The sequence below is a fragment of the Cryptomeria japonica genome, chromosome 2, assembly GCF_030272615.1.
Source record: "Cryptomeria japonica chromosome 2, Sugi_1.0, whole genome shotgun sequence".
Lineage (NCBI taxonomy): Eukaryota > Viridiplantae > Streptophyta > Pinopsida > Cupressales > Cupressaceae > Cryptomeria > Cryptomeria japonica.
Window position 1 is genome coordinate 433,460,502 of NC_081406.1, and position 72,089 is coordinate 433,532,590.

General features: G+C 38.7%; 3 non-coding genes and 1 pseudogene across 3 annotated transcripts; all 4 read left to right on the forward strand.

The window, feature by feature from the left end:
* The first annotated feature begins 31,196 nt into the window (after positions 1 to 31,196).
* On the forward strand, positions 31,197 to 31,350 carry LOC131031768 (5.8S ribosomal RNA). Its single transcript, XR_009103184.2, has one exon. It is a non-coding gene; the product is annotated as a 5.8S ribosomal RNA (ribosomal RNA).
* Positions 31,351 to 31,576: 226 nt separating this feature from the next.
* LOC131031919 (28S ribosomal RNA) lies at positions 31,577 to 34,842 on the forward strand. The gene has a single exon (XR_009103325.2). It is a non-coding gene; the product is annotated as a 28S ribosomal RNA (ribosomal RNA).
* A 23,456-nt stretch (positions 34,843 to 58,298) lies between these two features.
* Positions 58,299 to 58,452, forward strand: LOC131031773 (5.8S ribosomal RNA). Its single transcript, XR_009103189.2, has one exon. It is a non-coding gene; the product is annotated as a 5.8S ribosomal RNA (ribosomal RNA).
* Positions 58,453 to 58,678: 226 nt separating this feature from the next.
* Positions 58,679 to 61,708, forward strand: LOC131031926 (28S ribosomal RNA; annotated as a pseudogene).
* The last annotated feature ends 10,381 nt before the right edge of the window (positions 61,709 to 72,089 follow it).

Consider the following 72,089-nt stretch of genomic DNA (forward strand, 5'->3'; position numbering starts at 1 on the left):
GATTAAATGCCGATCAACTTAAAAGATGATCTGACGGCCCGCACTATTTCGCAAGGGTAAGATGCTCGTTCTTTATACCCCACGAAATAGCGAGAGTGAATGAGAGTTGTCCACGTGTCATGATGGCGGCCCTGGAGGATACAGCTGTTAAGAGTTTGTTGGGGCCCCGTGGTTTTCTTTTGGCGTATAACAAAGTGACAAGTCAGCTCCGAAGGTGACTAGACGCCAGGTGTTCATAGTGAGTCAGCGGGCCCACCTCTCCCAAAAGCCTTTTCAGATGATTAAATGTCGATCAACTTAAAAGATGATCCGGCAGCCCGCGCTATTTCGCAAGGGTAAGATGCTCATTCTTTATACCCCGCGAAATAGCGAGAGTGAATGAGAGTCGTCCACGTGTCATGATGGCGGCCCTGGAGGATACAGCTGTTAAGAGTTTCTTGGGGCCCCGTGGTTTTCTTTTGACGTATAACAAAGTGACAAGTCAGCTTCGAAGGTGCCTGGATGCCAGGTGTTCACAGTGAGTCAGCGGGCCCACCCCTCCCGAAAGCCTTTTCAGATGATTAAATGTCGATCAACTTAAAAGATGATCTGATGGCCCGCGCTATTTCACAAGGGTAAGATGCTCATTCATTATACCCCGCGAAATAGCGAGAGTGAATGAGAGTTGTCCACGTGTCCGGCGACACATGGTCTAAGAAGAAAGTGTGGGCCCGCCAATGTGGAACCGGTGGTATAAAGGAGAGACATGCGGCCAGTGTTAAGTCGAATGCGAAGGAAGTTTCAAGGCCAATGGTTGGGCGCCATGTGGTATCATATAGCCAATAGAGAAGCGGGACCCGGCACAGAGCCAAAGTTGTTAGTTAATCTAACGCTCGATCAAGTTTGTTTTGATCGGACGGTCGGCGCTATTTTGTAGGACCAAGATGCCCGATAGTTCTGCTTCGCGAAGTTGCAAAAAAGCAAAATGAAACACTTGTAGGAACGTTGTGACCCGTTGGAGTGAAAAAATACGAATTCTTGTATGAATTCAATTTTGAAGGGATGGTTGAAGCATGCGGAATCAATGCTGTAGTTAAGGCCCTGAGTACAATATTTGATTTCCTATCAACCGAGTGAAGATATCTTTTAAAGAATTTTGTAGAAGAGTGGATGCAGCGTTATTTTCTTCAGGTACAGATTAAGTCGGTTCAGTTAAAGAGAAAATTCCTTCAATTGAAGAATAGGTTCTCTCGTATTCTTATGTAGCAATTCCTATGTAGTGTTTTAGATAAGATAATTGATTCATCACAGAATTGTTTAAGAATGGTATTCATTTCTTACATTTTCAAAATGGCTCCTAAAAGAGAATTTTTTGGCAAAGTTAACTATTCAGAAAGGAGTGTCTGTGATGATTTTTTAGAATAGTTGACGTTGTCAACTAATCAGGCATCAAAGGCAAAATAATTAGTGCCCAAAGCTCCCCGTTTACAGATAGGAGAAGGACTATATGACAAGGGTAACTGGTTGAGAGACCCACAGGTTGAATTGTTTGGGTTGGGGTTGTTTAAAATTGGATTCGGAATGAGAAATTCTCCTGCCCCGTAAAACAGTATCTGGGAATTAGATGTCGGGAAATTAGTAGTCCCAGGGGTATTTATGGACATAGATTTGTTGACCCAAATTGCACTCAACTATGATCCAGTCACAAGAAGCATTCGGGATATAAATGGGAAAACCCTTGTTGAGATTAATGCTGAAGAATTCAGGAAAGCTTTTGGGCTTAATGAGTTCACTAATTTTCTAGAACCTATAAATTTCACATCATTAGCCCAAATTTACGGTGCACAGAGGAGTCATCTTAGGAACGGGCCTCTCAAGGAGTTTTTTGTGAAGATAGGAGGGTTAACAGTTGTAGGACCCAACACACAAGAGCCCTTTTCATTAAGTATGTTCACCTTGAGGGCTAAAGGAATGTATTGGGCACTTTGCCAAGTTTTGGGAGAAGATGCTGAAGCAAATATGCCAAATCATTACTTGTTAATGATTGCTCAGATTTTGAATCCTTCTCTTGCAATTACATTTGATTATGCCTCTTTCATTGCTGATGCTATTCATGGAGGGTTAACAGGAATCAAGAATGGAAAGGTGGATAGACCTTTCGGATGGTACTCACTCTTGATGCATCTTTTTCTCTTCAAAGGTGGTCATTACTTTGCCAGTGGACTAGACCTTGTTATGGAGAAAGAAGGAGAAAAAATGTCGGTACAATTATGGAGTACTATGTTGTCATGGGATAGAGAGGATTCCAGTTTTTTGAAGTTTGATAAATATTTTGCATCTAAGATAAGGACTCTCCTCTACTCTGAGAACCCAAGAATCCCCAAAGTTCTTCTGGAATTCATAAGACCAAAACAATTCACAGAGAACATAAAAATTGCTCATAATTGGAGTGACATTTACTTGTATCTAGTCTCAATAGTTTTCAGAGTGTTTGGTTTCAGAGGCACCCCATTTTTGCTACCTTACCGGGTCCCTCTCAAAGTGGGAATTGTAGAGATCCTTAGACAGATTGGTGGTTTACAAGAGGCAGAGTTGACAGGCAGGGGTAAAGGGACTATTTTCCCTGCAGCTACCATAGCCCACCAATTTGTAATAACAAAGGGAGGTTGGAATTGCTTTGAGGATTTCCTCAAGCCTTATCATTTGTCCACTGTAGTGTCCAGGTGTGCTGATCCAGAAGACTTCTTCAACAGTATGTTTCTAAAGAAGGCTACATGCAGAGGTAGGCCTCATCAATTCCAGTTTCCTGAAGACCTCATCAGAAATGAGTTTGATCTAGATGAGCAGGAGTTGAGGAAAGAGAAGTGGGTGGCTTATAAGAAAGCCTTGGATTTTGTGCATCAGTTTGATGCTAGCTATGACCCATTGTCCAGCTTTTTCCCTCTGGAGGAGAAAATAAAGTTTTTGATTATTTGCTTTGAAGATATGATGTAGACCCTGAAGGAGAAGAGGGAAGCTGTAATCAAAAGAAACCCTCAAAAGGCGAGAATGATATTAAGTAGGTCAACTTCCAGCAAAGTAATCCCTCCTAGTGATTATACATTGCATGAGAAATCTAGTTATAGTGTGATGATGCCTACAACAGGGGAGCCCTCTACCTCCAAAGGAAAGAGGAAGATACAAGATGTCATTGACATCCAAGAAAGCCCAAAGAAGCAAAGGGTGGGGAAAGAAGTACAATCAGATACACCTTTGTATTCCCCATCCCAATCCCCTATCCATATAGGAAATGAGCAAGCAGCAACTGAGCAACTCCTACAGTTAGGTAGTCTAGGGGAAATTGCCTATACTTATGATGAAGTGGAGGAAGGAATGCCAGAAGAACCCATTGTTGCTGAAATTGATATCACTACCACTGAACTCAAAGGCCAGGAGTGGGATCCTGAGATAAAGCAGGCAAGTAATGTCTTCTTAGCTGATAACAATTTTGTCACATCAGAAGCATTTATGCAGTTTATATGGAACCAACACATAGATAAATATAATGCTAGATGTGAAAAGAGAAAGGCTGAGCAGCCCAATAAAGATCCAACCCTGGTAGAAGAGGAAATAAAGTAAGAGATGATGGAAGAATTCAAAACCATCACCCCTGAGTAGGGAAGAGATATGGTAGCACAAGCTAGAGTGCTTATTTTACCCGAATGGAATATAGCAGATGCCCTGGTACTAGATGCAGTGAGAAAAGAGACTAAACCCATGTAGGGGATTACTTTGAATAAGGACAATTTTGCACTCGTCATGTGGTCTCTCAAGAGAAATGAGAGTAAGAAAAGCAAAGACACCCCAAGGTCAAGTTACCTTGGTGGGATGATGGTGAAGAGAGTGCAGAGTACAGGGGTAGTGGAAACTGCTAGCACTGTGTTAGAGACTGCAAAATTTAGTGTTGCAGTAGTAGAGAAGGAAGCCAAAGAGAAAGAGGCCCTCCAAGTCAAGTTGGAAATAGTTTTGAAGGCCTATAACAATGCCAAGGAGGAGGTAAGAGGTAAGGATAGCATCATTGCCAAGCTGTAGAGCCAGTTGACTGGACAACACCATCAAGTTGAGTCTTTAACACTGATGATCTCCTCTTCTCCTGCAAGACCTCCACCTACTAGCCCTATCATTGAGTTTCCACCATCTCCAGCACCCTCCAGCTCTCAAATGGTTGAAATTACTCCTCAAGAATTAGAAAACTTGAAACAGGCTCAGGCCTTATATGCAAAGAAGTATGAGGAGAGAGTAAGAGCTACAATTTCTAGTTTTGCAGATACAATAAATGCCTCATTGCTCTACAACAATGTAGGTAAAATTATGGACATATGGAATGAGCTCAGGAGAGACAAGGCCATTTTGACACCTATTTTTGACAAATGGAGGCCTAGGGAGCAAGATTTAGAGTTTATGTGTGTATCCTGCGATGAAGCAAGGGCCAATCCCATCATTAAATCTACTTTTGATGTCGCTAAAGTCTTAGTACAATTAGCAGCAGAAGTGGATAATGTTGATAGGAAGGTAAATTTGTGCAAAAAGGAGTACACTGATCAAGTTTTTGAGTTGCTCCCACGAGTTTTTGCTAGCCCGGATCAATTAAAGTACAAACAAATGTGACTTAAGGAGATAGAAGATAAATTGTCAGCGAGAGTTAAAGGAATTATTGATCTAGATGATGCTTCTTTCTTTGTTTTGACAATACAAGAGATAGAGAAAATTAAGTCACATTATGGTTTTCTTAATTAAGAAGTCAACAAAATGAGAAATTCTTGGAAAAGGTTGACTAAAACTAAAGATAAAGTGATTAATTTTTCATGGCCGACAGAAGAGGTGTATCATGAGTGGACAACTAAATATGCCATCCATGATCCGGAACAGTTGCGAAGTGACCCTAAAAAGGTAGAAGAGGTTGCAACCAAACAGCCTGTTGAAGAAACTACAGAGGTCGAAAAGAGCTTGTAACTGCTTTTGCGAAAAACTTGTAACCTCTTTATTTTCAAAGAAATGATTGTAACAAACTCTCCTCGAGAAGTCCAAAGCTTTGTGCATCCATGTTGTTATAAATGGATACCAGGACTAGAGGAAAAAAGATCGCAAAGAATTGTAAGAAAACGCTGCAAAAATTTATCTGAGCTTTTCTAAGTCTGATGGAGATTATTCAAAATTTCTTGTAATATTTCTTGAACTAAATATCAATATACAGACCATCGGTTTTGAGTGAAGCTTTGTGTTGTCTTTAAGTGTGTTTACAAATTTGTTTACTGTTTTCATTCTAAATAATCCAGGGTTGTTCTGTTTGAGTGGAATTGCAAAGCAATTTTAGTAAAAGTGTTCGTTAGCTTTTCTCTTTAGGAGGGAAATTAAAGATGTGGGGTTCACTCATATCAGTAAACTTTTTGGAAGAGACTTTGAATTTTGATGATCATAGCTTAATTTGGAATGCATAAATTCTTGTAGGTGTCAGGCATATACAAGGATTAATAGAAACCAAGCCAACGGGACGCATAAAGATGTTTTGTTTGAGGAATATTATATGAGTTTAGATGACTCTGTGACCTTGGATAAGGCACTGGTATTGATTGAAGTTGTTTATTGCATGTTTTGTTAATCAAAATGCTGAATTTAAGTATAATTTCCATTCTTTGTTTTCAGTTGATTTCAAGGTGAATAGATCCACTAGTTTTCTGGACTGGTTTGCTGTGGGTTTATGTTTGAAAGTGTGAATTCAATTCACAAAGGTATACCCACCTGGGCTCTAAGTAAGTCTGAAGTGTAGAAGGTTCAATCAAACCTTGTCATATGTTGTCTTGAGAATTTCCTTATCTTTGATGTCTCTTCTGCACCGATTTTAATCATATTATTTTAAGGATGTTAAAGGGAATCAGATTTTGAAGACAACACACTGGATGGCTGATGTTGGGTTTGATGAGCAATTTGAGATCATTCCATGCACAGCAAGGTGGAAGTTGCATTTGATCAACTACCCTACGCATGGAATCTGAAGTTGGGGCTGATGTTTGATTCGATGACTTGCATTGCGGGCAAAGTCAAAAGTTGTGGTCTTTGTTCTGATTTGATGACAAGACTTCAGATTTTTGAGAATCAGAAATATAACTTATATAGGGGACTTGTTTCTCTTGAGCATCTCCCCTCATGCCCCTCTATCTCTACTGATGCTAGTGCTTGAACAGTTGGACCACTTGGATACAAAAATCTTGCACCAGTATTTATCAATTTTGATGGACACGGCAAGTCTCCTAATTTCTATATAGGAGCTCTTCGAAGAATCTCTATGCGGCATCGGTATGGACTCAACCTGTGGAATGGTTTCACGATGGTAGTTGCTCCAACACATCCTTGCAATGGCCACGTAGGTGATTTGACTAGAGATCTCGTCTATCTCTTGGCTTGCTTGGTAGACTGGTATAGCCGCAATTGAGTTCCGACCATGAACATTTTAGATAGCTCTTGGGCTTTCTGGGATGGAAGTCTAAAGTTTGGGTTGTTGTCTGATTTGATGACCAATCTTTAGATGTGTGAGAATCAGAAAAAAACTTATATAGGGGACTGGTGTCTCACACATTTCCCCCTGTAACCCTCTATCTCGACCGATGTTGGCACTCAAAAGGTTGGATCACTCAGATATATAAACATGCACCAACATTTGTCGAGTGTGGTGGACACGACAAGTCGCCTGAATGTTATGTGGGCATTCTATGAGAATCTCTATCCGGCCTCGGTATCGACTCATCTTGTAGAATGGTTCAACACTGATAGTTGATCCAACACGTCTTTGTTGTGTCTATCTAGGTGATTCGATTTGAGCCCCCATCCATCTCTTGGGTTGCTTGGCAGATTTTTCCCTATTCGTGAGTGAGTCTGGCCCCTGAATGTTTGAGAAACCTGATTGCTATACATTGGCTCTCTCTTGGGAGCCTTCATCTAGCTTTTGGGTCACCATGGAACGGAAGTCAAAATCTAGGACAGTTGTTCGATTTGACTAGGTAGACTATGGTTGTGCGAGAATTAGACAAATAACTTATATAGGGGAGGTGTGTCTAGAGCATTCTCTCACGTGCCCATTTAACTCAACCAATGTTGGCATTCAAATAGTGGTAGCACTCGAATTTTCTTTGGGCACCAGCATTGGTTGATTTAGAGGGGCATGTGAGATTCCTGAATGCTATGTGAGGGCTCTAGCAAAAATGCCTATTGGTTTCGTTATGGATGCAATTGCGAGAGTGGTTCAACACTGGTAGTCATTCCAATGCATCCATATCATGGCCAAATTGGTAATTTGATTCGAGCCCTCATATAGCACTTGAATCTCTTGATGTAATTTTGCAATTTAGTCCCCTTATGCACTTCTTTAGCCGCATCCCACGGGGTTCTATTATGCCCTGCATACCTAACCCCCATTAGTTTCCTTGTGTTGAAAATATGGGTCCCTCTTTTTTCTTTTTGTAGCTTTATTTTTTTTTAGTTTTTGCCCACACACCTCGGAACCCTGGAGTCCCGAGGAGTCCTTTGTTTGTTTTTGTTAGTCCTACCCCAGAACCTTGAAGTCCCGAAGTAGGTGTTTGTTTGTTTGTGCACAAATTTGGAACCCTGGATCCCCAGAGTCCCGAAGTCGTGCCTTGTCCTTTTTCGTTAAAACCTCAGAACTTCAAAGTCCCGAAGTCCCAAGTTCTTCATATTTTGTTGTTAACAACCTCGGAACCCCAGAGTCCCAAAGTTATTTTGTCTTAACAACCCTAGAGTCCCAAGGTTGTTTTGTCCCTTTTACTCTGGAACCTCAGAGTCCCGAGGTCTTTTTGCTTATTTTGCTTGTTTACAATTCACCCCAGAACCCCGAAACCTTGGAGTCCCAAGGTGAATTTTGTTATCTTTTTTTTTGTCACCTCGAAAGTCCAGAACCCTGGACTCCCGAGGTCTTCTTTAAGGAGATCATGCAAACAAATTTTGGGGGGGTATAAATAAGGAATGAATTTTTCTATGTTCATTTGTGCACTCAAATTTTTTAAAGCTTCTAGTTGCAACCTCCCGACTTTGCGCCCCCATGCTGCCGAGCATTTTTTGTGTGTTTTTCTCACCAGGTTGGTAGATTTTTCTCCCTCCTTGTGTTTCCGTGTTTAGATAATTTTATTTATTTTAGTTTTTAGTTTAGATTTCCTTTTAGGTTTTCCTCATTTTGCATGTTTTTCCCATGTGCCCTAGTTTTCCTCACCCCGGACCCCTAGAGTTCGTGGCTAGGTAGTTTTCTTCACCTTGGAACCCCGAAGTCCCGAGGTTGGTTCTTTTTGGTCATGCCTTTACCCTGGAACCCTGGAGTTCTAGATCATCTTGAAATTTACTAAGTGAACTACCCCAAACTTCAAAACCCCGGAGTCCTGAGGTCCTTTCTTATTGGGCCACTGCTTTAACCCCGGATCCTCAGAGTTCTGAAACATCTTTTTTTTGGTGCCATATTGATCTACCCCAGAACCCCGAGGTCCCAAAGTCAACCTTTCCTATCCACCCCGAAGTTCTAGACTCCATTTGTTTCATCTACCCCAGAACCCTGAAGTTCCGAACTCTATTCATTTTATCTACCCCGGAGTTCCGTAGTTTATTTTTCAAACCCATGCTAACCCTGGAACCTTGAAGTTCTGAGATCAATTCTCTTATAAGGAAGTTATCCACCCTGGAACCCAGGAACCCTGGAGTCCCGAGGTTGATGATGTTATTGATATTTTAATCTATGCAATAGATTAATTCTTGATACTTTCTTGCAGATCAGGGCATTTACTTCCAACAAGAGAGGCAAGGATGTAGACAAACTTCCCGTAACCATGAAATATCAATATCAAGGATAGGTTTATGTTTCAAAGTTGGATGACTAGATTAAATGGGTGAAAGATATAGAGGTGGGGCACATCGAGTTAGAGGATATTAAGACACAATTAGACCGACCAAGGCTAGATGCCCCATTAAGGATAATTAAAAGATCAGGCCTCATGGAGGCAACCATTTTCTGACAATCCATCCAAGCTCCTAATGACTGTGACACAATTCTACAATGCAAATACAAGAAAGTGCATAGATGGTCAGGGTAGAATAGTAATTGATTTGTCAGCAAATATGTTGGGATTTGTGTTTGGCATCCCTGCGAGGGATGAAGTACTCCTAACTACTGAAGAAGAATCCCTCAGAGTATGGAATAACAATATTTCCCCAAACAAGAGGCACATGAATGAGAACTAATTGGAGGAGGAGAGAAAGATAGGGCTAAAACCCACAGATGTTTTGAGGGAAGACTTTAAGGAGCCACAGTGAGATTTGATCATCATGTTGAGAAAGGCCTTCGGCAAGCTAGATTGTCGGCACGTCCATCCCTATATGTTCCATTTCATGATAACTATCCTTATAGGGAAGAAATACTTCAACTAGGCTCAAATTCTCTCTGATAACATCCATAAGCAGATAAAGGAGGTGCATCAAACGAAGAAATTTTTTTTTCACTACCTATGTTATCTGGGTGGCGGCCCGAGCAGGTAAATTATCGAGACTACGGATAGAGGACCAGCTGGGAGATGAGGAAGAGTAGAAAAAGGTGTGGGAGTATTACTCATAACTCCCTCTAAATAATGCAAAGGCACACTTTACAGGAATCGATGATGCCTTCCTCTTCCCTGTTATCATCAAGCTCATAGGTGATACAGGTTATAAGATAAGCCCTGAAGTAATGGCGATCATCAGAGAATGGGCATGTTGGTTCATTCAAAACCAACTCTCTACATATGCCAGGGTTAGTGGGTTCACATGGAACCCTATGCTATTGCCACGATATTGCAATGATTGCATCATTTTGCTAGAATATGTCATGCAAATGCTCTGCCTCCAATCCCTTTTGTCCTCAAAACACAAGGCGGGAATAGATTTCTCAGTTTCCATTGCCTATTTCTCTTGTTTAAAAATTCAAGTAGCAAAGACGATAGAACAGGAGCTCTAGGATCTAAATCTTAAAGAATTTGATTATGAAAGGGAGTATTATGATCCCTATGGAAAGCTCAAACAAACTATGCCTAAAGCATATGAAGGGCACAAGCCTAGATTGGAGGACTTTTGGGCAAACCTCCTAGATAGTTTTGAGGTTAGAGAAAAGAATTATTGTAGATTGTCAATACCTAAGATTAGGAGTTTTGAAATAGAAACCAAACTCCCCAAAGAGTTGAGGGATTATGGAGAACTACTATATTCTGTATATAAAGAACAAGAAATTGACAAGAAGCCTCTCTCTCCCATAAGGTGGTCGGCACATGAAGATACAAATATAGACAGTATAACTCAAACTGTTATAAATAGAACTAGACAGTGGCTCGGTTTGAGGGTTAGGCCAAGCCCTTCAAAGGGGAAGCACAAGGAATCTACCTTAGGTGTGCCCCAATAAAGGGGTTATAAAGAGTATGCCCATAAAACAAGTTCTAGTTCCTAGAAAAATATGTCCACTGACTCGAATGAACCTTCTGAGCTCAAAGAGAGTACCGAGGAATTGTTGAAGAAGGTTAAGGAACAAATGAGAAAATTTGAACTTTTAAAAAAGGCTGCAGAATTTGGAGTGAGAGAAGGGTTGGGTGATGTGCCACTAGCAGAGGTACTTCCTATGAGGATAGAAATTGGGCAAACTCACGAAGAAGGCACTCAGGAGGAAGAAGAACAAGGAAAAAAATATGAAAGTGCACAACCTCCTCCAGCTGATATGACAAGTGCACCCACTCAACCTTCATCTACCACCGCAACACAAGCTCCAGTTACTAATGCCCCTATGCCACCACAATTGATAAACAATAGTGCCTCCCAAGACACAAGCATTTAGACCTACCATGGAAACCATAAGTGTCCATAATATTGAAACAGACTCTGACCAAGAGGAGGAACAGCTTGTGGGACAACAACTATTTGGAGGGGAGAAAGAATGAAATGAGGCTGAAGATTTATTGAACGAAAGATTAATCTTAACTCCACAAGACCAAGAAGACCTCCTGAAAGAGATAGATATTGGGAAAGGTATGGGAGAAATGGATAAGGATGGCAGGACATTTGGGGAAGAGGTCAGTGATAGGTTAGGAGAGATGCACAAGCAACAGTAGTTGAACATTGATATTGCTCTCCAAACTAGAATGGCCTACCAAATTGCTTCACCTCAAGGCTATAAGCACACAGAAGAAGAAGAGAAAGATGAAGTAGAGGAACAGTCGGATGTGCACATTGTGACCACCAACATCATGCCTCATGAAGGTGATAAAGATAAGGATGTGCCACAATGGTTAGAATTCACCTTCGAGAAAAATAAAAGGAAAGTAGTGTTCCCAAAGGTTACACTACAACAGGAAATCACTGAGGAACAAAGGAAATTTAAGGAAGCCAAGATTGTGCATCATTTGTCAAGAACAGGTTCTGGTGAGGTGGTTGTGGATGTAGTAGTTCCTCTGCGGGAAGAAGGTCAAAGCTCCCCAAGTACCAAGTGTCTCAGGTAAAACTTGGTAAGCAAACAAAGTGGGGGGAATTAGATACCTTGGAACTAGCTACCAACGTCATTAGGGGGCGAATGGAGAAGGAATACACCTCCCATGCAGAGGTCAAAGCACAGCTACACTAGTACAAGCAGTTGTTGGTAGAAATGGGCAGGCCTTTAGATACTTGTAAAAATGATAATTTACCTTCAACCTCATCACTCCCAGAGGGAAATTTAAAAGCATTTCTTGAGGTAAGAAAGGTGGTTGCCATAGCAAAATCATGGGCACAAATAAATGCATCCAAAATTAGACTATATTGTAGAATACCATGAGGGAATACAAGGAGGTGGTGCAGGTAGGAGGAGAATTATCTTCTTTCTCTCAGCAATGGGAGTGGAAGATCAACATGTTTAGCAAGCAGTTCCGGGTATTGAATAAGGTTTTGTGTCTGGGTGAAGAAGTAATCATAAAGGACCTCCTGGGTGGAGACAGTTGTAAGAATTTACAGTCTTACACATACATTTTGGAGTTGAAGATGGAAATGCTTCAGCAATATGTGAAGGATGTAACTGACATTCGAGTTCCCCTCCTCAAGATGGTAGAAAAGTATGAAGATTTTGTAAGACAGTTACTCAGAGTTTTTGGGATGGGGATAACCAATGTGGGAGGTATGAAAGAAGAGAAGATACTCAGCCAGTGGGATGCATATGAGGCCTAGAATTTTAGACCTTTAGCTCAATTTACTATTACATTGATGGACATTATATACATATTTGATAACACAATGTCAACAGGCTGCAGAGATAGTAGGGGAGTTAGAGAAGGAAAGAAATAATGCAAAGGAAGTTTTGAAAAAGTATAAATTCATAATCAAGAATGTTGTTGATCCTCCTGCCGAGGTAGTTGCATGTATCATCAACAATCATAAGTCATATAAAAAGAAGTAGAAGATAAATGTATAGTTACTAAAGATAGCATGACTTTTGAGAGGATTTTTTGCATGACTTCCCCACTGGTACTCCAACTACATCTACAACTCACGTTCCAGTTTTGAGCAAAATTTTGCATCACTATGAAAGCCTGGTTCATATAGCATGGTCTTTGTAGTGTTCACCTAACCTCCATTTCATAGTAGTTAGCGGGAGTATATAGGCAGAAACTTGCATGTTAATTGTGACTCCTAGCTTTTGAGTTCTTAATTTAGATTAGGTTTATTTCCTAGAAAGTAGGGCAGAAAACTCTATAAATTGAGGAGTTTGATTCATTTGCAAGGGTCCACAAATTGATGATTTTAGGCCCACTTAGAAATTTTAGATTATTTTTGTAGATTTTTATGAACTTGAGTTATTTTTGTTACACATTCTTTGAAATTAATACAAGAAGTAGCTTATAGATTGCCTGATCTATGCATATGTTTTATGAGTTTGTTCTTTGTGATCCGGTAATGTCTATTGTTTGAAATCAGCAACGTGTTTTGATCTTTTGTTTATTACTTTATGACTCATGCTATGTACATAAGTGTTGTATAAGAGTTACTGAGATAGACAATATTGTGGTGATATTCTTTCCATGAGTCTATAAGGTTGCTGACTTTGTAGGTTTACTGGAGGTCTGTTATTGAATGCTGATTTTGGATAATATTTGATGAATTTTGGATTGTAGGGTACTAATTAAGTAGTTTGTTAATTTTTGACTGAATTGGTTTCACTATTATTTTCTTGTTTCCCTATCTCTTGCAATTTATTTCTAGAAGAATCTTAAAATCATAAAACACAAAAAAAAGGAAGTTAAGTTATTAACGATTAGTGGGATTTAGTTTCAACCAGCAGGCCCCTTAATAGGTACAACCATATCAACCATTGGGCTGCCCATCACCGTCGAGACCCAACTATAGAGACCTTGGAGTGATTAGTTCCCCAGAACTTATTGTTTTTCAAAAGAGGTGGTGAGTGTTCACATTGACTACTTGACTGTTGGTGAGTTTGTCAAAGTAGTCATCAATAGAAAGTGACGCTAGAAGGAGGGCCTGATACTACTCCCCTCATCAATTAACCACATATAGTACTTCCAGGATACAAACTTTTACCATTCACGCAACCCAACCTCAACTACGAGCAAGACGACATTGTTTTCCAACTATATGATCTTGCTTGGGACAGTACAAGGGATTATAGTGAGTGGTTGCTAGCACGACAAGTCCTTGACAATGAAAGACAAAGAGGTATATGTATAGAAGAAGAGGCATAAAGGCAACTTCTTCCACAAGAAAACCCACAACCAAGAAATTGAGGTATTAAGCTGGATCGTATATCATCTTTCTCGAGAGAGAGATTCTGCAGAATCCTTAGGAGCATTTCTTCGCCATCTGACTTAGTAGAGTTAGGACCTGTGACTAGGAAAAAGAGAAATAAAGCTAAGGGACAACCTTCAACATCCTCACCAGCGCAGTCATCCATACCCAACGTAGAAGATCAATTGATCCCTAGTCCTCAGCCTATCGTTGCACCTTTTGTGACTCAAAGTCCACTGTCACCACTTTCAATGGCCTACTTTAACCAAGACCACATGCCACTAGGAACTATACCAGGGGGTATACATGACCTACCTAGAAACCCAGATAAATTTTGCAGTAAATTCTACTATTTGGGGGCTAGGACAACTGATGAGCATATTTAAGCATTCAAAGATGCAGTCGTTCGTAACAACATTGAACACCAGGATGTAGTATATAGACTCTTCCCTTATTCACTTGGGGAGAATGAATATAATTAGTATTTGAATCTACCAGCAAATTCTATCACTGGCTAGGATGTTTTGAAGAAAGCTTTCATTGATCAATTCCAAGTGTATGTTGACCCCGAAACATTGTACCATCAATTTGCCTCTTTTAAGAAGTCACCGAATGAACCTTTAACAACTTTTAATACTAGCTTTCAAAGGGCATTTAAGAGGTTACAGTCTCCTTACCAGGTAGCACCCAATGTAGAAATTGACTCATATCTAAGAGCTATTGACCCATGGACTGCTATGTTTATAAAAAGAGTGTTCTTGAAGATCAAAAGGACACCCTGGCAAAGGTCTATGCATTGGCGATCAACATGAATCATGACTTGAACCAAACACTAAGGGGAATTGGATACAATTTACTCATAGGAGTGAATCATGGGAACTATAACCAACTCCCCGGGGTACCCTCGCCTTTACCTATAAGAGCCCCAACATTGAACCTGGTGCCAATATATGCTTCTCAGCCTCAGGCTAATCAATAGTTTGTTGCCCAAGCTTTAACTTGGCAGACTAATACCAATGGTGCTCCCACTCAAACACAATATGTTGGTCAAGTACAAGGGGAAAATAAACAATTTGGTAATTCTCACGTAGCAAGCCAACCTCCAACTACAATGCCTGAGAGTCAAGGATCACATATATCTACTGAAGTAGAAGCATTGAAGAAAATGATTTCCAAAGTTAATTCAAATTTGAGCTAGTTGAAGATGAATCCTTCAGGAGGGTACAACCAACCCCAATCATACAATAATAAGCGAAACTACAACAATCAAAACCAAAACAAAAGGAATAACAACAAACCATACAATAGGCAATGGAACATGAGTCCAAACAACGGTGGGTGAACCATGATCATCCTGATGCACGAGATAACCCAAATAACACACAAAGTGTTAACCTTGTTGATATGAATTTATTGACTAATTGGTCTAGGTTGCATGATACAGTAGCGCATTTTGAAGTTAATTGTGCCCAGTTTGAAAAGATCATAAGGATCGCTCAAGCTGATTCTCAACCAAAGGATTTCTCTAATGAAGAACCTAAGAAAGTTAATACTGTAATGTTGGTTGATACGTTCCTATGCAAAGAGTTTCAAGTTGAAGCTGAAGGTGAACCGTATGTTTATGATGGTCGGGCCTTTCAAACCAGAAATAATTACAACCTTAGGAGTCAAGGCAAGGCTCCATTAACAAAACCACCTCCCCCAAAGGGTTGATTTGTACCTCCCGATGCAAATGCAAGCAACAATCCTCCCCCTCCTCAAGCTTTTCAAGGAGCACGTCCTAGACAAACTCAAGGGCAAGAATATGTTTTGAAAGCATCTTTTGATGTTACCAAGGAGATGGAGAGGACTAGCACCACTATGTCCCTAATGGAGGTACTGAAATATTGCCCTAAAAAAAAGAAGGCTCTTCGTAAGAATTTGGAACTACTGGAGTCTCAGAGCAATGAGGTTAATATGGTTGACCTGAATGAAGTCAATGTCAATTTCAGTAGAGATGCAATTGAGAACCCACCATTTTTACTTAGTTTGAAGATATGTGGAAAGAATTTGCACAACTATTTTGTAGTTCAAGTGCTTCCGGAAATGTAATGCCATACTCTATATGTCAGAAGCTCTGTCTCAACCCAGTACATGCAAATAGTAAGGTGGTACAATTGGACAAGATTGAGGTCAATTTAATTGGAGAATTAAAAGATGTATACATCTAGTTGGGTGTTGATCCCTGCATATCCTGTTACATCGACATTCAAGTGGTGGATATTCTAGAGGTATATGGGATGCTTCTCAATAGGGATTGGTAAAAAACTTTGGGAGGCTACATCTCAACCTGTTTTACATATTTATGGCTTCCATGGAAGGGGGTGAGTAACTAGATCTGAATTGATAGTGAGCCCAAGTTGAAGAAGTTGGTCACAGATTATGGAGCTCCTAATGAGGTGGCATATGTTGAAGTGAGTCCAGGAGTCTATAGAGAATGAAATCCTTACTTTCTCCACACCTACCATTCCCCAGTTTCATCAAGGAGATATGACTGCATATAGAGGGCGGGTCAAAGGCTTCATTACAATAGTAAAACAAGAGATGTATTTGATGGGGGATACTATGAAAGTACAAGATTTGTTGCTTCCAAAATGGTGTTGAATATATCATGAGGAGCACTCAGAGATATCCCATATCCCATGTCAGAACGAGGTTATGAAGTTAAAGAGCTCAATCCCATGTGAGGATATTGATTATGTCATCAACGTAGAAGAAACTCAAATTCCAAGTCATAAGCGAGTAATACCCCAAACAATGGATGTATAAAATAAACTTCCTAGCCAGGACAATGCAACAAAGAGATCTTCATGGTTGAGCTTGGTAAGCAAGAGAATGAAGACATCCCACCTAAGTAGGAGAATGAAGAAACCCAATCTCAAGTGCAGCCTCAAGTAGAACAATCCACTCCTAATACCCTTGAAGTACTATCGCAACTTGTAATTGAACAACCTCGGGTGTTGCAAGACCTAGAACCCAAGGGACAACTGTTGATATGTGGCGACTGATCAACAAAGTATTGTACACTCAACACATATCCTCGTCAGGGTCTGGGGCTAGGCCGGGCCTTGGGAAAGTGGGTGTAGCCCACTACAGGGGTTCAGGGCCGGAAGCCCTCAAGAAAAAAAAAATTGTCATTTTTTTTGTTGATGAAAACCAACATTATAATAAAACCCTAAAAAGGCCGACTTTGTTTGTTGCCCTAAAAATGCATGTTATAAGCAGCTAGGATGCTTAAGGCATTGTAAGGTTGATGTACTATTTTTGTTGGATAATAAGAAAGATTGGACGGCTGTGTATGGTGGATGTAACCCATTCTGGGTGAACCACGTTAAATCTCTGTGTTATATGTGTCCTGTTTTATTTCTTTATCTTTTGTATTTAAATCTGTATATAATTGTTAGTTCATATTTGCTTTGGATCTTCTTGAAACCCTAACAACAACAACCACCTTTAGAAACTAATATGATCACTGATCCTAAGGTGAAAAATGTAAAGAAACTGAAAGATGAAATATGATTTTTAAAGTTTAATGGGTCTAGATCCAAGCAAGGCAGTGGATCAGGCATAGAGTTAACAAGTCCCAAAGGGAAAACCTTTCTAGCCTCCTACCGACTCCAATTCCCTTGCACTAATAATATGACAGAGTGTGGGGCCCTAATTAGACGACTACTCTTCACTCATAAGAAGGGAGCCAAATGCTTAAGAGTGCAAGGAGATTCTGAATTGGTCAAGTAAGAAGCCCATATGCATGTCATGACAAAAGGTTAGCAACATATAGGAATAGATTATGGGGGTTGATTGAGGATTTTGATGCTTTCAATATTTAGTTGGTTCCCAAGAAAGTAAATGGGATATCAGATGCATTGGTTGTAGCAGCAAGTACACTAGAACCAGTGAGCCAATCTCCTTTGAAGAATTTTTCCATAGAGTTGGTCTCCACACCTATTGTGCCCGATAACATCAAACACTTTCAAGTCTTCGAGGATGATACCCACATTCTAGCTTTTCTTACCAATTCAAGGAATTTTGAAGAACAAATCATTGATGAGGGATAGATCAGATGATCTTGATGAAGGGAGTGATGAAGAAATTATGAATTTCCCTACAAACGTTATTCCCAAGGGTATGGTCACTCTAGAGAGGCTTTTTGATTCCGATCCCAAGGTAAAAGAGAGATTGAAAACAGATTCAGATGTTGGAAAATATGAACCACATAATATTGGTCCAGAAGGCCAAGAAAAGATAGTGTACATTGGGAAGATTTGTACTCCTAATGAAAGAGAGAAAATTATGTAAATATTAAAAGAGTACATTGATGTTATAACATGGGGATATGAAGATCTGAAAACTTGTGATACATCAATCATCACTCATGTTATACCTTTGAAACCTAATATAAATTCGTTCAGACAGAAGCAAGGACTGGTCAATTCATTAATAGAACCCTTGATTTTCAGGGAAGTTCAAAAGCTACTCTCTGCTAGGATTATTTTCCCAGTATGTCACTCTACTTGGGTTGCCAATTTGGTGCCAATAAGGAAAAATAATGGGGAAATTTGACTTTGTGTTGACTTTCACAACCTCAATAAGGCATCTTAAAAGGATAATTACCCGCTCCCTTCCTTAGATGAGGTATTGCAGATCATTAATGGTTCACAAATGATGTCATTCCTAGATGGCTATTCTGGATATAACCAAGTTTTGGTGAACCATGAAGACTGCATGAAAACAACGTTTACTACGAAGTGGGGGACATATACATACCGAAGGATTCCATTTGGGTTAATTAATGCTGGAGCAACATTCCAAAGAGAAATGGATACAGATTTCAATTATCTGATTGGCAGATGTATTATTATATATGGATGACTTGTATTTTCCAAAGTTAGAGAAGATAACCCGGACCACCTCTGTAATGTTATGGAGAGATGCCGAAGATATGGGATTTCCCTTAACCCCAAGAAGTGTATATTTGGGGTGGCTGAAGGAAAGCTCCTCAGTCATGTAATCTCTAAAAGAGGGATATCTATAGACCTAGATCGAGTAGAAGCATTGTTGAAATTACAAATGCCTGGTAGTAAAAAGGAGATGAGATCTTTCTTTGGGAAGATCAATTTTGTCAAAAAATTTATCACCGGGTTTGCAAAGATAATCAAGCCATTAAATGAAATGATGAAGAAGGATGCTAAGATTGAATGGACTACTAAAGAAAAAGTGGCTTTCACCCAGATCAAGAATTCCAGAGCTAAAGCTCCTGTATTAACTAGTCTTGACTATACTCTGTCATTTTATATATTCTTTTGCTTCGTTACATTCAGGAGTGGCTATTTTGACACAGAGGCAAGAAGGGAATGAGAAACCCATCGCATTCATGAGTTCCCCTTTCAAGAGTGTTGAGGTCAGATATTCTTCTCTTGAGAAATAGGCTTTTTCTTTGGTAAGAGCAGTCAATTCAGATATTATATTCTGAGGGGTAAAATCTACGTGATTGTACTTGATCAAGCGATTAAGTCACTTCTTATGCAGTCAAAGTTGGGAGAATGTCGAGGGAAATTGATGGCTATTTTACAAGAGTTTGATCTGGAGATGCATCTAATGAAGTTAGTTAGAGGCCAGGGTTTGTCTCTAGTTATGGTGGCTAATATCCCTCAAATCAGATTCCAGCAGTATACATTGTAGTCATTCACTCAGGACCCATGGTACACGGATTTAGTTTTTATTTTGTTGAATAAGAAGTGTCCTGAGGGGTTGACAGCCATGCAAATATGAGCTTTAAGGCTCAAAAGTGCCAATTACATGATCAAGGATTCGACACTTTATAAAAAAAACTGTGAAGGTATTTACCTTCGATGTCTTCATCATCAAGAAGCTCATAAAATGATTGAGGAGTTCCATGGGAAGTATGGTACAAGTCATGGGCAGCAGATGCCCCTGCACATCAAATTTTGAAGGTTGGATATTACTGCCCTAGTATTTTAAAGGATACTCATGAGCATGTTCGTCATTGTCATACATACCAAACCATAGCTTCTAGGGAGAGGAATCTTGCCATGCCTCTCCAACCAGTGTTCGAGGTAAGATCGTTCGCCGAATGGGTAATGGATTTCGTACGTGTCATTAATCCTAATTCATCTGTAGAACATAAGTTCATTCTTACATCAACAGATTACTGCACCGGATGGATGGAGGCCATAGCATGTCAAAATGCTACTGCATAGGTTGTCTTGAAATTCATTGAAGAATACATCGTCACCAGGTTTGGTATGCCATTCGCTCTGGTATGTGACAACGGCCCTACTTTTACTTTTGCATAGTTGATGCGATGGTCACATGAGTATAAGGTGATATTCTAATTCTTGTCCAATTACTATCCGCAAGGTAATGGAGTATTTGAATCCACAAACAAAAACATCCTAGATGTCATTAAAAAGATACTCAAGAAAAATCCCAAAGATTGGCACAATCAGTTGAGATGTACCTTATGGGCTGATCGAACCAGAGTTAAAGTCGCCTTGGGAACTTCTCCTTATTACATTTTTATGGCCAAACTCTTATTTTCCCGATCAATTTACAGATACCTATCCTCTAGTTAATGAAAGAACTTGAAATTAAGGATCAGGTAGAGGTTCATCTCCTAAATTTGTTAAAACTTGATGAGAAAAGGATTAATACCCTACAACACTTCACCAAGCATCAAGTTGTTGTTAAGCGATGGTTTGACAAAAGAGCCAAGGTGAAAGCCTTTCAGATCTCTAACCTAGTTATGTTATGGGATAAGGCCAAGGAGAAGAAAGGTGATCACCATAACTTTGTGTTAGAATATTTAATCTTTACTTAGCTTAGGTTTATTTGTATTTAGTTTAGGATATTCCTTTGGAATTCCTACATGTAATTTGTCCTCTAGTACATGTGTGAGGACAAGTCATTTCTTTTATTTTCCTTTATTAAGGAATATTAGATTTCCTCCATAAGAGGATGTGGACACATGGCACACACATTTTATGAATGGTGGCATTCATAGATTTCGGAGTTACTTTGTAACTCCTCTCCTCATCTCTATTTAAGAGATGTCTCCTCTCTCATTTCTTCTTAATGACAATATTGTAAAGAGCTTCTTGCTCTCTCTCTCTCTCTCTCATTTTAGGCATTGCCTCATTCATAATATCACAAGGGGTTTTTCTTTGCTTTTCTCCTTTCAAAAGTTCTTGTGCCTCCTTCTTCACATTTGGGTGATTGCTCCAAGGTTTTTGCATTTCTCTTGGTAACATTTACGTCATCAATAAACTTTCTTGGATTTTATTTTTCTTTCCTTGCTCTTGTATTTCCTTTCATGGTATCAGAGCAGGTTTCTAATCCTTGTTTTAAGTTGACATTGATGAAGGTTACCATTCTATGGAGTTCACCTTCTTGGAGGCATTCTTGAGAGGAGAAGAAGTTCTTTCTCTAATATTTTTTACTGTGCAGGTTTTTTATTTCAGATTTTAAATATTTTTTTCAAACTTGTTAACAAGTTTGACTGCAGGTTTAATCTTCTATTATAGTTTTTTTATTAAAAAAAATAAGCTTTGGAAGGCTTGCCGCCAAAGTTTCTTCTTTCTGGTTTAAAGTTGTGGCTTTGGAAGGCTTGCCGCCAAAGTTTCTTCTTTTTGGTTTAAAGTTGTGGTTTTGGAAGGCTTGCCACCAAAACTCCATTTCTAACCTCTTTTCCTGCATTCTATAATTTAGATTTATCAGTTTTGGAAGGCTTGCCACCAAAACATTTTGCATTATTCAGTTGCTTCTCTGTTTGTTTGCAGGTTCATTCTAAGAACAAAAAAAATCAATTCATTCTCTGAAATTGTTAGTTCTAATTCCTTGTTTGCCTCGATCCAATATATGCTAGACTGTGTATTGTAACATAATTATTTATTTACTCTTATCGTATTAGAAAAGGTTGTTATTATGTTCATCTCTTTAAAGTAATGATTTGGTATTATTCATAACACAATTTTAACCTATTCTGCTTAATCTAACATTTAATCATTTACTGCGGTTGTAGTGTAGCTGATTATTCCTTAAAATATTTGCTTCTATCTATTTCATTTTTTATCTGCAACCCTTCGAATACCTGCTCACTTCTCTCTGTATCATCTTTTTTCTATCACCTACTGTAACGGTAGAGAGTTTGTTGTATAAAATAAAAATAAAAAATTTAGTGCAACATCTCTGACAGGCATGTTAGAGCCGCAAACTATAAACATTTCATCTCTGCCTTCATATTTTATTGTAGCGTCTTCTTTTATTTAATTAAAATAGCTTTCATTGCAGTCATTGCGAGCTCCTTTCTTACAGTAACGCCTCTGCAGTCATTTCTTTGCAGTCATTGCAGTCATTTCTTACAGTAACGCCTTTGCACAGTGTTGGTCTTTGTTTTATATTATAACGTCTCTGTAGGTTTTACAAATCCTTATTTTATCTCTGCCATTTCATTCTTTTTCCCTTCCTTTCATTTCCTTCAATTCAATATTAATAAGTAGTTTTTAATCAACGTTAGAAAAGTTTAATTCAATTTAAAACATCTAAATCACTCATAATAAGTAAAGTTTCTAAAAGGCTTAAGTTTCTTTTCTTTATGTATACGTATATGAAAAAAAGTTCTTAAAGTTTTAAAAAGTTTAAAAAGTTTTCTCACATTAAAAAATTCAAAAATTTAGGTGCTTTAAAAAAGGTTTATGATTTCTTATATAAAGTTTTAATATAATTGTTTTATTATTAATAAAAAAGTTTGTTTAATTAAAATTTGAGTTTTAAAAAAATTTAAATTTGTTATTTTAAAATAACAGTTTTTAATAAATATTTTTTTAAATAAATTATTATTTTTTATTCAATTTTATTTAAAGGGGGTTATTTTTTTTTCCTTTTTAATCAAAGGGGGTAATTTTTTTTACTAATCATTAGTTTTCTATCATGTCTACATTAATTCCGGAAATTAAATTAAATAGTTCCAATTATCATTCATGGAAAACACATATCTCTTTTATTTTTCGTTTCAAACACCTTTTGGATGTTGCAACTGATAAAACCTTTGAGCCCGCTACAACTGCTCCTCAACCCGACCAAGATAGATGGAAGGCTCAAAATGAGGAAGCACTTGGTTTAATTGGTATTTCAATGGTTCCTGATTTGTATGTTTTAATTGGAAATTGTACAAAAGTGCATGAAGCTTGGGAAATTTTAAAAACAACTTATGATAGTTCCAATGAATCCCGAAAAATTCAACTTCAAGATCAACTTGAAGATCTAAGGTATACGGATTTTAAAACTATGGATGAATTCTTATTAAAGTTTGATTCTGTTAATAGTCAATTAACTGGTTTAGGAGTTACTCTAGCTGATTTACGTTTAATTCATCTTATTCTTAAAAAATGTCTTCCTCGTCAATTTCAACAATTTATTACGAATATTCATGCTCAACTTGCTATTCCTAGCTTAGCTACTCAATTAACTTATGATATTTTTCGTAATTTATTGCATCAAGAGGAAGCTAAATTAATTCAATTTGGTACTCTTAAAAGTAGTGAACATGATTTTATGTCTAAAAATCAAAATCATAATAATAATTTTAGATCCAATAATAATAATCATAATCATAATCATAATAATAATCATAATAATAATCACAAATCTTCTAATTATCAATCTCATTCTAAATCCTATCATAACAATTCTCATAATAATAATCATAATAATATGTACAATAATCAAAGGAATAATTCTCAAACAAGACCCCATTGCACATATTGTGGGAAAGATGGACATATTACTAATAATTGTTTTAAGAAACAAAATGGTAAAAAGCCCATGAATCAAAATAATCAAAATAATCAACATAAACCTCATTATAAGAAAGGTAATAATAATGGTAATTCATCTCGTCATGCATTTACATGTACTTATAATGTTTCTCAACCACTTGAGTGGATTATTGATTCTGGTGCATCTCAACATGTTACTTCTCATAAAGAATGTTTTGAATCTTTGCATCTCGATACTTCTAATATTCCTATTCAATTAGCTAATAATCATAGTTGTAAAGTTGAAGCTATTGGTGATGTGAATGTTCCTAATGGGAAATTACATGATGTTCTTTATGTTCCTGAATTAAAATCAAATTTGATTTCAGTTCCTAAACTTTGTCAAGATTATAAGATTAACTTTTATAGGGGCATATGTTATATCATTGATCCAAACACTAATCATGTTATTGCTACTGCTAAAATGGATAGTGATAACTTATTCAAGTTCTATGAATTTGCTCCTCCAAAGTATTCTTTGCTTACTACTGTTGATTTTACTATATGGCATGAAAGACTTGGCCATCTCAATTCTGATTATATTTCATTGATGCAAAAAGCAAATATGGTTGATGGATTGCCTAGTATTGTTCCTTCTCAAATTGTTTGCAATGGTTGCATGAGTGGTAAGATGCATAGGGAACCCTTTCCTCATGGTCAATCTTGGAGGGCATATACTAAATTGCATCTAGTTCATAGTGATCTCTTGGGTCCCATGGAGAATCCCTCCATCCAAGGTTCAAGGTATGCTCTTACCTTTGTTGATGATTTTTCAAGGAGAACATGGATATATTTCCTTCATAGTAAGGATCAAGTGCTTGATGTGTTTACTGAATTTCATATGTTTGTAGAAAGGCAATCTGGTTCTAAAATTAAGATTCTTCGTACTGACAATGGAAGAGAATATGTCAATAATGCATTTAATGCTTATTTGAAATCTTTTGGAATTAAACATGAGCTTACCATTCCTTATACACCACAACAAAATGGTGTGGTAGAACGGAAGCATAGGACAATTGTTGAAATGGCTAGATGTTTATTGCATGCAAAAAATATGGATTACAAGTTTTGGGCTGAAGCTATGGCTTGTGCAACTTATTTAATTAATAGAACACCTACCAAAGCCTTAAAGGATAAAACTCCTGAAGAAGCTTGGTCTGGTAGAAAGCCTAATTTGCAGAATTTAAGAATTTTTGGTTCCATAGCTTATGTTCACAAACCTAAGGAGAAAAGAAAAAAATTAGATGCTAAATTTTCTCCTTTTATTTTTGTTGGTTATGATGAAAATACTAAAGGTTATAGAGTTTACAATCCTATTACTAACAAGGTCAAAGTTGCAAGAGATGTTTGTATTGCAGAAAAAAGGCATTCATGATTGTTCTAAAGTAGAGGATGATGAACTTGCTCAAAGCAAAGTTGTGCTTGTGGAGGACCAACCTCCTTCTCTTAACCCTACTCCTAATGCATCTCTTTCTATTCCTTCTAGTGATAGTGATGATGATAATAATAACTCTACTCCTCATGACTCTTCTTCTAGTGATGAATCCATTACTTCTAAAAGAAGACCTAAATGGTTTAAATCTTTAATTCAAGATAGTGATGAACACTTAGCTAGAATGGATAGACTTCAAGCTAGAAGAGTTAATTATTGTAATTATGCTTTAATGACTACTATTATGAATTCTAATGATCCTAAAACATTTGATCAAGCTAAAAATCAACCACATTGGCAAAAAGCAATGAAGGAAGAATATGATACTTTAACTTCTAACCAAACTTGGGATTTAGTTCCCTTGCCTCATGGTAAAAATCTTGTTTCTTGCAAGTGGCTTTATAAAACCAAATTGAATGCTAATAATCAAGTTAGTAAATTTAAAGCTAGATTAGTTGCTAGAGGTTTTTCTCAAATTGAAGGCTTAGATTATACTGAAACTTTTGCTCCTGTTGCTAAAATGCCTACAATTAAACTTGTGCTTGCTTTAGCTTCTAGAATGAATTGGCCTATTCACCAAATGGATGTTAAAAGTGCTTTTCTTAATGGTGATTTACATGAGGAAATTTATATGTCTCAACCTCCTGGTTTTATTAAAGAAGGTAATGCACACTTAGTTTGTAAATTAAAGAAATCAATTTATGGATTAAAGCAATCTCCTAGGGAGTGGTATTCAAAGATTAATACATTCTTTCTTTCGCAAGGCTTTATTAGAAGTAAAAATGATCCTAACTTGTATATTAAACACAGTGAAGACAATATTATAATTATTATCTTGTATGTAGATGATTTGATTCTTACTTCAAGTTCCAATACTTTGATTTCTGATATTAAGTTTCAACTTAATCAAAAATTTCAAATGACTGATTTAGGTCTTTTACATTATTTCTTAGGAATGCAAATTTGGCAAACCTCTAAAGGAATTTTCTTATCTCAAAGTAAATATGCTCAAGATCTCATAGATAAGTTTAAAATGAATGATGCTCATCATGTTTCAATTCCTATTGAACTAGGCACTAAGTGAATGCTTGATATGCAAACTCCGCTTGTTGATCCTACTTTATATAGACAATTAGTTGGAAGTTTGAATTATTTAACTCTTACTAGGCCGGATATTGCTTATAGTGTTGGTTTGGTTTCAAGATTCATGTCCAAACCTCAACAAACACACTTTAAAGTTGCTAAGAGAATTTTAAGATATATTAAAGGAACTATTAATGTAGGTTTGTTTTATGATGTAAATTCTGATTTTACTTTAAAAGGTTTTACTAATTCCGATCTAGGTGGAGATCCCAATGATGGGAAATCTACTTGTGGTTATTATTTTTTTGTTGGATCAGGAGCAATTTCTTGGAATAGTAAAAAGCAACAATCTACCTCTCTTGGATCCACTGAAGCTGAGTACAAAGGATGCACTAATGCTTCCAAAGAAGTCTTGTGGCTTAGAAGATTACTTAAAGATTTGGGTCTACCTCAACATGAACCAACTCAATTGTATTGTGACAACCAAAGTGCCATTGCCTTGGCTAAAAATCCAGTTTTCCATGCAAGGACAAAACACATTTCTCTCCAACACCACTTTATTAGAGAACAAATTGAAGACAAGCAAGTTTCACTCCTCTATTGCAAGGGCGAAGACCAAGTTGTAGATATATTGACCAAGCCACTTTGTAAAGAAAAGTTCCAATTTCATTGTAAAAATCTTGGATTGCAACCCATTGAAGGGTTTGATGTAAACTCCCCAAGTAAAGCTTAAGGGGGGGTGTTAGAATATTTAATCTTTACTTAGCTTAGGTTTATTTGTATTTAGTTTAAGATATTCCTTTGGAATTCCTACATGTAATTTGTCCTCTAGTACATGTGTGAGGACAAGTCATTTCTTTTATTTTCCTTTATTAAGGAATATTAGATTTCCTCCATAAGAGGATGTGGACACATGGCACACACATTTTATGAATGGTGGCATTCATAGATTTCGGAGTTACTTTGTAACTCCTCTCCTCATCTCTATTTAAGAGATGTCTCCTCTCTCATTTCTTCTTAATGACAATATTGTAAAGAGCTTCTTGCTCTCTCTCTCTCTCTCTCTCTCTCTCTCTCTCTCTCTCTCTCTCTCTCTCTCTCTCTCTCTCATTTTAGGCATTGCCTCATTCATAATATCACAAGGGGTTTTTCTTTGCTTTTCCCCTTTCAAAAGTTCTTGTGCCTCCTTCTTCACATTTGGGTGATTGCTCCAAGGTTTTTGCATTTCTCTTGGTAACATTTACTTCATCAATAAACTTTCTTGGATTTTATTTTTCTTTCCTTGCTCTTGTATTTCCTTTCACTTTGAAAGGTTGTGGTTCGGTCCTTACCAGATAGCCAAAATTTTAGGAGAGAACACCTTTAGGCTAAGCTCTTTGACTGGAGAACTTGTACCATTGCTTGTCAATGGTCAGTTCCTCAAGCACTATTTAGATTAATCCCCAGTGAAGCTTGACCTATTGTACTATAGTAGATTAGTTTTTTTTGTTTTCTTTTCTTTTTTGCTTTTTTGGTTTTGCATGTTTGTTGTGTTTTTGCTTTGCTGCATGCCTATTTCCCTTTTGTTTTTGTTTGTTTTGTTTCGTTCACTTCCATTTTGTTGTGTCGAGATATATATTTATTCTCAAAGATTCTAAAAGGTAGGTGTTCTTTGCATAACAAGTTGCCAAATTTTGAGAGACTTCAACTCTTTTCTCTTTACAACTTCATTATTATTTGGTCAATTTTGAAACCTTTGTCTACACTCATTCAAGGTGGTATATAACGGTTTAAATATGATTTGATTTTTTGACCCTCAATTGGAAAAGGCTAGCTTGATTACTCGGCACTACCATCACACTAAGATACATCAAAAAAATTTGTAAGATATCAAATGAATTTATTTTCAAGTGAAAAATCAGAAGTCGGGATGTTTCACATTGTCCACCGTGGTTCCCAACCCAGTAATCAGACTTCAATGTTTGAAAGTTGCTCAAAGGTTACAAAAGAAATAGTCTTTCTATATTCCATAATGTTTTCAAAAAGAAAAGAAAGAGAAAAGAAATGATCCACTTAAAGCAACTAAACTTGGGTGTTTCAAGTAACCTTCATCGAGGCTATGGATGCCTGGCTGGCAGTGGAGCACTACTTGACAGGAACCAAAGGTATCTCTGTTGGGGCTATGAACGCCTCACTGGTAGAAGAGATATGCATAGGATGACCTTGCATGAAACATATTGATTGATTTCACCTATGTAGCTTGGGCCTAATTTCCTCTGTTTATCTTCATTATTGAAAATGATGGAGTAATAAATCATGTGCACACACTTAAGAGTTAATCTTGTTCAGTTCTAGACTTAGTTGTTTGTTCATTTATTCGCTCATCTTTTTGCTCTTATACATCATTTTGAATGATAGTAGCCTTAGGCGTCAGGTTAACCAGAGATTCTGAAGTTCTAAATTGCCTAGATTCATTTTTCCTAGATAGTCGCCCTTTGTTATGCCCTGCATACCTAACCCCCATTAGTTTCCTTGTGTTGAAAATATGGGTCCCTCTTTTTTCTTTTTGTAGCTTTGTTTTTTTTAGTTTTTGCCCAGACACCTTGGAACCACAGAACCATGGAGTCCCGTGGATTCCTTTGTTTATTTTCGTCAATCCTACCCCAGAACCCTGGAGTCCCGAAGTAGGTGTTTGTTTGTTTGTGCACAAATTCAAAACCCCAGATCCCCAGAGTCCTGAAGTCGTGCCTTGTCCTTTTTCGTTGAAGCCTCGGAACTTCGGAGTCCCGAAGTCCCAAGTTCTTTATGTTTTGTTGTTAACAACCTCGAAACCCCAGAACCCCGAAGACCTGAAGTTATTTTGTCTTAACAACCCCAGAGTCTCGAGGTTGTTTTATCCCTTTTACCCCGAAACCACGTAACCCTGGAGTCCCGAGGTCTTTCTGCTTGTTTTTCTTGTTTTGTAATTGACCGCAAAACCTCTCAAGGTGAATTTTGTTGTCTTTTTGTTTGTTACCTTGGAAATCCAGAACCTCGTACTCCCGAGATCTTGTTTAAGGTGATCGTACGGATGAAGTTCGGGGGGGTATAAATAAGAGGAATGATTTTTTCTAAGTTCATTTGTGCACTCAAGTTTTTCAGAGCTTCTAGTTGCGACCTCCTGACTTCGCGCCCCCGTGTTGCCGAGCGTTTTGCGTGTTTTTCTCACCAGGTTGGTAGATTTTTCTCCCTCCTTGTGTTTCCATGTTTAGATATTTTTGTTTCTTTTAGTTTTTAGTTTAGGTTTTTCTTTTAGGTTTTCCTCGTTTTGCATGTTTTTCCAGCTACAATATCTTATATTTAAGTTGTTGTCAGCGGTGTGTTCCTGGCCTTAATTGGCTGGGTTGCGGTTCTGGCATCGTTACTTTGAAAAAAATAGAGTGTTCAGAGCAAGCTTATGCTCTGAATACGTTAGCATGGAATAACATGATAGGAGTCTGGTCCTGTTTCATTGGCCTTTGGGACTGGAGTAATGATTAATAGGGACTGTCGGGGGCATTCGTATTTCATTGTCAGAGGTAAAATTCTTAGATTTATGGAAGACAAACCACTGAAAAAGCATTGCCAAGGATTTTTTCATTAATCAAAAATGAAAGTTGGGGGCTCAAAGACGATTAGATATAGTCCTAGTCTCAACCATAAATGATGTCGACCAGGGATCGACGAATGTTGCTCTAAGGGTTCCAGGGGGAGTATGGTCGCAAGGCTGAAACTTAAAGGAATTGATGGAAGGGACCCGCCGGGAGTGTAGCCTGTGGCTTAACTTGACTCAACACAGGGAAACTTACCAGGTCCAGACATAGTAAGGATTGATAGATTGAGAGCTCTTTCTTGATTCTATGGGTGGTGGTGCATGGTTGTTCGTAGTTGGTGGAGCAATTACTCTGGTTAATTTCATTAACAAATGAGAACTCAGCTTGCTAAATAGCTATGTGGAGGTTCCTCTTCATGGTTAACTTCTGAGAGGGACTATGGCCTCCTAGGCCATGGAAGTTTGAGGCAATAACAGGACTGTGATGCCCTTAGATGTTCTGGGCCACATGCATGCTACACTAAGGCAACCAACGAGTTTTTCTCCCTGGCCTGAAAGGTTCGGGAAATCTTCCCAAATTTCATCATGATGGGGATAGACCATTGCAATTATTGATCTTCAATGAGGAATTCCTAGTAAGCATGATTCATCAGCTCATGTTGACTACGTCCCTACCCTTTATACACACTTCATGTCGCTCCTACCAATTGAATGATCTGGTGAAGTGTTCGGATTGCGCTGACGGTGACGGTTCCTATCGCCGATATCACAAGAAGTTCATTGAACCTTATCATTTACGTGAAGGAGAAGTCATAACAAGGTTACCGTAGGTGAACCTATTGTATGATCATTGTCGGTTTTGGCCCATGAATCATGCAGGGGAGGAGGCGAGGGAGGCACATCGAACTCGCCTCCATCCCGACCCTCGCCCTTGATGATGTGTGAATGGTTGGGCCTCACTGTGTGGCTCGGTCATTAGTCCTACACTGTCGGCTCGAGGTGATCGAATGTGGTGGTTGGGTGCATGCCCTTTTTGGAAGAGGCTGAGTCTCTATCCTGCCAAGTTTGCATGCCTTGATCGCTCGCGCGTCATCGTGTCGGCGATCCGTTTCTTCTATGAGGGGAAGTTGGGACTATCACAATCCCACGTTATTTCTCCCAAGGGGACAACATGTCCCTTTGAGCGCTCCCCACCACAGACAAGTGCACTCTCCCATAATCGTTCATGGGGTAGGACCCATCATCCAGCTACAGGGTTCTCTTCAAGGTGGCATCCTCCTATGCGATGAAATGGGGTGGGGAAACACATCCTTCCAGTGCCCCCTTGCATTGGCGGATGGTTCATGTCAAACACCCTACACATCGGTGCGACCCACACCAAGAAGTCCAAATTATTGAAGCACGACCTAGGCACCTTGTGCATTCGGGTTGCCAGAAAAAAACATGAATATGATTAAAACATGACTCTCGGTAATGGATATCCTGGCTCTCACCATGATGAAGAATGTAGCGAAATGTGATACTTAGTGTGAATTGCAAAATCCTGTGAATCATCGAGTCTTTGAAAACAAGTTGCACCCGAGGCCTCAGTCAAGGGCATATCTGCTTGGGCATCGCACTCCAAAATTTCTCTCCCGCATGAAGGACCAAAGATGGCTGTCTGTGTTTGCCAGGGGCGTGGTCGGCTAAAATGAGCATGAGGTCTCTCACCACATCATGGAGAGAAGTGGCCTATGTGGTTTGGCGTTGGTTTGTGTGGGTTGAGCGAGGCCAAGTGTGGAACTTCAACTGAGCCACAACGACTTGCCAGAGTATGGGTAAAATGTGCTTGGCCCCTTGTCGCGTCCCTAAGTCAGGCGTGAATACCCACTGAGTTTTAGAATATCACTAAGAGGAGGAAAATAAAATTACAAGGATTCCCCTAATAATGGCAAGCAAACCGAGAAGAGCCCAACATGAAAATTGATGACTCTTCCTACCAAATATTAGTCTGTAGAAGCATCCTCAATGACAGATCGGGCCCAAGTCCCCTGGAAGGGGGCTTCCGAGAGGGTGAGAGTCCTGTCGCGCTCAGACCCTGCCACACCACTAAGCATTGTTGGTGAGTTGGGTTGTTTGGGAATGTAGCCTTAATTAGGTGGTAAATTTTATCCAAGGCTAAATATAGGTGAGAGACCGATAGCGAACAAGTATCATGAGGGAAAGATGAAAAAGACTTTGAAAAGAGAGTTAAAGAGTTCTTGAAATTGTTGGCAGGAAAGCGGATGGAGGTCGGCGATGCACGCCTACCATGGAAGGCCCTCAAGCACCTAAGACCTCATGGCATTGGGCAATAGGATTTCCATCTTGAATCATCTTCAAACACAGACCAAGGAGTCTAACATGTGTGAGAGTCAATGGGTTGGGAAACTAGCGAGGTGCAAGGAAGCTGACTAGCGAGATCCCCTCTCAAGGGGTGCACCATCGATTGACCCTGATCTTTTGTGATGGGTTCGAGCATGAGAACACCTTTTGGGACCTGAAAGATGGTGAACTATGTCTAAGTAGGGCAAAGCCAAAGGAAACTCTGGTGGAGGCCCGCAGTGATACTGACATGAAAATCATTCGTTTGACTTGGGTATAGGGGCAAAAGACTAATCAAACCAACTAGTAGTTGGTTTCCTCTGAAGTTACCCTCATGATAGCTGGACCTCAAGTGCAAGTTTTATTAGGTAAATCAAATTATTAGAGGCATTGGTGGCATAACACCCTCAGCCTATTCTCAAACTTTAAATAGGTAAGGCGGTGTGGCTTCTCCATTGAGCCGTGCCACAGAATCACGAGCTCCAAGTGGGTCATTTTTGTAAGTAGAACTAGCGATGCCAGATAAACTGAAAGCCGAGATATAGTGCGAAATTGCACGCTAACCCAGATCCCACAAAGGGTGTTGGTTGATTATGACAGCAAGATGGTGGTCATGGAAGTTGAAACCCACTAAGGAGTGTGTAACAACTCACCTGTCGAATCAACTAGCCCCGAAAATGGATAGCGTTGCAACACACAACCTATACTTGGTTGTCGAGGCAAGTGCCAGGCTCTGATGAGTAGGAGGACGCGAGGGTTGTTGCGAAACCTTGGGTGTGAGCATGGGTGGACCAACCCATGGTGCAGATCTTGGTGGTAGTAGCAAATATTCAAATGAGAACTTTCAAGACTGGAGTGGGGAAAGGTTCCATGTGAACAACACTTGGACATGGGTTAGTCGATCCTAAGAGATGGGGAAGCCCTATTTCAAGGGTGCACTTTGCATGATCATCGAAAGGGAATTAGGTTAATATTCTCGAACTGGGACATGGCAGCAGACAACAACATTAGAAAATCCAGAGATGTCGGCGGAGTCCTTAGGAAGATTTTTTTTTTTTTAACAGTTGCCCACCCTAAAAGTGGTTCAACCGAAGATAAGGTCCAGCGGTTGGAAGAGCATTGCACGTCTTGCAGTATCCAGTGCACCTTTAATGGCCCTTAAAAATATAGAGAAGCGAGTACTATTCACGCCCAGTCGTACTCATAATCGCATCAGGTCTCCAAGGTGAACATCCTCTGGTCAATAGAATAATGTAGGTAAGGGAAGTCGGCAAAATGGATCTATAACATCAGAGAAAAGGATTGGCTCTAAGGGTTGGACCTAGGGGTCTACACCTCAAACCCATGGGTTGTTGGTGGACTGCCTGAGCTGCTACCACGGTGAGGGTAGGCCGTTGCGTGTTGATCGGGCGATGGATGCAGGGCGCTCCCTTTGAAGGGCTTTCCCTAGGCAGCGAATAGCTGACTCAGAACTGGTACAGACAAGGCGAATCTGACTGTTTAATTAAAACAAAGCATTGCAATGGTCTCTGCAGATGCTGACACAATGTGATTTCTGCCCAGTGCTCTGAATGTCAAAGTGAAGAAATTCAACCAAGTGTCGGTAAACGGTGGGAGTAAGTATGACTCTCTTAAGGTGGCCAAATGCCTTGTCATCTAATTAGTGATGTGCATGAATGGATTAATGAGATTCCCATTGTCTCTATCTACTATCTAGAGAAACCACAGCCAAGGGAACGGGCTTGGCAGAATCAGTGGGGAAAGAAGACCCTGTTGAGCTTGACTCTAGTCAGACATTGTGAAATGACTTGAGAGGTGTAAAATAAATGGGACTCATTTCGGCGCAAGTGAAATACCACTACTTTTAACATTATTTTACTTATTTCATGAGGCAGAGATGGGGCAATGCCCCTATTTTTAACCTTGATGTGCATCTAGGTACGTCGATCCAAGCAGAAGACATTGTCAAGTAGGGAGTTTGGTTGGGGCAGCACATCTATTAAAAGATAACATAGGTGTCCTAAGATGAGCTCAACGAGAACAAAAATCTTGTGTGGAACAAAAGGGTAAAAGCTCATTTGATTTTGATTTTTAGTATGAACACAAAGCGTCAAAGCGTGGCCTATCGATCCTTTAGACTTTTAGAATTTGGAGCTAGAGGTGTCAAAAAAGTTACCACAGGGATAACTGGCATGTGACAGCCAAGCGTTCATAGCAACGTTGCTTTTTTATCCTTCGATGTCGGCTCTTCCTATCATTGCGAAGAAGAATTTACCAAGTGTTGGATTGTTCACCCACTAATAAGGAACGTGAGCTAGGTTTAGAACATCGTGAGATAGGTTAGTTTTAACCTACTGATGTTCCGCTCCAAGATATTAAATCAACTTATTATGAGAGGAACTATTGATTCACACATTTGGTCATCGCGCTTGGTTTAAAAGCTAGTGGCGTGAAGCTACCGTGTGTCGAATTATGACTGAACACCTCAAAGTCAGACTCCATGCTAGATGTGGTGTATCTCTCTCTCTCTCCAGCTGCTTCACAACCTGCAGTAGGGGTGCTCTTGCACCCGAAGGGGCCTGTGTCATTGGCTATCTTCAATCGACACAAATGCCTAGTCGGAGAAACATTGGATAACAATTTCAATTTGTTGGCAAGAAGAATATTTTGTAGATGACTTAAATAAACGATGGGGTATTGTAAGTGGCTGAATGGTCTTACTGCCATGATCCACTGAGATTTATCCCTCTATCACCTTGATTCATGCAACCTCTTTTTTGCTCTGTTGTAGGTGGGGTTTACAGTTCTAACCTTCTTTGTTTCTTGTTGACACACATCTCTCTCCCAAGTCCCCAAAGGTGAGGTTCCTGCTGGTGCGCCTCAAGGGGGAACGTGCCAAACTTCCTCATCCAAGTGCCAAGCAAGGTTACCGACGGTGTGACCCTTGGCTAGCCTTTCTTTGTCCTAGGGTTGAGTGCGGGTTGGGTGCCAAGTGTGGATGAAATTAATGCGACCCTGGGGCCACCTTTATGTCCACTAGCTGAGTGGGGTTTTCCAAGGTCCGAAGAGGGGTTTCTTGTTTGGATGCCAAGTTGGGTGTGTCATGCCCAAAAATTTAGGGCAAAACGGAACAAATTTTTTTTTAAAGATACTAATTTAATTAATAAACACACTCTTGCGACAAGCGTTAAAGAAAATTTCGTTATTAAATTCTGACTAATTTCGAACGTACTAAGCTTCGTTAAAAAGTTATATTTTAATTGCGGGAAAACCTACTGGTTTAGATTCTATCTCCAAAAGATATTTAGTTAATAGCTCTATTATATTAAACAAACTAAAAGTATTAGGAGAGATATTTTAATTTATTTCCCACTATGACTAAATAGTCTTAGCAATTTAATTAATTTCTTCTTTACAATTTTTTTTTCCAAATCAATATTGTGTACATATAAAATGCACATATATACATATAGATTATGCATATATTTTGAATATCAATAATTTAATTTATTAAATCAATAAAGCTCAAAAAACATACATATATATACATATATATATTCCCATATATATATATATGAAAACATATATATTTATATATATATATTCTACTTATATACCAATATTTTAACCCTAACCTCCTAAATCCATTGCAACTTTCTAAATATCATCTCTTAATTCCTCAACCCTAATTAGGGTTCTAAATTCTTATTAAACCATTACCTAAACCCAAAATACATATTATTTTTTTTATATTTTAAAAACTAAACTTCCCTAGCCCCTATCGGGCTAGGGTTTAACCCATTTCCTTTTTTTTTTAATAGGTGAAGATTTATGCCGGGCCGAAGGCTCTACGGCGGCCATATCCATATTTACTAGCAGGTCGCGGAGGTTTCATGTGGCGGCTGGCCGCGCGCACCACTGTGTGAGCGCACAGTGGCGCCGCAGCACCACTGTGTGCCCACACAGTGGGCGCCGCTGGCGGCACCACTGTGTGGCCACACAGTGGCGGCCGCGGCCGTCCACTGTGTGCCCACACAGTGGGAGCCGCAAGCGGCTCCACTGTGTGTGCACACAGTGGGCGCCGCGCGGTCGTCCACTATGTGAACACACAGTGGAGCCCGCGGGGTCCCCAATTTATTATTATTATTTTTTTTTTTAAAACAATAACATTTAATAATATATATATATATATATATATATATAAGTATATATATTTATATATATGTATATATATATGTGGTATTTACATAAATTAACATGCATAGATAAAAAGATAAATTTAATTCCAAATAAAATTTATATACATTTTAAAAGAGAATTATTACATGCAAATTTTTAAGCTAATATAATAAGGAAAAGATAACCTTAAGTTAAATCAATAATATAAATATATATATATATATATATATATATATATATAAATTTAAGTGCATCTATAAAACGAGCTTCTAAATCAATGTTTAACAAAAAATACAATTTATAGTATTTCACAAAGATACATTATACGTTTCCTTTTTTTTTGTAATAAGAAATCCATTAATATTCGTTTTAATTAGATTATTCACATAAAACAATTTTTCTTTCCAACTAAAATACTTATAAAGCTTTCAGCTTAAATAAACTTCTAATTTGACTCAATTAAAATATAGGTAAAAATCTAAATGAAATCAGACTTTTTATTTCTTTCATAAAACAAGAAGCTTTGCATGCATCACTAATTTACTTTTCTTTTTCAATTATTCTAGGAGTAAAATCAAGCCTTTTCTCTTTCTTTAAAACATCTCTAATACATACTACCAAATTTACAGCAATGTTTTCTCTGAACAGTCACAACAATAAGACTTCAAATCTATTATTACAAAATTACAACTTGCTTCTCCTTTCTTTTGAATGAGACATTTATTCACAACAACTTTAAAACAACATCTGCAACTGAATTCAAATATCTTCAAATTCCATCTTCTGAATAACTTTCATGAATTTCTATCCTCTTTGCTCTGGATTTCCTGCATAATAGAAAACACAAACCTGACCACGGAGTGCTCACCTCCCAGCCTAGGCTAACTGGTAGCCACCCTCAAGCTCGGAGAACCAATTCCTAGACGGGTACAAACAGGCAAACACAAAGAAACACAAAACCTACAAATATTCCAGACACATTCCCAACCTGGCTTTCACAGCACCACACTCTGGTGGTGAACATTTTCAAAGGGTGGTAGTGGACCAAATACCCTGAGGAGAATCTGCAAGTATGTAATAACAAGAAGCCACCTCATGGCACAAATAACATATCAAAATCTCAACCCCATAAATTCCTTATGCCCCCCAAAGGCATTCTAGCCTTATAACCCTCCTTATGACCCCCATTGCACAAACAGGCCATGCAGCAAGGGTCACACAAAGATCCCTTGTGATCGCTCTCTAAAGAGAGTCTCTCACTCGAGGGCTGTCACTGCTACCACCCTCAAGATCCTCTTCTCTCCCAAGAGAAAGAGAGATCTTGAGAAAACTCCCAAAACACATTCATTCATAAAACAAAACCAAAAGATTTTCAAACATTCATTTTCAAGAATACAGATTTTCTTATTCAACAACTTTCAGAAATAAACAAAAACTAGACATTAAAAGTAAAAATGAAACCAACCTTATTCTGCCCAAAGGTTATAATGATATCTGAAGAAGAGCTGCCCAATCCACAATTCTTTATTTTCCTTAATCAATTTCTTTATCCCATAACATTATTTTTCTTCCAAATTTTCTTCTGTCTCCAAAAATGGAGAGTGGGTGATTAACCAGCTATTCCCAAAAATCTTCCTTAAGAAGCTCACTCTCTGAGTTCTCACAGGATTCTAAAAAAAAATCAACAAAAAGAAGGAAGAAAGCAAAAATGCAAAAAAAGACTTTCCTTCCAAGAGGGAAAAATCTTGATTTGATTTCACTTCAATTTTCCATTTTCGCTCAACCCAAAAAAAGCCAATTTTTAAAGCGTTAAAAAGATCATTATAAAGTAGAAACTTGCCTAAAATTACCCCTAGCCCCTAGGTATACCTTATGGGCTTCAGGAAACCCTAATAAACTACCCCTAGGTGTTCATTTAACCCATTTTAAACCCCTCTGAAGTTTATTTTCGGGTCAAACATAAGTTGACCACTCCAAATATTATATTCTCAAAATATCTTTTTTGACAACACATTATTTTATTTAAAATTAATAATAATTAACACTTTCCCATCAAGAGACAAGATAAAATATTTAAATTTACATCCACACATGTGTCAAGTGACACTAATAAAATACTTTTACAAAAATAAACATGAAATTGTCTCTTGAGGTTTTTACACAATAAATTTAAATAACACATAACACACATGCAGCATATACTGATACGAATAAAATACAACACAAACGGGGTGTTGTCTCTCCAAATAGACAAACCCTGGCTTTACGAACATACATAAGTCTAGGTTTGATTCTCCGTAATTTTCCATGGTCACATGGTAAATTTCCTGCGCATCTCAATTTACACATTAGTACTCCCAAATATTCATATAAAATATAATTCAATAATACAACAATGCACATCATTACTTGCATACAATTTTCATCTGCACAGATTGAATACATCTTTTGTCAAGCAAATTCACATAAACAATTTTCATCCCAATTCACATAAACTAAACATACATCATAGTTCTATATTCAAAGTAAAGTCCTGCAAATTCATTAACGACATCTATCATTGCAATATCATTCTATCTAATAATCATGTAGTGTTCTATCTCATAAAGCATGTAAGTAAAACATCAATTCATAGCAATGTTATCCAATATCCTGAAATCATATAATTTCTAAGTCTCAAAATGCATCAAAACAAAGTATCCATAGTAGTCTAAAATATAAAATCCACTGAATGTCAAACTGAGTCGAGGTGAGGCCTCACAGGGTGACCCTTGGGCTACATTTTTCATCCAAGTGCTAAGCGGGGTTTTCCGAGAATCCAATTCCCTAGGTCTAAACTGAGGTTTTTGGTGTGGGTGACTTCTTATCTATCCAAGTTCTAAGTGGGGGTTTTCTGGGTTGGGGCTTTCTTGTTCGAAGGTGGAAATGGGATTTCTGGCATGAGCCTTCAGCCACCTTTTTGTCCAAGTGTTAAGTGAGGTTTTCTTGCGATACGACTCCCCAGGTCCGAAGTGGGGATTTCTGGGTAGGGGCGTCGGGTGCGCATTACTTTTTTGCCCAAGCATCCAACGGGGTTTCCTAGCATGACCCTCAGGTCTCCTTTTGGACCAAGTGTTTGGTGGGGTTTTCCACGTTGGTGCTTTCCTAGGTCTGAAGTGGGGTTTTTGGAGCACCCCTTGGGGCACCTTTTTCTATCCTAGTGTTGGGTCGGGGCTTCCTAGCCCCGAAGTGGGGTTGTTGGTGCACTTTGAAGTGGGGTTATTGGAGTGCCCCCTCTTTTTTTGTCCAAGCGCCAAGCGGGGTTTCTGGCATGACCATTGGGTCACTTTTTTTATCTGAGTGTTTGGTGAGGTTTCTCTCATCGGAGCTTCCCAGGACCGGCTGTTGGGTGCGCACCCACATTGGCTCCTTGGCACCCAGCCTGGCATGCACCTTTGCCAGGGTGGGGCATCTTGGTGCGCACACCTTGGCACTCACCTTTCCTAGGGTGTGCACTAGGGAGGGCACCTTGGTGCACATACCTTGGCACCCATGTTTGCTTCAATTTTTTTTTACCTTTTCTGGAAAATTTTTAACGCAGCGCACCAAAGGTGCGCTATGAGGCTCGCAACATTGGTGCACACCAAGGTGTGCTCTAAATTGTGCTCCAAGGTGCGCACCTTTGGTGCGCTCCAAGGTGCACACCTTTGGTGTGCTCCAAGGTGCACACCTTTGGTGCGCTCTAAGAAGCACTCCAAAGTGAACTCCAAGGTGTGCACCATGGCGTGCACCTCTAGTACGCTTGATACACATGAAGTTGAAATTTGGGTTAATTATTCGATTCACTGCTTGACCTATGCCCAGTTTTCCCCGAGTGCGCACCTTGCTGTGCACACCTTGGCACCCACCTTGGTTGGGGTGTGCACCGGGATGGGCACCCCAATACGCTCACCTTAGCACTCGCATTTTCTTCAATTTTTCTCACTCTTTCCTTTTGGAAATTCTCTAATCTCAAATTTTTTTACCTTTTCTAGAAATTTTTGAATGGAGCGCACCAAAGATGCACACTTTGGTCCACTCCACCTTGGTGTGCACCAAAAGTGTGCTCCAAGGTGCGCTCTGAGGTGCGCAACATTGGTGCGCACCAAGGTGCACTCCAAAGAGCACTCCAAGGTGTGCTCTGAGGTGCACAACATTGGTGTGCACCAAGGTGCACTCCAAGGTGCGCATCTTTGGCACACTCCAAGGAGCACTCCAAAGTACACTCCAAGATGCACACCATGGCACGAACCTCTGGTGCGCTAAATGCACACAAAATCAGAATTTGGGTTAATTGCCTGATTCGCTACTTTAACTATGCTTGGTTTGCCCCAGGTGCGCACCTTGGTTGGGGTGCTCACCAGGGTGGGCACCCTGGTATGCACACCTTGGCACCCACCTTGGTTGAGGTGCGCACTAGGGTGGGCACCTTTCTACGCACACCTTGGCACCCGCGTTTTCTTCAAAAAAAATTCACTATCTTTCCTTTTGAAAATTCTATAATCTCAATTTTTTTTACCTTTTTTGGAATTTTTAATAGAGCACACCAGAGGCCTCTGGTGCCCTCCAAGGTGCGCACTATGATGCACTCCAAGGTGTGCTCCAAAATATTCTCCAAGGTGCACTCTAAAGTGCGCTCACCTCTGGTGCGCTCAATGCACACGAAGTTGGAAGTTGGGTTAATTGTTCGATTTGCTGATTGAACTATGCCCAGTTTTCCCTTGGTGCGCACCTCACGTGCACCTTCGCCAGGGTGGGCACATTGGCACCTACGTTTTCTTCAAAAAAAAATTAACTATCTTTCCTTTTGGAAATTCTATAATCTCAATTTGTTTTACCTTTTTTAAAAAAATTGAATGGAGCGCACCAGAGGTGCACACCTCGGCACCCACCTTTGTGTGCACCAAAGGTGCGCACCAACGTGTGCTCCAAACTATGCTCCAAAGTGCACTCCAAGGTTCCCTCCAAAGTGTGCACCATACACACAAAGTCAGAAGTTAGGTTAATTGCCCGATTCGCTGCTTGAATAATGCTCAGTTTGCCCCAAGTGCACACATCACGTGCACCTTCACCAGGGTGGGAACCTTGGTGTGTACACCTTGGTACCTACCTTAGCTGAGGTGCGCACTAGGGTGGGCACCTTGATGCGCACACCTTAGCACCCACTTTGGCTGGGGTGCGCACCAGAGTGGGTACCTTGGTACACACACCTTGGCACCTGTGTTTTTTTCAAATTTTTCACTATCTTCCAGTAGTCATATGCCTGTCTCAAAGATTAAGCTATCCATGTCTAAGTATGAACTATTTCAGACAGTGAAACTACAGATGGCTTATTAAATTGGTTATAGTTTCTTTGATGGTACTTTGCTACTCAAATAACCATAGTAATTCTAGAGCTAATACGTGCACCAAATCCCCTCTTGGAAGGGGTGCATTTATTAGATAAAAGCTCGGCGTGGGCTCGCCTGCTACTTCGGTGATTCATGATAACTCAACGGATCACACGAACTTTTTGTCGACGATGCTTCATTCAAATTTCTACCCTATCAAATTTTGATGGTAGGATAGAGGCCTACCATGATTATGACGGGTGATGGAGAATTAGGGTTCTATTCAGGAGAGGGAGCGTGAGAAATGGCTACCACATCCAAGGAAGGCAACAGGCACACAAATTACCCAATCCTAACACGGGGAGGTAGTGACAATAAATAACAATACTGAGCTCATCAACTCTGGTAATTAGAATGAGTACAATCTAAATTCCTTAATGAGGATCCATTGGAGGGCTAGTCTGGTGCTAGTAGTCATGGTAATTCCACCTCCAATAATGTATATTTAAGTTGTTGCAGATAAAAAACTCATAGTTGGACCTTGGGTCGTCACGGTCGGTTCGCCTACTTGGTGTACACTATCCCTCACGTCCCTTCTGTCAGCGGCATGTTCCTGGCCTTAATTAGCTGGGTCACGGTTCTAGCATTGTTACTTTGAAAAAATTAGAGTGCTCAAAGCAAGCCTACGCTCTGAATACATTAGCATGGAAAAACGCGATACGAGATTGATCCTATTCCATTGGCCTTCGGAACCAGAGTAATGATTAAAAGGGATTGTCGGGGGCATTTGTATTTCATTGTCAGAGGTGAAATTCTTGGATTTATGGAAGATGAACCACTTTGAAGTCATTTGCCAAGGATGTTTTCATTGATAAAGAATGAAAGTTGGGGGCTCAAAGACAATCAGATACCTTCCTCATCTCAATCATAAACAATGTCGACCAGGGTTTGGCAGATGTTGCTCTAAGGACTCCAACAACACCTTCTAAGAAATCAAAGTGTTTGGTTTCCAGGGGAGTATGGTCGCAAGGCTGAAACTTAAAGAAATTGATAGAAGGGCACCACCAAGATTGGAGCTTGCAGCTTAATTTGACTCAATAGGGGGAAATTTACCAGGTCCAGACATAGTAAGGATTAACAGATTGAGAGCTCTTTCTTGATTCTATGGGTGGTGGTGCATGGTCTTTCTTAGTTGGTGGAGCGATTTTTTTGGTTAATTTCATTAACGAATGAGACCTCAGCTTGCTAACTAGCTATGCAAAGGTTCACTTTTGCGACTAGCTTCTTAGAAGGACTATGGCCTCCTAGGCCATGGAAGTTTGAGGAAATAACAATTTTGTGATTCCTTTAGATGTTTTGGGCTGCATGCACGCTACATTGATGCTACCAACAAGTTTCTCCCTGGCTCAAAAGGTTCAGGAAATCTTGCCAAATTGCATCGTGATGGGGATAAACCATTGTAATTATTGATCTTCAATGAGGAATTCCTAGTAAGCGCGATTCATTAGCTCCCATTGACTACATCCCTTCCCTTTGTACACATCGTCTGTCACTTCTACTGATTGAATGATCCAGTGAAAAGTTCAGATCGCGCTGATGGAGGAATTTCTTGTCGCCAACGTCGCGAGAAGTTTATTGATCCTTATCATTTAGAGGAAGGAGAATTTGTAACAAGGTTATTGTAGGTGAACCTGTGGTAGGATCATTATTAGTTCTAGCCCTTGAATCATGTAGGGGAGGAGGTGAGGCAGGCATGCCAAACTCACCTCCATCCCGACCCTCACCCTCGACGACATGTGGACGGTTGAGCCTCACTGCATGGCTCGACCCCAAGTCCTACGCCCTCTTCTCAAGGTGATTGAATGAGGTGGTCAGTTGCATGCCCTTTTGGAAGAGGCAAAGTCTATATCCCATTGAGTTCACATGCCCCGATCATTCATGTCGGTGATCAGTCGCTTCTACAATAGGAAGTTAGGACTGTCGCTGTGTGTGTGAAAATTGGAATAAGAATATGTAAGCTATAAGACACAACACTTCAATTAAGTCATTACATGTATGGTTAGATAGATATAAGCATGACTAATAAAACCATAACAAATCAACCAATTGCCTTCTAAAAGATGCGAGTATAGACTTGCTCTCAAATGTGTATAAGCAATACCAATGACTAGACTACATCAAGACGAAGGATTTAATCTATATGAGCATGAGATTAAGCTAAATGGATGCAAGATGGATGAAAGATTATGCTAGATGGATGAATAATAAGCTATATGAATTCAAGCAATCATAATTGAACTAAATATGCAAGAAGCTAAACTAAGATAGAATAATCTCAAAAAGAAAGCACAATATCTTCAATGACTCTAGAGCAAAAACTGTATAATAACAATAAATCTCCAGGGTGTTTTGAATGAGAGACGAAGGCTGAATTTATAGAGAATCACAAGAGAGATCAAGAAAAATCACAATTTAGGATAATTGAAATAATTGAGAGATCAGATTCAGTTGACCTTGAGATATATTCCAATTATAGCTTGATTAAAATGCATTTATATTATAAGTTCGAGTTTGCATTGGTGATAAAAATCAATTAATTCCATGCATTTGAGATGAAAATAAGTAATTCCATGCATATTCTTTGATTTATTCAAGAAAAGAATCTTTTTAATGCAACTGAACTTCTTTTCTCAAAAGCTTTGAGTTCCAATTTTAGAGGATGATTAAATTCATTTAATTGCTTTTCTGATTTCAATTTATTTCAATTTAGAAGAAGAAATAATATCTCAAGTTTGATTTCTCTCAATTCAATTCTTTTATTCTATTTTCAATTTAACTCTTGCTTTGCATATTAATTCCTCTTTTGTAAAAAATTAATTCCTTTTTTGCATGATTAAATGGCAACTTTATTAATTAATTAAATATGCTAAGACATTTAATAAATTAAATAGGATAATTGATCAAAATGATTTCTTGGAATGATTTAATTAATTAAATAAATATTTAATTAATATAGAATGATTGGTTTTCCATGTGACATTTAATGATTGAAGAATTAATTAATTGAGTGCTCCAAGTTGATTTAATTGCCTTTGGTTAGGACCTTGATGATGTTGTCGAGATTAGGGGCCCATGGTTTAGATGGCCATTTTTAGGGTATTACATTTGCCCCTCTTTGAATTAATGTGCGAGCAGTGCGTTATTTCAAAGAATAGTCGATGTCTAGGAGATACTAGTTCTGAACTTGATTGGTAATGAACTAGATGAAGAGTGAGGTGTTCAACTTGATTTGAAGCGATGAAACTGAACAAAGTTGATTAAAGCAATATCGATCCCGAACTTGATTGAACTAGGACCGATGGAGAGAAAAGATACCAAACTTGAACTTGATTGATCAAGAAGCGGATCTTATTGATCTAGAACTTGATTGAACTAGACACAGTGAGTGAAGATAAAATCGATCTTGAACTTGATGGATCAAGATACGATGAGCGAAGATAAACTGTCCAGTTTGATTTGATGCGATGAAACTGAACACCTGTTTAGATTGAGCATGTGACCAAAGATACTCTTTCAACTTTTGATTGAGTTTAAACGAATAACCATCCTGATGAAAAGTGATGAAACTGATTAACGTTAAGAAATTGATTCAGATGAAGACAAATATCAGCTTGATTTGAAGCGATGAAACTGATATGCCCCTAGCGATTGATTCGATTTTCTCTAGTTGAAAAGATTTTTGCTCGACTTTTGATGATCAATGGTTTGAAAATTGTATCGACATTGAAGATATGAGGTCATAAGGTCATGAGTATTCCCCCTCAGGAGCAAAATCAAAAGATAACGAAGGTACATGATTATAGGCAATTTTTGGTGAAGATAATGATTTGAGCACAAAGAAAATGATTCAGAGGAATATTTGAAAATGTACCGTTGTTTGAAGAGAAATTGAGTGAAAAGTTGAAGAAAATAATAAGGATGTGATGAAAGCGCTAAGTGGTCTTTGTTGTGTGAAATTGACTAAGAGAATGATCTCATATTTTGATTTTGATTCTGAAAATGGAATCAGAACGAGCAAATTAGCTTAGGGTACATATACGAGATCTTGATTTGATTTCATCGTACTTATGTTGATTCATTTATAAGATGTTTTTCTATATGCTTTATTCTATATGTATGCATATTTGTTCAGTAGGGATGTATGTAATGCAGATGAATATGGATGTTTGTTTTTGTTTCTTTTCATATGCAAATAAATGATGAAAATGAGTAACTAGGAATGAATTTTTTTTATTTTTATCTATGCAATAAGATGAATGCAAATGAATGGATGAATCTATATAAAATGCTTATGTATGCAGCTAACATCTCAATACACAAGTACTCGATTGGAGAAATGATGAAAAAGAAACCACTTAGCTGAGAAATGATGATACTTCAAACTCTCATTTAGAAGATAAAGAGATCATTGTTATCATGCAGAAATCACTCGAAATGCACAAAATGCAAAATGAACGCAACCTAAAAACTTGTCACTATATTTGAAATTCTTAATTTTCATCACTGAGCGTTTACAAACATAGTAGGCATATTAGAGTTCCTTTCTTTTCATGTGCAATATTTAATTATCTTGTCCGCAATGACCCTTTTTTCATTCATATCCTTGGACAGATTACGCATGGACCCGAATTGAACATCAAAGAAATTCCCTCAAAATAGACAAATAAATGATGAGAACCTCCTTTTAGCATTCAAATAAGTGAGGTCGAGGTATGTGTGGCAATTTCACCTTAAATTGAAGGCACTTATCACAAACACCCAGTTGATTAGATGTTTCCATATCATCGAAATCATTCCTACAAGCAGAAAATAAAGAAAATATTATGCCCCCCAATCCTTGCTCCTCTTAGTCAAGATAGACTTCCTCGAGTTACTCAGAGGGATAATAATCAAAAACCAATATAAAAGATAGCACACAAAGAAAATTTCATGCATATCTCAAACTGTTTAGTGATTGTTTTCAGTAATGTTGTTTTGCTTGTGTACTCAGTGATAAAACTCTTCAGTAGCTAGGAGACAAGTGAATGACTCAGAGTGGATGACCAGGTATCACTGACAGAAAGATTGACTTGGTTGATACTTCTTAGGACATGTAATATGCTCAGTCGATTACCCTAAGACTAGGACATTGATCAGTTTAAATCCATGAGGGTTCCAACGAACCAGGATGTCACAAAAGCGACTAAAATATATGTACAAGCGAAAGCAAAGATGCATGAAAGTGGGAATGCCAACGTTGCGTTGATAGATGGAGCGCTTGAGTACAAGAGGTGTTTGTTTCCTAGGGTTTCACCTACTTGGCAAATTTTTTTTTTTTTTTTATTTTTTATTTTTTCAGGACATTTTATGATTTTTAGAAATTTTTCAGGACTTTTTTCAACTGTACAGGTTGTTGGAGCAGAGAATGCTAAGTAAAGAATTTCTTCAAGTGGATGGTGTTGATCGGTTCGTGGAGTTGTTCTCCTTCCGATATTGAGAGTTGATAGGCACTAGAGCCAAAGACTGTAGTAACGATGTAGGGACCCAACTAGTTGGATTCAAACTTCCCTTTTTTTGTCTCGAAACTATTGATTTTTAGGATTTTCTCTCAGAACAAGATCACCAACCTGAAATTATCATTGTTGAACCTTCTTTTTATATCCTCTGGACATTCTCTTTTGATACACTCTTAGATGATCAAACACCACTTGCCGATGTTCATCCAGCAATTCGAGTTCTTGCAATCTAGATATTATGTAGTCTTCATCAGTAACGAGACCTTGCAAAGAAACTCTTAGAGATGGTATTTCCAATTCAATAGGTAATACTACTTTGGATCCATACACCAAAGAAAAAGGTGTAACCCCAGTAGATGTTCTAATACTTGTTCTATAAGCCCATAATGCAGGATTGAGCTACATATTCTAATCCTTCCCAGATTTGTTTATTGTTCTATGTAAGATAGTCAACAGGTTTTTGTTAGATGGCTCAGCTTGTCCATTACCTTGAGGGTAATATATGGATGACCAGTGTTGTTTTATTTTGAATTTTTCACACAGCTCATCTAGATCTTTATTCTTGAATTGTCCTCCATTGTCAGTCACGATGGACAAAGGTTTCCCATACCTGCATATGATATGGTTTAGGATGAACAGAGCTACTTGTTTACTGGTCACTTTGATGAGCGGAACCACTTCTACCCACTTAGTGAAGTACTCAGTGGCAGTTATGATAAACTTGTGTCTGTTAGATGATGCAGGATATATTTGGCCAATGAGATCAAACACCCATTCCTGAAAAGGCCAATGTGTGATGAAGGGTATGAGATCCCTTGCTGGAGAATGTATGAGATTCCCATGTAACTGACACTTCTCACAAGTTTTAGAAAACTTTATAGAATCCTTCTCCATATATAGCTAGTAGTAGCCATCCTGTAGTAGTTTCCAAGATAAAGTTAGACCATTCGAATGAGATCCACAAATACCTTCATGGACTTTAGATAATGCGTGTTGGGACTCTTCAGTTTCTAGACACCTAAGAAAAGCACTATCCAAACCTCGCCTAAATAGATTGTTAGAGATGATGACATACCGTGAAGTATTTCGTGTTAGGTTCCTTTTCTCATTACAAGTAAGATTTTCTGGGATAATTTGGTCATGTAGATAAGAGTAAACGTGGCTATATCGAGATGAGTCATGTCCAATAATAGAACAGACCATATAGGACTTAGGAGAATCATAGGCAGGGTAATGTAACTCTTCCACCAGGAATTCAAAACGAAAATTAGATTCTTGTAACTCAGATATGGATGCCAAGGTGGCCATAGCATCTATGGCTCTATTTGCTACTATGGGGATTTGTTGGAATGATACAAAAGAAAAATACTTCTTGAGATCATCAACCATTCTCTTATAAGGCATTAGTTTCTCATATTGAATCCGATATGTATCATTGATTTGGTTGATGACTAGGTGAGAATCTCCATAGATGTGTAATTCCACAATCTTCCATTCGATAGCTAGCTTGATCCCATTTACCAAAGCTTCATACTCTACAATGTTGTTTGTGCAATGGAAAAGAATCTTGTAAGCCTTTGGGATTGAATATTTCTAAAGAGTAATAAAAATTATTCCAGCATCGAAACCATGTTGATTAAAAGACTCATCAAAGAACATCTTCCATGATTGTTGAGTAAGGTGCATGATTGATTCATCAACAAATTATATATGTAGAGGTTGATTATCTTCAAGTGGAGCATCCACAAGTTGATCTGCAATTACATTTCCTTTGATGGCTTTATGTTTCACATATTCAATATCAAACTCTATAAGGCCCATGACCCATTTTGCCAATCTTCTGGTAAGTGTTGCTTTGCTGAAAAGATATTTGAGCGGATCAATCTTAGCCACTAGCTTGATGGAATGTGCTAACATGTAGTGTCTCATTTTTTGTGATGCAAAGACTAATGCCAAACATGTTTTTTCTATTATAGTGTAGTTCATTTCATAAGACACCAATGTTCTGCTAATGTAATATATAGCTCGCTCTTTTTTATTCTCATCCTGTTGTGCCAGAAGTGCCCCCAGTGATGAATCAATAGTTGATATGTATAGAATCAATGGTTTTCCTTGAATTGGCAGCATCAGTATTGGTGGATTAGATAGGTATTCTTTGATATGTTGAAGATGTTGTTCACTTTCTTGATCCCAGTTGTATGTTACTCCTTTCCTCAATACTTTTGTGAAGGGTTGAGCTTTATCTGCTAGTTGAGAAATAAAGTGTTTGATTGATTGGAGATGTCCTTGTAAACTTCTCATTTGACTAATATTCTTTGGAGGTGGCATTTCCATTATAGCTTGGACCCTCTCAGGATCAACCTCAATTCCCTTCTTTGAAATGATGTAGCCAAGTAATTTCCCTGATGTTACCCTGAATGAACACTTTTTTGGATTTAGCCGGTGTTTGAATTTTTCCATTCTATCTAGTATGAGACCTAGCTCTTGAATATGTGTGTATCTCTTCATAGTCTTCACTAAAGTGTCATCAACATAATCTTCCATATTCTTATGCATCATATCATGAAAGATAGTTGTTACCGCTCTTTAGTAAGTTTCTCATGCTTCTTTAGCCCAAATGGCATGATGTTCTAGCAAAAGGTTCCCCATGCATAGGTGAAAGTTGTCCTTTCTTGATCCCCAGGAGCTATTTTGATTTGATTATACCCAGAGACTCCATCCATTAATGAGTACATCTCATACCCAACAGTCATATCGACTATCATATCAATGTTTGGCAATGAAAAGTCATCCTTTGGACAAGCTCTGTTGAGATCTCTGAATTTTGTGCAAACCCTAATAGATTTATCTACCTTTGACACAGGTACTATGTTTGAAATCCATTCTGCATAATCTATAGCTCTAATAAATCTAGCTTTTAGCAGTTTTTCTAGCTCAGCCTTGACTAGCAATACAACATGAGGGTGCATCTTATGGATTTTTTGCTTGACCGGTTTAACTCCTGGTGTGATAGAAAGATGGTGCATGATAAGCTCAGGATCCAGGCCTGGCATATCAGAGTACGTCCATGCAAAATTGGTCTTCTTTTCTTAAAAGAGATTAGTGAAATATTTCAATTCTTATGCTAATAGTGATTGAGCTAAGTAAATGACATGTGGTATCTCTTGACTCCCAATGTTTACTGGCTGCGTTGGCTCGATCAATATAGAAGACCTTTCCTGGAAGTGACTTGGTAGTATATCAAGTTTCTCACCTTCAGGCGCCTCAAAGAGGTTTTCACCCTTAGGTACATCCTTTATTTTCTCTTTTTTAGATTCTGACATTGCCACAATGTGGTTTTCAGCATCAGATCTTTTATTTTTATTTTTATGATTTTTGTGACTAAGATACTTGATGTCTGCTTTAGTCATGTTCTCACTTTGTTCGCTGGTGGAAGAGTCCATGGGTTCAACTGCATTGAGGTAGTAGGCTAACGTGTAGTCATTGGCAAAAGTAAGTACATTCATAGGTTGGTCTTTTAGACTACAATTAATTAATTCAGGATGTACCAAGGATAGAGTTTGGACAGGTTCGAGGGAGTTCACGGTATTGTCATCACAACTGCAATTTGAAAAGTCAAGTTCCAGAAGACTACCTTGCCTAAATGTCTCGAGACCAAGAAGAGTCAGAACATGATTATTAAAGTGCATGTTAATATTTAGTTGACCTAATCCAATAGACCTACTTGTAGCATCGTTCTCTATGCCAGACTAGACTACATATCGTGGTTCGACAATAACAAGATCAATAGACAGATTCTCGTCATTCATGTCAAAGAATTCAGAGTTTGATGCTAAGTAGATATTGTCATAAATAGGACTGTTGTCAGAGTCTCAGAGTCATCGGATGAAGTTTCTGAGTCTTCTTCAAGTGATTGAGTGAATGTATGTATGGTATCAACACCTACATCTTTAATGCTGCAAGTTCCTTCAAGATTTGGTTCATTCATTATTTGTATCTGACATACCTATTGACATAACCTTGATGGTTCTATGAATCTCTGTTGTCTACTACATTCAGCTTCCTCTAGACTAATGACTGGTTCTGCTTCTATAGCTTCCAATTCTTCTTGTGTAGTCCCATACCTGATTTGTTTTGTCTTATTAGAGGGGTATATAATAGATGAATTTTTTTCTTGTATTCTTCCTTCTTTCGGCCTTTGTTCATAGTCTTCTTGTCTTTTTAGTCTGATTTCCTGTATCTCCTTTTCTATCTTTAAGCGCATCAGCTCTTGAGTGTCATCTGTGATATCACTACTCTTCTGGAGTTTCTATAATGGATGTATCTGAGGGGTGGTCTGGACCCCATTCATACTCATTTGAGTCAGTCTCTGAATCATCCACTTGTTGCCTACCAATGTATGTGATTGGAATTTTCAGTGGTGCAAACAATTCTCTGATTTTTTCTACCTCCCTTCTCATATCCTCTAGAACTTTTATTCCTTGTAGTGTTGTAGTTGATACCATTGGGACTTGAGTACTTGTTGTCTCTTCTCTCTTGATTGTTAGTTCCTCTTCTTCCTTTTCACACTCTTCTTGAGTTTGTTGAGTGTTAACTTCCTATGATATTGAAGGCGATATCCTTTTCTTCCACTTAGACTTAGAAGCATGTTTTTGGTCTGATGTCTTTTTTGGGTTGTATCCCAGTCCAACTTTATCATTTTTAGACTTTGTTTGCAGTTGAATAGGTTCAATAATACCCTCTTGATGTTTTCCTGGGGGACCAGTACCTGTATATCCCATGTGTTGAATCATTTTGTAGTCGGGACCATATTGTGTTGGGGAAATCTCACAATGTCGCACTTCCTCATTTTGACTATCTTCCTTGAAAAGCCACTTAAGAACAACATCCTCTTCTATTTCATCTGCTAGGGAAGTAGAAGACTGTACAAAAACACCATCATATATGATATTTGGATTTTAAGTCTATGTCCTCATATCCTTTGATGGTTTGCCCAACTGTTTTGGTGATGGAGGGAGAGATATTAATGAAAGTACTGGTTCTATCTTGTATCCATCCATGCCAGTATTTGTAATCTTCAATTTCTTTTCTAAGTCCTTCATCGGGGCTTCTAAACTTTCATTTGTAGAGGCTTCTCTATTATCAGGCACAAAGGTATCAACACCCTTTGTTAATGCATTATAGGGGTAATTTGTATCAACAAGATTACTAACTTCAACTCAGTTATAAGGAAATTTTAAGCATTGATGGTATGTAGATGAAACTGCCTTCATTTCATGGATCCATGGCCTGCCCAGTAGAATATTGTATGACAGAGGAAGATTGAGTACCTGGAAAATGACATCTCTTTCTACAGGTCCCACCCTAATTGGTAATAATACCAGACCTTTAGAGATCCTCTCTTCTTCATCATAGGCTTTAATTGTTATTTTCTTGGTCAAATCAATGACATTTTTAGAAAATCCTAGTTGTGTAAGCAAACTATAGGTACAAATATTCAACCCTATGCCTCCATCTATCAAAACACGTTTAACTCAGTGTTTATGGATTATAGCTTCAATTTGCAGTGGTTGGTTATGTGGATGATTTAGCGAGTTGTCATCTTCTTCAGAGAAGGTCAGATAGTGAGGTGAATTCAAATGACCCACCATAGATTGAAACCGATCAATATCTAAATCTTTTGGAATATTAGTGGTGAACAAGGCCTTGTCCAAGATCTCTTTGTGAGCAGAAGAGATTTTTAGTAATTCAAAGATGGAGATTTGAGAATTTGTTCTTTTCAACTGTTCAACAATGTTATATCCAGAGGATGATGATGAGGCTAGTTGCTTAAATATAGTAAATGTTGTATTTGTTTGTTTGTTTGACGAGGTTGGTAGGTTTGACGTCATTTGAGCAGGAGTTGACGAACTAGCTCCTTGGAAAGTAACTTTCTTTTGAGCACGGGTCATAGCATTTGCATGTTGTGATTCATGTTGTTTGTCTTTGATTATAATCACATTGCAATATTCAAGTGGGGAAGACTCGATCATGTTGATCACATTGTCATTGCTGGTATAGTTGTAATTAACTTTGGCACCTCCTTTTGTCTTTGAGGAATCACCTTGTTCATAAATAGGTAAGGGATCCTTAAAATCTTTGTGATCAGCATTTGTTGGGTGATTCCCGACAATAATTTTACTAGCATCTATGAGATCTTGAATCTCATGTTTGAGCTTCATGCAGTTGTTTGTGTTATGACCTTTGTTCCGATGGTATTCGCAATATTCATTTTCTCTCCACCATTTTGGTTTGACTTTGGGATCATATGGCCTAGAGTTATCTGGTAATGTTATCAAATCATTTGCCAATAAAGTTTTAAAAGCGAATTCATATGATTCCTCGAGAGGAGTAAAGTCACGTGTAGGTTTTGAAAGCCAAGGTTTCTCTTTGAACCACTCTTTTACTTTCTTTGGAGGGCTTTCTGATGCAGTTTCAGCTGCTTTGAGTGCGTGTGTGCCACTAGCCAAGTTAAATATCATGGGCTTCGAGTTTGTTTTAACAGTGTCTACTACTCTGTCATTAACAACATTTCTGTTGTTGTCTTTTCCATATTTCCAATACTTGTTCTTTTCTTTAGAGTTAGATACTGGTTGTGTTTCTTTCCAAGGTGAGATATCTCCCTTCTTTATAAGCACATCTTCCATTCGGATAGCATTATCTACCATTTTGTTGAATGACGGGTGCACTTGCATCTTGATACTATATTTCAATGCAGGGATCAAATTATTGATGAATATATCCATTTTCTCAAAATCTAGAATAGGTCGTGAATATCTAGAGAACATCTTTCTCCAATGTTGGAGGAAAGTGAGAAAAGGCTCCCCTATTTTTTGTTTGGTATTACAAAGCTCGATCATAGTAACGAGGTGTCAAATTTTATAGGAATATTGTTGTAGGAAGGATTGAATTAATTCTTGAAAAGTTTTGATCCCCTTAGGTAGACTTGAGAACCATTCTATAGCTTGCCCTCCTAAACTCCTTAGGAAAAGGCGCATGAGATATGTTTGTTCATGCATGAACTCCATACATGAAGCACAAAATTCTTTGACATGATCTTGAGGATCTGAGGTACCATCATATTTGTCAAATTTTGGGATCTCAACTCGTGAATGAAATGGAGGCATTTATAGGTTTTTGTCAAATGGAAATGGGCATACTGTATCCAAAGAGTATTGTTTTGGAGATTTATCCTTGTTTTTCAGCTCTTTAATCTCAGTCCGTAAGGCTTGTAATTGTTTGTTTACCATTGCTAGAGGCAATTATTCCTTTTCGAGAGTCTCAACATTATAGCTAGTAGGAAGTTTAGCACGTTGTTTTGCTAGTTTTAGGAAATAGTCCTCTTTTTCTCTAGCCATGATAACTTTCATCATTTTTCAGAAATGTTAATCCTCTTGACATTTCTGTATATCAATTTCTGGAGGTTCAAAGGCTTCAAATTCACTTGATGAGGAATCACTGTCGGTATCATGGATATTGAGGTCGTCATTGTGTTTAGCAGCTCGTCTTTCTTGTTCTATTCCAGATATGGTGGGAGATAAGGGTTGATAAAAAACTGGCATATCTGATGATGAAGGTTTATTATTGAGCGGGTCCTTTACGTAAAATGGGTTATCTTGATATGAAAAGTATTGTCCTTTGCTTCTGTCGACTTTCTTATGAGAACTTCTAGTTGGAGTAGGCATTTTTATTTACTAATGTGACCTAGAGTTGTTTGTGATGCAGAAGTCAAGATCAAATTTGGAGCTAGTTATTCGCTTAACGTATTGATTAAGAGAAGCAAATAAGATTTAGTCTGGTTTCAAGAAAGATCTATCCTGTGTAAGATGTGATCTAAGTTACCTAGTTTGATTAAGAGAAGTGACTAAGATTCAGTTTGGTTTCAGGAACGATCTATCATGTTTAAGACATTATCTAAGTAACTTAGGTTTGATAAATAGTTGATTGAACTAGCTCAAAGATGATCGACAAAATCTTGCAACATAATGGCAGAAGTGCATTGTTTAAATTTGCTTATGCTCGGGATGATGATAACCAGTTTTATGCTCGTTGTAGACTATTTTAGGCAAGTTTGACTATTTTGGACTGACAAAATCAAAGATTTGTACGATAGGTTTTACAAGACCATACGACAGTTTAATAGCTTCAGGACGATATTATCAGTATTTCATACGAGTTGCTGCTTATATTCAATTGACAGAAGGGTAAGTCTCAGATGACAAACTGATGAATGAAATGTTTTCTCGTATGACATAGGATCAAAGGTAAGATGAAACTTTCCTAATTAGGATGACAGATTATCAGGTCTTGTACGACAGAGGATTGAGGCTTAGATGACAAACTATTAGACCTGATGAAATTTTGTACGACACAGTTATGTAATAGGACGATAAATCAGAAGACTCATATGATAGTTTACTAGACAGAGACAAAATTCTGATAGACTGAGTTTTCAATGACTGACGATGACCAGTTTTTTACACGGACAGAGTTTTTGATCACTAAGTTGTTTATTGTTTTCTCCAATTCTAGTATTTCAGTTTCAGTTTCAGGGACGAAAACATAGTAAACACACAATATGTATAATGACTCCAATCACATCATGCAAACCCTATGGAAATTGGTGAGAGAAGAAAATATTTGATTGCTAACTTAGGTACATACCCAATAGCTAATCAGAATATGGCCGCTGAGTCTCACGCAATGGATTCTCAACGTCATATTAGCCGACTCCAAATGCTAATGGGGGCATGATATGACAAGTGTCTTGGGAGAGTTACTATCTCTCTTGCACAAAGATTATCCCCCTTTCGGAGGTGAACCAGGTAGATTCTAATTTTAATTGGAACTAGTAAGGGATACGTTTGGCGCGTTGAGGTATAAACTCAATTAAGAGGTCTCCCAGCCTTGAAAACCAAGGTTTAATATACCTGAAGGTACAGAGGAGAGTTGTTCCCAAGCACTGTCATTGACTTGATTTTCATCAAAACACATTTATTTTATAGTGGGTTGGAGTACTTGGTGTTTAGCCATTCCCACTTGGGTCATTCCCCTCTCACCAGCCGTAATGGCTTTGAGCTTATTAGCTCCTTGGGAGGGCAGGCTCGCTAAAGATATACAAATCTCAAACTTTAAAAAAAAAAAACCTCAAGGGTCTGGATTTTTGATTGTCTATACAGACAAGAGCATACTCTCCTACCTCTTAGAATTTCTTTAAAAAATGAAAGACAGATTTTGTTCTTTAACCGGATAGCAATTTAGGTGCCTAAAAAATGAACTTAAAGAATACACGATGTTTACTCGAATCTCCTCAGGCAACCTGTAAAGACAATGAATCAGTAGTCATATTGTCTTTGTTTGACAAGCATATTCTTTGACAAGCATTCTGCAAAAAAAATGATGAGGCTGTGAAAATTTCTCAAATAGACAAACAACAAGCCAGGGTCAGCATTAGTATGATCAAAATTGAATAAAGAACCTAACGAATAAAGTCTGCTTTTTAACCAAAAAATATAGAGTACCATATGACAATTCTCACCGAGTCGTACGATAATCCGTACGAGATCGTACGATACCTGTAGTTTGTCGTTTCACACTATGGGAAAACTCGTACAATATTTCGCAGTAACTGTATGGACAAAAATCCAAAAAATTAAAAATCTGAAAAATAAGAAAAAGTTAGTCTTCGAGGCGGAAAAGATGTAGTCTTCGGTCCCATGGTGCGCGCCAGAAATGTGTGTGTGAAAAGTGGAATAAGAAACTGTAAGCTGTAAGACACAACACCTCAATTAAGTCATTACATGTGTGGTTAGACAGATATAAGCATGAATAATAAAACCATAACAAATCGACCAATTACCTTCTAAAAGATGCGAGTATAGACTTGCTCTCAGATTTGTATAAGCAATACCAGTGACTAGACTACATCAAGATGAAGGATTTAATCTATATGAGCATGAGATTAAGCTAAATGGATGCAAGATGGATGAATAATAAGCTATATGAATTCAAGTAATCATAATTGAACTAAATATGCAAGAAGCTAAACTAAGATGCAATAATCTCAAAAAGCAAGCACAATATCTTCAATGACTCCAGAGCAAAAACTGTATAATAACAATAAATCTCTAGAGTGTTTTGAATGAGAGATGAAGGCTGAATATATAGAGAATCACAAGAGAGATCAAGAAAAAGCACAATTTAGGATAATTAAGAGATTACATTCAGTTAATCTTGAGATAGATTCCAATTATAGCTTGATTAAAATGCATTCAGATTATAAGTTCGAGTTTGCATTGGAGATAAAATTCAATTAATTCCATGCATTTGAGATAAAAATAAGCAATTCCATGCATATTCTTTGATTTATTCAAGAAAAGAATCTTTTTAATGCAACTGAACTTCTTTTCTCAAAAGCTTTGAGTTCCAATTTTAGAGAATGATTAAATTCATTTAATTGCTTTTCTGATTTCAAGTTATCTCAATTTAGAAGAAGAAATAATATCTCAAGTTTGATTTCTCTCAATTCAATTTAACTCTTGCTTTGCATATTAATTCCTCTTTTGTAATAAATTAATTCCTTTTTGCATGATTAAATGGCAAATTTATTAATTAATTAAATATGCTAAGATATTTAATAAATTAAATAGGATAATTGATCAAAATGATTTCTTGGAATGATTTAATTAATTAAATAAATATTTAATTAATATAGAATGATTGATTTGCCATGTGACATTCAATGATTGAAGAATTAATTAATTATGTGCTCAAAGTTGATTTAATTGCCATTGGTTAGGACCTTGGTGATGTTGTCGAGATTAGGGGCCCATGGTTTAGATGACTATTTTTAGGGTTTTACAGCCGAACCCCCCATTACATCTCCTAGGGGAACAATATGTTGCTTGGGGCATTCCCCAACGTAGATGAGTGCACTCGCACATGATCATTTGTGGGGTAGGACCTGTCATTCGGCTGCAAAGTTATCTTGAGGTGACATCCTCTTGCACGATGCAACAGGGTGGGGACACGCACCCTTCAAGTGCCCCCTTGCACTAGCGGATGGTTCCTGTAAAAAAAACATGAATATGATAAAAACATGACTCTCGACAATGGATATCTCAGCTCTCGCCACGATGAAGAATGTAGTGAAATGCAATACTTAGTGTGAATTTCAAAATCTCGTGAATCATCGAGTCTTTGACCGCAACTTGCACCTGAGGCCTCGGCCGAGGGAATGTCTGCATAGGCGTCGCACTCCAGAATCAGCCTCCCACATGGAGGAGCGGAGATGGTTGTTCATGACCGATAGTGGCGTGATCGGCTGAAATGAGCACGAGGTCCCTCACCCTGTCGTGATGAGTGGCTGCCTATGCGGTTCAGCATTGGTTTGTGTGGGTCAAGCGAGGCCAAGTGTGGAACTTCAACTGGGTCACAACGGCCTGCCAGTGTGTGGGTAAAATTTACTTGGCCCCTTGCCGCATCCCCAAGTCAAGTGTGAATACACATTAAGTTTAAGAATATCACTAAGCGGAGGAAAATAAACTTACCAAGATTCCCCTAGGACGTGGAACGATGTCAGCCGGTCTGTCACTCGACTTGGGGGGCGTGCCAACGTGGGCCATTGCAGTGACATAAGCATGGCCTTCTGGTCGCATTGTACCTCTATTGTGATGATCGAGGAAAGAAGTGTGTGCCCACCATGGTGCACCCTTGGGCACTTGCGTGCTTGTGGCACTAGCCAATAGGCTTTCCATCGGACCCATCTTGAAACACGGACCAAGGAGTCTAACATGTGTGCAAGTCGGTGGGTTGGGAAATCCGTGAGGCACAAGGAAGCTGACTGGTGAGATCCCCTCTCGGGGGGTGCACTGTCAACCGACCGTGATTATCTGTGAAGGGTTTGAGTGTGAGCACACTTGTTGAGGCCCAAAAGATGGTGAACTACGCCTCAGCAGGGCCAAGCTAGAGGAAACTCTAGTGGAGGCCCGCGGTGATATTAACATGCAAAGCATTATTCTAACTTGGGTTAGGGGCAAAATACTAATCAAACCGTGTAGTAGCTGGTTTCCTCCAAAATTTCCCTTAGGATAGCTAGAGCTCATGTGCGAGTTTTATTGGGTAAAGCAAACGATTAGAGGCATCGGGGGCATAACACCCTTGACCTATTCTCAAACTTTAAATAGGTAAGGCGACGCGACTACTCCGTTGAGTTGCACCAGAGAATTACAAGCTCCAAGTGGGCCATTTGTTGTAAGCAGAACTAGCGATGCAGGATGAACTAAAAGTCTAGTTACGGTGCCAAATTATGTGCTAACCCAAATCCCACAAAGGGTGTTGGTTGATTGAAACAGCAGGACGGTGGTCATAGAATTCAAAATCCACTAAGGAGTGTGTAACAACTCACCTATTGAATCAACTAGCCCCAAAAATGGATGGCACTGAAGCGTGCAACCTATACTTGGTCATCAAGGCAAATGCCAAGCTTCGATGAGTAGGAGGACGCGAGGGTTGTTGCAAAACTTTGGGCGTGGGCCTGGGTGGACCGTACCCCGATGCAGATCTTGGTGGTAGTAGAAAATACTCAAATGAGAACTTTGAAGATGAGACTGGGGAAAGGTTCCATGTGAACAACACTTCGTAATGGGTTAGTCGATCCTAAGAGATGAGGAAGCCATGTTCCAAGGGCGCACTTTGCGCGATCATCAAAAGGGAATCGGGTTAATATTCTTGAACAGGGACGTGGTGGCAGACGACAACGTTAGGAAATCCAAAGACATCGGCGGGGGCACTAGGAAGGGTTAGATTTTTTTTTAACAGCCTGCCCACCCTCAAATCGGTTCAACCGGAGATATCGTCTAGCGGTTGGAAGAGAACCGCACATCCTGTCGTGTCTGGTGTGCCTTCAGTGGACCTTGAAAATATGGAGGACTGAGTACCATTCACGCTCGATCGTACTCATAACTACATCAGGTCTGCAAGGTGAACAACCTCTGGCCAATAGAATAATGTAGGTAAGGGAAGTCAGCAAAATCAATCCATAACTTTGGGAAAAGGATTGGCTCTAAGGGCTGGGCCTAGGGGTCTGCGCCCCAAACCCATGGGTTGTTGGTGGCCTGCCCAATCTGCTACCATGGTGAGGGCGGATCATCACGTGGTGATCTGGCGACAAATGCAAGGTGCTTCCTTTGGGGGGCTTTCCCTAGGCAGTGAACAACAAACTCAAATTTGGTACTAACAAGGGGAATCCGACTATTTAATTAAAACAAAGCATTGTGATGGTCCCTGTGGATGCTGACACAATGTGATTTATGCCCAGTGCTCTGAATGTCAAATTGAATAAATTCAACCAAGCGCGGGTAAACAACGGGAGTAACTAAGTAGCCAAATGCCTCATTATCTAATTAGTGATGTGCATGAATGGATTAATGAGATTCCCACTGTCTCTATCTACTATCTAGTGAAACCACAACCAAGAGAATGGGCTTGGCGATATCAGTGGGTAAAGAAGACCCCATTGAGCTTGACTCTAGTCCAACTTTGTGAAATGACTTGAGAGGTGTAGAATAAGTGGGATTAATTTCAACGCAAGTGAAATACCACTACTTTTAACATTATTTTACTTTTTCCAAGCGGAGACGAGGCAATGCCCCTATTTTTGGCCTTAAGGTGCATCTAGGCACGCTGATCCGGGTGAAAGACATTGTCAAGTGGGGAGTTTGGTTGGGGTAGCACATCTGTTAAAAGATAACGCAGGTGTCCTAAGATGAGCTCAACGAGAACAAAAAATCTTGTGTGGAACAAAAGGGTAAAAGCTCATTTCATTTTCATTTTCAGTACAAATACAAACTGTGAAAGCGTGGCCTATCGATCCTTGATACTTTTAGAATTTGAAGCTAGAGGTGTAAGAAAAGTTACCACATGGATAACTGGCTTGTGGCAGCCAAGCATTCATAAAGACTTTTCTTTTTGATCCTTTGATGTCGGCTCTTCCTATAATTGTGAAGCAGAATTCACCAAGTGCTGGATTGTACACCCACCAATAGGGAACGTGAGTTGTGGTTTAGACCATCGTGAGACAAGTTAGTTTTACCCTACTGATGATCTACGTCATGATAGTAATTCAACTTAGTACGAGAGGAACCGTTGATTCACACATTTGGTCATCGCACTTGGTTGAAAAGCCAGTGGCGTGAAGCTATCGTGTGTCAGATTATGACTGAATGCCTCTTAGTCAGAATCCATGCTAGATGTGACCCATCTCTCTCTCTCTCTCTGGCTGTATCGAGACCTACAGTAGGGGTGCTCTTGCACCCCCAAGGGCTTGTGTCACTGGCTATCTTCGATCGGTGCAACCGCCTAGTCGGAGCAAAACCTTGGATAACAATTTCAAGATGTCGATGAGAAGAATCTTTTCAGATGACTTAAATAAACAACGGGGTATTGTAAGTGGTAGAGTGGCCCTTCTACTATGATCCACTGAGATTCAACCCTCTATCACCTTGATTGGTGCGACCTCATTTTTTGCTCTATTGTAGGTGGGGTTTACAGTTCTAAGCTTCTTCTTTTCTCACTGACACGCATCTCTCTCCCAAGTCCCCTGAGGTGGGGTTCCCACTGGTGCACCTCAAGGGGGCATGCGCTAGACTTTCTCATCCAAGTCCCAAGTGGGGTTACTGACGGTGCGACCCTTGGTCGGCCTTTCTTTATTCCAGGGCTGAGTACGGTTTATGGTGCACTCTTTTCTTGCCTAGGAGTTGAGTGTGGTTTTTGGTGCACCTCAAAGGGGTGCACTCTTTTTCTCGCCTGGGTACCAAGTGTGGATGAAATCGATGCGACCCTAGGGCCACCTTTCTATCCAAGGGCTGAGTGGGGTTTTCCAAGGTCCAAAGAGGGGTTTCTTTTCTGGGTGCCAAGTTGGGCGACCCTTGTACCGCATTTTTCGTCCAAGTGTTGAGCAGGGTTTTCTAAGATTTGAATTCCCTTGGTCCAAACTAGGGTTTTTGGTGTGGGCGAATCCTTTTCTATCCAATTTCTGAGTGGGGATTTTCTGGGTTGGGGCTGCCTCGGTCGGAAGTGGAAGTGGGGTTTCTGGCATGACCCTCGAGCCACCTTTTCGTCTAAGTATTTAGTGAGGTTTTTTAGCGTTAGAGCTCCCTAGATCTGAAGTGGGGATTTTTGGGTATGGGCTTTGGGTGGGCATTACTTTTTTGCCCAAGTGTCTAGTGGGGTTTCCTAGCACGACCTTCGGTCCGCCTTTTGGCCCAAGTGTTTGGTGGGGTTTTCTATGTTAGGGCTTCCCAGGTCTGAAGTGGGGTTTCTGGTGCACCCCTTGGGGTACCTTTTTCTGTTCAAGTGTTGAGTGGGGCTTTCTGGGTTGGGGCTTCCTAGCCCCAAAGTGGGGTTGTTGGTGTGCTTCGAAGTAGGGTTACTGGAGCGCCCCCTCTTTTTTTGTCCAAGCGTCAAGCGAAGTTTCTGGCATGACCATTCGGTCATCTTTTTTCATCTAATTGTTTGGTGGGGTTTCTCGCATTGGGGATTCCCAGGCCTCAGTGTTGGGTGTGCACCCACCTTGGCTCCTTGGCACCCACCTTGGCGCGCACCTTCGCCAAGGTGGGGCACCTTGGTACACACACCTTGGAACCCGCATTATATTAAAAAAAATTCACTCTTTCTATTTGGAAATTCTATAATATCAATTATTTTTAACTTTTCTCAAAAATTTTGAATGCAATGCACCAAAGCTACGCAACATTGATGCACACCAAGGAGAGCTCCAAAGTGCACTCCAAGGTGTGCACCATGGCGCGCACCTCTGGTGCGCTCAATGCACACAATGTCGGAAGTTGGGTTAATTGTCTGATTCGCTGCTTGAACTATGCACAGCTTACCCCGAGTGCACACCTTGATGCGCACACCTTGGCACCTACATTTTCTTCAAAAAAAATTCCCTATCTTTCCTTTTGGAAATTCTCTAATCTCAATTTTTTTTACCTTTTCTAGAAATTTTTTAATGGAGTGCACTTTGGTCCACTCCAAGGTGCACACCTCTGGTGCACTCCAATGTGTGGACCTTGGCACCCACCTTGGTGTACACCAAAGGTGCATTCCAAGGTGCGCACCAAGGTGCACTCCAAAGAGCACTCCAAGGTGCACAACTTTGGTGCACTCCAACATGCGCACCACGATGCGAACCTCTGGTGTGCTCAATGCACATGAAGTCAGAAGCTGGATTAATTGTCTGATTCGCTGCTTGAACTATGCCCGGTTTGCATCTTGGCTAGGGTGCGCACCAGGGTGGGCACCCTAGTGCATACACCTTGGCACCCACCTTGGTAGGGGTGCACACCAAGGTGGGCACCCTGGTGCGCACGCCTTGGCACCCACATTTTCTTCAAAAACAATTCACTATCTTTCCTTTTGGAAATTCTATAATCTCAATTTGTTTTATCTTTTCTGGAAGTTTTTGAACGGAGCGCACTAGAGGTGCGCACCTCTAGTGTTCTACAAGGTGCACACTATGGTGCACTCTGAGGTGTGCAACATTGGTGTGCTCCAAAATGTGCTCCAAGGTGCGCACCTTTGGTGCACTCCAAGGAGCACTACGAAGTGCGCTCCAAGGTGTGCACCATGGCGCACACCTCTGGTGCGCTCAACGCACACGAAGTCGAAAGTTGGGTTAATTGCCCACTTCACCACTTGAACTATGCCTGGTTTTCCCTTGGTGTGCACCTTCGCCAGGGTGTGCACACCTTGGCACCTATGTTTTCTTAAAAAAAAATTCAGTATCTTTCCTTTTGGAAATTCTAGAATCTCATTTTTTTTTACCTTTTCTAGAAATTTTTGAGCAGAGCGCACCTTTGGTTCACCCCAAGGTGTGCACCTCGACACCCATCTTAGTCTGCACCAAAGGTGCGCTCCAAAGTATGCTCCAAGGTGCACATCTTTTGTGCGCTCCAAGGAGCACTTCAAGGTGCGCTCCAAGGTGCTCTCCAAAGTGCCCCCCAAGGTGCACACCTCTAGTGCGCTCTGTTGGCCATTTGGTGGAATTGATTATGTGTTGCATTGATGTTTTGTCATTGATGTCAACACTAGTTGTTTGGATGCTTTACCGACACCCTTCTGGTCCTAGTAGGTTAAGTGGTTTCTGATTAACTTGGATCCAACATGATCAGGCAGGCTCCGGTATAATCTGGTGATGGAATTGGCTTGTTCATGATACTTATACTCATATTTGGTCAGTTGGTTTTGGTCTGGTGATTGGATGCTATCCTGCTTTCTTAGAAGATTGGTTTCTGGTTCCGGTGAGGGTTTCATCGGCAGAGCTTTTAGTGGAGATATTTGATGAATTTCATAAGTGGTGTTGGTGCAGCTTCTGATGGAGTTTCAGGATGTTGTTGATGATAATGTTCGAGACTTGGCAGACGGAAATCATTGTTGAAGCATGTGGACCTATACTTGGTCTCGGTTGATCTAGGTTATGGACCAACTTTAATGTAATGTGTGGATAGGACCTATTGATGTATTCCTAGGATTTCTTATGTTTTTATATTACTTGTTGTTGGCGTTCTACACTCTAGTGAGAAATGATGGTGTTGTCATTGATGGAAACCTACTGGCAACCTTCAGGCAATCTTGTGGCATTCATCTGGTAAACCACCAACAGGCACCGGCACCAGCAAACACTTCACCGGTAGTGGCAACAATGCATACTGGCACCCTAGCCAACAGGTATAAACTTTTGTTTATTGTATTTAATTGTTAATATCTTTTTGTAAAGCCGACATGGCATATTGTAATAGACTCATATACGTATGAGATCTTGTAAATCTTTTTGATATAGAGAGGATATAGGAGATGAGAGAGATATATGTGAATGCATAGGATAAATTTTGTATAAGGTTTATGGCTATAGTATGAGCTTAAACCGGTACTAAACCTGGCATAGTTGATGCTGATTTGAAGTAGTACATTGTATTGGATTTTCATAATCCATTTTGTAAGTCAATGAGACTTCTATTTTGTAGATTGAGTAGTGAGCTCTAGGCTGTTGGCCTTCCTGTATGTGCAGGCCCCTCATTGTAAGTAATATTTATTCATTGGCTAGTGAGTGAATATTGTGGGTCACAAATCCCACTGAGGTTTTTCCCACACCGAGTTTCCTTTTTAAATATCTTGTGTTATGGTGTGTTTTCTATGTTGTCTTTATTGTTCTTGTTTACTGCATTAATTCTTATTTACTGCATTAATTCTTATTTACCGGTACACTATTTTGGAATGAAAAATACTTAATAAGGTTAAAAATTTTGTTAACTGGTTAGATACTGATTCACCCTCCCTCTCAGTATCTTTGGGACTATCATTAATCCTAACAATTGGTATCAGAGCCTGGAACCCTATTTTCAAAAGCCTAATAGCTTGAGGAAGATTCTAACACCGGTACAGATGGAGAACTTAAGAAAGCAATTGGAAGGAGCTCTTGTAGACTATGATTCAGAGAAGTTGAAGAATATAAAACTTGAAGATGATTTGAGGACTGTACAGGAATTCATTCAAGGACTTCAAGAGAATCTTACTATTGCTAGAAACAAAAGAAAAGAACTTCATGAGAAGATGCAGAATGATAATGATGAAAAGGAAACTCTTAATGAGCTTGTAAACAAGATGAGGCAAGAAAACATGACTATGACGAATGAAATGCAAGATATGACTATGAGATTTTGTAAAGACATTGAAGAAAGAAAGAAGAATGAAGATGACTTGACTAGGAGACTCAATGATGCTAGAAATGAAAATCTAAGACTCAATCATGAAAATGATATGTTAAAGATAGATCTGATTCACATGCAACATGATAAAACTGAACTTATGAGGCAAATGGGAATTCTGGAAAATGAGTTGGCTACTACAAATCAACATAAAGAAAAATTCAAGAAAAGTTCAGAAGAACTTGATGATATGCTGAAAAGTCAGAAACCTAATGGAGATAATAATGGACTTGGATTTGAAGTTGGTGAAAGTTTTGGTACTGCAAACAATCATGATCACAATAAACCGGTAAGATAAATTTAATGGCAAATGATTTAACTGTAACAAGTTTGGTCATAGAGAAAATCAGTGTAGATCTAGAAACAATTAGAACACTAATGCACCCACCGGTCAATGTTCAAAATGCAACAAAGTTGGTCATAATTTAGAAAACTGTAGAATGAATGTAATAAGTTGTGTTTGTGGAAGATTTGGGCACTTATCTAATCAATGCAGAACACAAACTGGCATAGGGTATGGAAAGACTATTCAAAAGAATAATGTGACTTGTTATGCTTGTAACAAGATTGGACATATTACAAAATTTTGTAGAAGCAAGACTTCATCGACAAACAATAAAGGACCCAGTTTGAAAGGAAAAGAAAAGGTTGATGAGGTAAAGCAAGAACTTTCAAGACAATGGATTAGAAAGACAGATCAGAATGTTGATGAGACTATTTCTTCACCGGTAGAACAGAGTATTACTCCATCGGTGGGAAATTCTTCATCCAACTGAGAAGTAACCCTTTGGGGGTATTGCAACAAGTTGAATATCATGCATATTACCCTCGGTAGATGGTGAGAAGATAAATTTCTTCTTTACCAGCAGATGTGTTAAGTTTTCACTTAACCCGCGAGCATTTATTGTGGTTGTTGAATGAATTTTATTAGAAATCATTAGTTTTCCCTCTTTTTTTGATTCACCGAGCATTCAAACTAGCAGAGAGTGCAAAAATCTGAGTGAAGGCATTCAAGGTGAAGAAGTGAAGTGATTTATTTCAATCACTCAAACATTATCAGACAGCTTAAGGTATTTTTCAAATGGCTTCCTCTTCTGCTCCCGAATTTATTGCAATCCCTACTATTGTAAAAATTGTAAAACACCTTAGGCCCATTTTCAAAATTATTCCTGAGATAACTAAGCAAGATGATTCCATAGGCGCTTTTTCAAAAATTCCTAAAGGTGTAGCTTATGCTGAAGACCCTAGAATTTATATTCACTGTAATATTGAAGAATTAAGTTCTATGGAAGTATTAAAGATGTTTAAAACCGTAATTTGTGATGAAAATGGAAATTTCAAACCCGAGCACAAGGTTATTGAAACTTTAGGTTTTGTAGAAATCTTGAACATCCCTAAATTTTCGGAGGAGGTTGTGAGAATTGTCCTAAGTAGGGCACATGGAGAATTTCTTTGGTTAGATTCAGTCTGCAAATTCACCCGGCAAGCAATTAGGGCAGTGACAGGATTACCCTCAACTGGCAGCAGACTAGACAAGACAAAGAAGGTACCCAACAACACAGTCATGACCTTAACAGGTGCAACATCTGATAGTAGATCTTTGAGAGTAAATGACATCAAGGATATCAATGTGAGATTCATAAGTATGATTTTAGGCTATAAGACCACACATGCAAACCGACTTAATTCAATTTCTAGTCTTTGCATTAAAAGTGCTTATGATATGGTAAATAATGATGCAAAAATAGATGTGTGTGAATGGCTGAAGGATGAACTAGTTGATAATTTGAAAAAGATAAAAGAAGACAAGAAAGGGACATTTCATTTTGGTAATCTTTTGGTATGCCTTATGTTGTATTTTTTAAAACAAATTCCCAGTATTGGATAGAAAGATTTTGGATCTGACATACCGGTAGGCAAACAATTGCAAGAAGCCTTCACCGGCATGGGTACTGCTAGGGAAAACAATATAACTGAATATTTCAAAGATTTCCAAGCCAACATGAAAACCAGAGAGAGACTACCACAAAGTATAGTAGATAAATATGATAAGGAAATTTGCTTTGTGATTAAGAAAGATGAAATATGGATGGAAGTAGTTCTTCCTAGAACTGTATGGGTAACTGAAATGGGGTATGAGGCTAATGTGAATATTATTGAGACTTATGCTAAAGCCCTATTAGAAGCACCTAGAGAACCAACGGAAGAAGTTTTTGGCAGTGCATAAACAATTAAGAGTGGTGTACCATCAATGAAACAAAGAAAGAGAAGAGAAAAGTATATAAGAGATGCATCAAAACAAGCAAAGGAAATAAAATAAAATGTTATGAATCTTACTGTAATAAAGGAAAGTGAACTAGAAGGATTACAACCAGAGGCACATATCTCACTGGTTGTTACATCATCTGATAGTGAGATACTTGTTGAGTTTAAGAGAGTTGATTGGAAGAGAAAACCTTCATCGGTACTCTCTCCTCCACCCAAGAAAATAAGAACTCTGAGAAAGAAGCAACAAGCGGTAAGATAACTGGCAAAGAAGTTAACACCCAAGAAGAAATAGAAACAGGTGGTACCTGTAGCTAGGAAATATGGAAATCATCAAAGCAAATCAATATTAGCCTAGTTCAATCACAAAAACTCAATTGCAATGATAACAATCCTAATTACATTCAATAAAGACATGAAAACAAGACATCAATTCAAATGCAAACCATTGCAAACTTGAATGTCTCCTTCATGTGGCTCCATTGTCCTTCTTTCTCCTTCAAATAGCTTTATTGTGGATCTCACCTACTAGTGCATGAGCATGATGTGAAAGCAAGTAGACAAGATGATAGCGCAAGAATACTCGAAGCGTGATTGATTCGACCAGGGATCAGGGACCTTGATTGAAGAAATTCATCCAATTTATAGACAAATTGGAGAAAAGACAAAATTAGCATGAATTAGATTCAAATGGAAATTGCAAATCAAGAATGACAAACATGACAAATTATGACAAATTTGCACTTTCTATGCAAAATTGATTGATTGTCAATTATGACAAATTATGACAAATTGAAATGTCATTCCCATAAAATTAATATTAGCCTAGTTCAATCACGAAAAATCAATTGCAATGATAACAAAGCAAATCAATATTAGCCTAGTTCAATCACGAAAACTCAATTGCAATGATAATAATCCTAATTACACTCAATAAAGACATGAAAACAAGACATCAATTCAAATGCAAACCATTGCAAACTTGAATGTCTCCTTCATGTGGCTCCATTGTCCTTCTTTCTCCTTCAAATAGCTTTGTTGTGGATCTCACCTACTAGTGCATGAGCATGATGTGAAAGCAAGTAGACAAGATGATAGCGCAAGAATACTCGAAGCATGATTGATTCGACCAGGGATCAGGGACCTTGATTGAAGAAATTCATCCAATTTATAGACAAATCAGAGAAAAGACAAAATTAGCATGAATTAGATTCAAATGGAAATTGCAAATCAAGAATGACAAACATGACAAATTATGACAAATTTGCACTTTCTATGCAAAATTGATTGATTGTCAATTATGACAAATTATGACAAATTGAAATGTCATTCCCATAAAATTAGGAGAAAAATAGGATAGAATTGAATTAGAAATTAGGAAAATTAGAAAATTGGAAAATTAGGAATTAGGAAAATTAGAAAATTAGGTAAATTAATTAATAATTTTTCATTTATTAATTCATTCACAAAAAGAGGAGGAATTAGTTACCCAATTAAATAAATATTTAATTGTGACAAGAAGACTTAGGATAAATAAATAAATTATTTAACCTAGAGGGAGAAATGGCAAACAAGGTTAAATGAATAAATCATGAAACCCTAGAAGATGAATTAGAAATGCAAGGATGACAATTAGGTCTTGATTGAAGGATCGATTTGATCATGATTCTGACTGACAAAGGACCAGTGTTGATAAATGATTAAAATTGGTTGACAAAAATCAATGACAAATTGACCAAGATTGACAAGGAGATCAAATTGATAAGCACCAATTGACATGATTAAAGAGGACAAGGATCGATGACGAATCGATTGCAAAATGACAAGATTGACAAGTTGATAATCGCAAATGATTACTAACAAGCTAAAGATGATTGACAGATTGACAAGAGGACAAGGATCAACCAAAATCATGACTGAAGATTGTTATCGACAAGACCTAATTTGAAAGCGATAGAAAATGAGGAATGCAGAAGAAGGACTCAATGCTCGCAAATGATAAAGACCAAGTGCGCAACATAGAAGAAATGTTAATGTGACGCAAGAACCCTAAAATAAGGCAACGCAAATATTAAAGTATGACTCCACAAGCGTTGACTAGTTTTAGATGTCTACAGTACCATCTTTGGATAATTTACTGAATGAAATCATTGATGATGGTAACTTGGCAAATGTGAGCAAGTTGTATAACACATTCACTGATTATGAAAAGGAAAGTGTTGAAAACAATATTATTCTACATCTGGACATTTACAAGAAAGTGCTAATTGAAGTTGTAGATGATTTACCAAATGATCTATATAGAAGGTTAGATGCATAGAGGATTGCAGTAATGGAGTTAGACAAGAAACTTAAGGTTGAAAAACTTCTGGCTACACATCCAGTTAACTCGAAAGAGGAGATTGATAAATTAATTTGTGAAGCTAACGGATCAGTTTTTGCTAGTGGTCACCGACAAGTGAGCTTAATGGCTGGTAGAATAAATGAAATTACAGAGGAAACAACTGACAAATGGGATATCTTCTTTGTAGAAAAGGAAAAATAGGAAGAATTAAATCGACCTAAGAAAACATTTAAGGTGTATCAGAAGGACAAGGATAAAGGGAAAGGTAAAGTTGGTGGAATACCAAACATCAAAATAACTGACAACTTACCACCACCCTTGGATACTACACCAATACATACTGATGATACACAGACTACTGAAAATGTGGACATAACACATGATGACACTAACCCTGAATCATAAATTCTATTCACCATGAATATTGATACTGATGAAGTGAACATTGTTGTGGACAAGGACAACACAGTGGTACAAAATGATATTGCTGGTAGTGGAAACATTGTTGAGCAACCGACAGAAAATGTAGAGGTTGAAATACAAATAGAGCAAGCAGAGTATACAGAGCAACATTTGGACAGTGGAATGAATACTGGTAATATAGATGTTGGCACTGAGAAACCGACAAAGTCAGAGATACTGGAAACCGATAACACAGAGATACCGACAGCTGATAACACAAAGAAACCAACAGAGAAACTGACAGAGGCACATGTACATGTTGAGATAGTAAAACCAGTAATCACTGAGAAACCCAAACCACTACAGGTTGAAACACAAACTCAGACTGATCCATCAGAGGTTGATACAAGCAAATTGGTAACAAATACTGGAAGCACTGAAATAATAAAGGCAGTTGGTCAGACATCCGAATTCAAACCTACTAATGTGACAGAGGTACTTCTGGACTCAATTATGAAAATAACAACTATAATGAATTGGCCTACAAGGCAATTGATGATACAATACCTATTCTTAAAATGATTGCACCAAAATGCAATGTAGATCATGTAAAGGATTCTTTAGGACAGCTAGACACATTGTCTAAATTTATTGTTGGAAATGTAATAATAGTGGATAAAGTAAATGAGGATACATTCAAAGAGAAAATGGAAAAAGAAAAGGAAAAATTCTTTGAGACAATAAAGAAGTGCACTGAACATATTAACACACTTTTACCGGCACTAAATACAACAATTTTGGAGTATAAGGAACTATACAAAGAAACATGCAAGCCACATTTGTTGACCCGGGACATTGAAAAAGAGATAAGCAGAGTACAAAAAGAAATTTATGATATAGCTGATAAAATCATTGGTTCATTTGAACCTATATTAGTTATTGAGCAAGAAATAGCAGGATTTGAGGAAAAGTTGGAGAAATTTGAGAAAGAAAAAGCAAGGATCAAGGCAAATGCCAGAGAGTTGAAGTATAAACTTAGTCCTACACTGGATAACCTTATCTCTCTAAGAAATGGGATCTCTAAGGCATTAATTCAAGGAGAAAGATCATTGG